Below are 72,089 nucleotides of genomic sequence, written 5' to 3' on the forward strand. Positions count from 1 at the left end.
TCATTACTCACCTTAAGGTTTCTTTGTAGTTGAATTCCTTTTCAAAAACTTTCAAACTATTGTGAAAAATCTCTTTCTCTTTCTAGAATGTCCAACTAGTGAGAGAAAGTATTAAGGAAAGGCTTTTGAGGGTTCTTGAGGTGTAGAAGTGGAAGAGCATGAAAACCCTATGAAAAGGTGTAAAAAAACATGAGAAATGGAGCTAATTTGGGAAAGTTATAAAGGTTTCAAGGGAGGCTTCCATGGAAGGTGCAAAGAAATATGAAATGGAGAGAAGAATGGAAGGAAGAAGAAGAGTTGCTAGAAAAATGAGAAAAAGTTGCTGGAGAGTTAGATATTTATGCTTGAAGTTTATCTAATTTTTCACATAAATTACCAAAATGCCCTTAACAAGATCACTTTGTCTTCCCCTTACCTTCATACAATCTTTTTACTTCTTTGACACTGAGACAAAGTCCATAATAGTCTAGAAATGCTTGGGTTCACGAAAACATAAAAATTTAAACTTGATATAAAAAATGACCATTTTGCCCCTACTATGAAAATTATCAGTATTTCTATCTTCTTCATTCATTTTACCATCATTCATATATTCCTTAGGCCTACTTAGAACTTAATAACATTAGAAAGCTACTTCTAAGAGGTCACCATGAGAAATGACAAAATTACCCCTAGTCCGTGTTATAGCTTCTACTTCTAGTTACGGGTCTATAGAGGTCGAGGTTTCACAATCATGTACACAGATCCTAAATATTCATGGTTCGAAAACCAATAGCACCAACGGAAGCTAAGATAGTTCGGACTCAAAAGGGTGACCAATGGGATGGAAACCTGCCAAATGCCAAATGTGTTTCTGTCCAACGACGACACTAGCCACACAATCCCGTAGCTTTACTTATTTGCACATGGTACAACAAAGGGTTGAGTCATCTTATACTTAGTGAGGGGGGATGCTAACATAGCATAATAACTCTCTCTCTCTTTCTCACACACACACACACACACACATATTGGCATATCTAGCCATCTGTCAAATATAAGCAAACATAAAGATGAAAGTGTGAAGATTATCCTAATATCCCATGTACACATCTTATAGAATTATACTTTGTAAGATGACAAATCAACAGTGTATCACATTCATAATTTTTTAAACTCTATGTCACCATATTAGAGCATATCAAATTAAGGCTTAACTTTAAAGTCGTCATCCAATTGGGCTCCATAAGCTCACTTAAGTAGTCGAGCATAATCACAATATTCAATATCTATAATTCGCTTACCTTGAAGCGTTCCATCAAATATCAACCATATTTCAATCATACGTCTCCCATTTTAGGGGCAAATCAATCATCCTCAAAGAGTCTCCATATTGATACATATGTTATTAGGCTTATCTTCAAAGTCGTATCCACATAAACATATATAGGGGTCACAAATTGCTAAGATATCATAACAGTTTAAATCATTTTCATCTGAGCCTATTCGAGGCTATGTCACATCATTTATAAATCAGATCACAATCTTTGAGTGGTCATCCCTGGATATAGTCAAATCATGCACAATGGCCAGTTGGAGGAGTCAAATCACACTCAAGGCAAAGTCGTTGGTGGAGAAACAAATCATTGTTCGGAGTAATCTCCATATGGATGGCATCACCAGAAGTATTCTCAAACAGGTGGCATCATACATATAATCATCATTCGAAGTAATCTCTCAATGAATGGCATCACCTAGAGTAATCTCAACAGGTGCAATCAAAGCACTATAAACGGGAATCACAAGTGGGACTAACACTACCATCCTGGCAGGCACACACATAGTTACAGGGGTAGGACTCAACTCATCCTCAAATCAAATCAATGTCCGAAACTCATCCCTCAGACGTAACATATATCCACAAATCAGGGCATCATGCTTGTGACATTCCATATGTCCACATCAAACCGCGTTCCAAATTCAACAAGCTTCAGTCATCTTTAAACTTGGTATAATTCTAAGTGCTTTCAATTCTTTAAGGCATCATCAGATGGAACATAATCAATTTATAGGCCCTTATACCTTTAACCTTACATAGGTATTCATTATATTCAATCCAACCGATCATGGCTTAACAGCTTTATACATATCCTTAAATTAACCACAAATGCATGGGCATCCATGCATATATCATGTCCATAAGGAAACATGGCTCTCCAACCTCACCTACTAAACATCACCTCAATCGCTGTGCCATTAACCCAAATACATATCATGCCCATATACCTCATTGGGCAGTCTATTCATCATAATTTGGCATAGTCCGTAATCCATAATTTATATTGTACCATGGGTAGGCCTCTTGCTCTGAGGCCTACATACCATAGGATTCCAACACCACCATGTGGCTCATCACAAATCACATAAACGTAAATTTCCTATCTTAGATAGCTAGTTAGCCTAGGTATCTTCACCTAGGCATATAATCATATTTAGTCTCTGGCCTAGGCACATACCTTTAGGAAAACATACATATACACACATAGATATATACATATATCATCATTCAACCTAGGCATACACAACACTTAGTACCATGGTAGCGCATATTATTATGCTTGATACATCACATGCATTTAATTAAATCCCACTCAGAGTGACAAATTGGAGGTGCTCCATAACCAAGCTTTGATCCTCAGCCTCCCAATCATCTTTCAGCTCAAATTTTCTTCACAAGATCGACTTTGAAGGTCTAAAGTCAATCTTGGACTAGAAGGTTTTCATTTTTTACATTTTTCCTTCTTAGGATCGACTATGGAGGGCCTATAGTCAATCTTGGACCAGAATGCATGACTTCCCCTACTTTTTACTTCATAAGATCGATCCTCTGTGCATTAGGATAGACTTTTTAGGTCTAGATTTGTAAAAATTATTCTTTTTAAAGTCAAAACCCATTCTAAATCTCTTCCACAACCTCAAACCATTCATATATGACTCAAATCTTTTACTTAAATACTCAAAAATAAGATTAAAACTCCAATCTAAGCATTAAACCTTTAGATTCCTTAAATATGTTCATAAAATTTTTGCCGAAGTTTGATAAGGCATGATTTCTACACTTAACACATTCACATCTCATAAAAAAAAGTCTCGAAATGTACATAAAATTTCAAGATCATTTTCTCTACACATAATAGTTCGTATTCATACTCCACAAGCATACATATCCGGGTTTAAATTTACTCTTCAATAACTTAACCCCTATCGTATATAGGCCATGTCAAAATTAGGGGTGTTACATTCTCTCCTCCTTATAAAAATTCATCCTCGAATTTTGTTCAATTAAAGCAACATCACACGTTTAAACATATTTGACTTCAAATTTATCTAGGAGCATCTCAATGCTAGGTGTAACGACCTCTTCTAGGTCGCTGCCGGCGTCCAAGACTACAGAAAAGACCCACCAAGTCTCGAACAAGCCTGTCTAGAATTTGCTCATTAATCCACTACATTCAATCACCATGTAATATTGATACTTTCATATACTAAATTGAACCATAAATATAAAAATCAATACAAACTTTTTCCTTTTATTCGTAAGTATATAAATTAAAATCTATAATCTCCAAATTAATGCTTATATAAAAATTTAGAATTCGTTTACAACTTAATAAATAAAATGCTACGACTTGACCTCTAACAATGAAGTGACTTGGTAGAAAATGCTAGGAGATGCCTTTACCTATTCACGGTGGACCGAACGCGTCACTGAGTACACGCTAGGCTGATCCCTATCTGCAAAAGGGAAAATAAAGGGGTGTGAGTCTCATAGACTCAATGATAATCATCGACTCAGTGAGTAAGGCGTAGATGGGAAACAAGCAAACGGCAGATCAGTTGAATATAAAAATGCAAGATTATAAAAGCAATTCGTTTCAAACGAGGGTTTGTGCCTTATATACAAATCAAGAATTTCTTATAAAGTATAAATAATCGAAGTAATAAAATTTTTTGCATCAAAATATATTAATAATCATTTTCGAATTGAATCAATAAAATTTTGCAAGCTCCCGCGAAACCAAATAATATTTAAAATCATGCACTAATCATAACTCGCCCCATATGCGAGGAATTACAGAATCATTTCACAGATAAACAAATAGGGGAGCTACGAAAAACCGTTTAATTCCATTTTCACCATGCAAAGAAATGTAATTCATAATATTAAAACTTATTTCAACTCATATAAAACCATTACATTTTTTGTCAAAAATAAACAACATGGCTTATGACTTTCTTAAAACTTTGGCTCGTGCCAAAATCATTCTCACACTCAGTTGTCAGAGATACCTTGGCCTGGGGCTATCCTAACCGAGTCCGCCAAGGCTATTTAAAAAGTCATGTACGCATAAATCATGTTTTTTTATTTTGAAAACATAGCCGTTCCTTGGTGTTGGTTGAGTTCACCCTCACGTGGTGGTTCGACGTGAAGTGAACTCTAAAGTTTTACCTCGGGAGTTACCCTACTCGCCTTTCCGACCGAGGTACATATATAACCAGATTTCGTGCCCTCTAATAAGCTGGTCCACAGAATCCGCCCATTACAGCAAGCTAAACCCACCATACAATAAAATTCAATAGCATGATGTGGCAATTATTTTATTTAACAGCCTCTCAAGGCAAATCAACAGTTCATACATTTTTAGCACATTTACCAATCTAGCCAATCATGCCCACATTATCATAAGCCATTCTATTCAAAATACAATTTATAACACAACAAGTGGCAATCTCCAATTACACTTGAATTTCTTGGTTAAAATGAAATCACCTTCTAAAAGAATTCAAATTTGATCTTCAAGGGGATATTTTAAATCTTTCTCAAAATATCAATCCCCACATCATGTTAAAACTCTCTTTTCGTAAAATGTTCATTGTAAATATTTGCATGATATTTTGTATCAAAATAGCATGGTGAATATGTAATAAATTTCATGAATGCACACCATACAAACAATAAGGCACAATTTCCTTTGATGTAAATCTTTTCAAAAAGCTTGTTTCCCGGTTTAAAACACTTTACGCCTAATATATATATATATATATTTCAAATGATTTCTAAAAATAACTAACACCCACAATTCCTTAAAATTCTATCAACGCATGCTTTCCATAAATTTTGCACTTTATGTAAAATATACGTACATGTATATTTATACGAAATTTTTAAAATTGACACCCCCTACTCACCTCATAATAGTGAGATATTACTTCACTATTGATTCGTACGCGTATATAATTATTCCTATTTGTCAGTCACATACTTCGTTCGGCACGCCTCCACGACAAACTTTCCTAGCAACAATTTGAACTCAGTATACTTAATCACACATTTGTATGGGTAGCAACTTAATTAAAAATTCCTTAAGCAACTTGCATATTTTTCATCCAAAATATGCACAATATTAAACTACCCATAAACTTTAAAATATAACATTAACTTACCATTGGGCCTTTTTCATTTCTTTATGACCTTTGGGCCCCCTCCATGGGCTTTTCCAATTTTTTTCCTATTTGGGCTAAGTCGATTTATTTTTATTTCCTATTGGGCCATGCCCATTTTTTTTCTTTTTTCTTTTTCTTTTCTTTTCTTTTTTTTTTCTTTTCTTTTCTTTCCTTTCTTTTTCTCTCTTCCACGTTCTTCCTTCTTCTTCTCGGCTTGGCAAACTTTTCTCTCTTTTTCAGCTGAGCGTTCCTTTTCTTTTTTTTTTCTCCTTGACTCGTTTTCTTCCTCCTCCAGTGGCATCACTTTCAGCTTTTTTTTCCTCAAAAATTTGACAACACCAAGCTGCCTTTTGTCCCCCTTTTTTCTACCATTTTCTGCTATAAAATCAGCAGATTTTCAGCTCAATTTCCAGCAACAAAACTCAATTTTGGTAGCACAAAGCTGTCAAATTTTCTTGCACAACTACTAGTAAATAGCTTCAATTGTTTTGCACAAATTGGCAGCAAACAGCTCCAATTTTTCTGCACAAATTGGCAACAAACAACTCAAATTTTCAGCACCAAAATCAACCATAATAACTGTGATACCCCAACTTCTATAGGCTTGTAACTAAGTATAGATGTAATAATATGGGTTAGGGGTAGTTTCGTCATTTTCTCTAATAAGCTTTCAGAAGAAAGTTTTATGATATTTTAAGGCCTAAATATGCATAAGACAGTATAAATGATGTGTGCTGATGAAAACACGAAGAAAACTAAAAGTTTCAACAATTTTCATAATAGGGGCAAAATGGTCATTTTTCACCTCGACTTAAAATTTTAAGTTTTTATGAACCCGAGCATGTTTAGACCATTATGGATATTGTCCCAGTGTTAAAAGAGCAAAAAGATTGCATAAAAAATTGGAGGAGCGTAAGTTCATTGGTGGAGGGGTATTTTCGTAATTTTAAAGGAAAGGATAAGATTGCCTATAAATACCTTGAATTTCTAGTAGCTTCTTGAATTTTCCAGCAGCTGGTCTTCTTCTTCCCTTCTCCTCTCTCACGTTTCTTCAAACTCCATGGAAGCTTGACTTTCAAACTTCCACAACTTTTTCTCTCTAGCTCCAATTTTAATGCTTTTGGTGCACCCTTCCATAAACCCTTGTGCTATTTCATCTTCTCACTTCAAAAACCTTGAAATATCTTATTTTCATACTTTCTCTCACTAGTTGGGCGTTCTAGAGAGAGAAAGAGAGAATCACTCAATTGATTTGGAAGCTATTAGAAAAGAATCCAACTACAAAGGAACCCTAGGGTGAGTGATGCACCAAGTTTGATTTTAGCTGCAGAAAATGGCTAGTAATTGTGATTTATGAGCTGTTTTATTGTTTAGTATGTTCATTACTTTTTGGTGATTAAGATAATGAACATAGATAGCCATTTAAAGTGGCAATTGAAAACTAGTTAAGAGATAGCTTTTAAAGTTCATAGTGTGTAAAGTAATCTATTGTTTATGTTAATGTGATCCTAGGTTTTTAAGGAAGCACCATCATTCCAATTGGATCATTAGGGGAATTTGAGTCATCTAAAGGTTCTACAATCAATTGGTGAGTGGACTACCTTCAAAACTGATTTTGGAAATATGATGGATTTGACAAAGTGTTTGAATGATTTTATACAATTTTTCATGAAAATGAATGCCTTGGGAACAAGCTTTTGAGAAAAGGTTTATGTTATGAAATGTGATTATTATGGATTTCTATGTGGCTGCATTATGTTGATATACATATATACTTGAGTATAATGTTGTGTAATTATATTGACTCGACTATGTGCGAGTAGGGAGTGCGCATAAGCCGAGGATGACCCGGTTATGTGCGAGTAGGGAGTGCGCATAACTCGGTGATGACCCAGCCATGTGCGAGTAGGGAGTGCGCATGAGCTGGTGATGATGATGATAGGATGGTGTGATGATGATGATGGGTATATATGTATATATATATATATGTGTGTGTGTGTGTGTGTGTGTGTGTAAATATGTGTGTTATAGAAAATTGATGGATAATGGGTTATGGTTGTAATGCATGTGAAACTTGACATATTAAACCTTGAGAAATTGTTATGTGTTTTCATGTTGGTTTGGACCTTTTGGCAGGGTGGTTTTTCCTTTGGGAGAAAGGTAAATTTTGCATTGATGCCCTGTATTTCGCTGCAGCGAGAAACTCTCGTATTTGGAGGGGTACATTGGCCGAAACTCACTGCAGCGAGGATGCATTTTCGCTGCAGCGAGAATGACATTGTAATTTCTTGCTGCAGTGAAATGCATTCTCACTGCAGCGAGAAACTTTTTATTTTCTGGGTTGCAATTTTGCTGCAGCGAGATTGAATCTCATTGCAGCGAGAACCATTTTGTTTCCAGGTAGAAATTTTGCTATAGCGAGATTCAATCTCGCTGCAGCGAAAAACTTTTTGTTTTGGTATCTTATCTTGTCCAATTACTGCCTTATCTTTCACTTCTTTGCTACCATATGGGAGCATGGACTTCCAACATTAAGGATTAAAAGAGTTAAGTTTAAAATGAGGAGGTTTAGTGAGAAACCCTCGGCCAGTTGAGAAACCCTCGTTCGGTTAATAACTAAAATTTCAAAGTCGCTGCAACGAAAATTCATTCTCGCTGCAGCTTTCCGCTGCAGTGAAGATTCGTTGTTGTATTTGACTTGCTTGTGCAATATTAAAGCTTTCATTCTCCAAATGATTCACTATGTATGGGTTCATGATTTTCAAATGATTAATCACTTAAGGGCTCGATAAGGGGTTTTATTAGGAATGAACCAAATTGCATTGTTTTGAAACTAGTGCATCATGATTTTAAATTTTCCTTTGTTGTTGCTTGTTCCCTTCCTTGTTCACTCACTAGGTTTATACTCACCATTTTCAAATTCAAGTTTTCAGATCACGAGGCAGCCGATAACTAGGACGAGGTGTCTTTGTAGACTTGTGTCCATCTTTTGGTAAGTGTCTCGGTATTCAGTAGCTGTACATTCATCCGAGTCCCTCCGTTGGAAGTCAAGTCTTCTTTTTGAGATGTATAGGCGAACCTAATGTACATTATTAGAATACATGTTGTAGACAATGTATGTATATAATAAATGAGAAATGCCAATACGAGTTGGCAATGTCTATTACTATTTTGATTTTAAGTTTTGAAAAATGACTTAGAAGTTTATGATGGAATGATGAACACGTCGGACTATTAGGCTTACTTGGGCTTAGTGGACTACGTCCATTAGGCCCATGCGCTGGTCATGGTCCGGAATTTGGAATGTGACAATAACCTCAAAAATTCCAGCAATTAACCTAAAAAAAAAATCAGCTTTCTTACCTCAAATTTTTCAGCTTTTTCATCCTCCAAAAATTGCAGCAAAAAGCTCTCTTTTTGTAAAACCCGACCCTATAAACATATGTCATGACATACATGTACTGAGTAGCATGTTATTATGCTAGGAAAGTCCTAAGAATATATGAAACCCGATATTGTACCTAACGATACACTTGAGTTGATTTAACCTCGAACTAGTTCAAATAGGAATTGTAGGATGAAATTTAATATTTTACAGTCCAGGAATGACTAAAAATGATTGTTTGGAGTTCGAGGGTTCATTTGGAAAAAAATTAAAAATTTTGATGTTTAGGGGTAAAATCGTCAATTTGCCACCTAAGATAATAATTTGATCATGGAGTGAAATTTTTGACCAAGATTAACTATTTGGAGTATAATTTAATGATAGGAAGTGAAAAATTTCAATTCGGCAATTTTCGAAACATAGGGGCAAAACGGTAATTTTGTCGTCTCGGGGTAAAATTCGTAATTTTCACCACCCAGAACTTGTCAAAATCATAGGATTTACTTATTTTTGGTATGAATAACTATGGTATGTTAAGTGGTAAAAAATTGAAGTTTAAAGGATGAAATTTTAAAAACGGGCCAATGAAAAAATGACACATGGCACTTTTTTAATGATTTAATATTATTTTAATGAAAAGTCAGCCCATATAAACTCCATATTAAGTGATGGCCGGCCATAAGGAGAGAACAAGAGAGAAAATAGAGAGGAAAGGAAGAAAAGGGAAAAACCAAAGGAAAACTAGAAAATTTTAAGGGGAAATCGCGTTTTTCATCTGTTTATGCGTCTAACGGTAAGATTTTTCGACTTTAGCTTGATTTTTACCTTTCCTATGCCTTTATTTCCATTTAGCATGCTTGAGGAGAGAGATCAAAAGTGAAACCAAGGGCTGGCCGAATTTCAAGGGGAGAGATTTTGAAATTTTTAGGTTTTGATTCTTAGTTAAATTAGTAGTTTTAGTTAGTTAAATGTGTATAGAAATCAAATTGGGCAAGAAAGCATGAAATTCTCACAATACCCACCCTTGGCCGAATATGCATTGATGTACAATGATGATGAACTGATTTTTATTCTAAGAGAAATGAAGAGAAAATGATGAAAAATGGTTAAATGTGATAGAAAAACAAAGTGAAAAATTAACCGAGTAAATGTCCCATTTTTGACTAAATTTTTCAAGGAGGAAAGTGAGCTGATTTTGGTGATTTTAGAAGGTTATTGGCTGATATTTAATGGTTAGAAATGTTGGAGAGAAAATGGGACAATTTAGAGCTAAAATGGAGCGCATTAGCAATTTAACGGGTAAAGTTCCAAATATAAGTTAATACCGCGTTTAAGCCGTTTTAGGCTATTGCATTTTATACCATGCATTAATATAAGATTTAAGTCAATTATATAGTGATTTAGCATCAATGTGGTGAATTGGGTAAATTTTGCAATGTGTTGAGGAGGAGAGCCTTCCGGTAAAGGCATGGAAGTCGTGCCCGATGAACAGTGATCGGGGCACCTAAAAAGCAATTAGTTTGTACAAACGGTGAGTAAACCTATTATTATTGTAAATTATCTAGAGTTTATTTTTAAATGCTCTTCATGGATTTTATGAAACGAAAATGAGATTAAAATGGGATTTTTGATGTTTTAGAAATAAATGTGACAAATAAAAATATATTGTGTTGATTATGAAATTGAGTAATTGGAGGTTGTCAATTATCTTGAAATATATATTTTTCTATTAATGGCTTATGATATATGAGTATATGTGGCTATATGTTATAATTGCATTGAGAATTTATGTAAGTTGTCTTTTACTATGCAGGCTGGGTAAATAAATAAAAGCGACGTTATACTGTCAAAATTTTATTAAAATTGGTGGGTTTAGTCACTGCAGTGACGGGTTTTCGTGGACTGCCTATTAGAGGGGCACGGTAAACCCGGTTATATAGTTACTCCGGTAGTAAAGGCGAGGATGCTAACTCCCAGGGTAGTGTTAGAACTCACTTCACGTCGAACCCCCACGTGAATGTGTAACTTGACCAACGCCAAGGAACGACTTGTTTTCAAAACTAACATGTGTTTAACATGTAAATATCTTAACAATCTTGGTGGACTCGATTAGATGCCTCAGCCAAGGTATCCCCGAGGATTAGTTTTGGCTTGAGCCTTGTTTTTAATAAAAGTCAGAAGCCTTAACAACTGTTTTGGTAAATTACAAATATTTTATGGTTTAAGAAGTATATTGAAAACCTTATGAAATGGTTTATAATTTGTTGTTTAAACTTGCCTCCATGTTACTCGCCTTTAGATATTTATGATAATGTCTGTTTACTCATTGGGATTGTGAAATCTCACTCACCTCCTTTCCAAATATTTCAGGCCTGTGGTAGGTTGTAGATACCGATTTTGTCGAGGATTCCAGTTGACCCCTTTATCTCACAGACAGTAGGTTACTATCACCAACACTTGGTGTATTTAGGGGCCACTTGTCATTGTAATTATTATTGTACATTATAACTTTGTAAATTATTGTATGTATGAATTTATTTTACTTACATGTGTTTCTATAAATATTGTTTGATATAAAAATGCTATATTTTTGTCTTTTGATTTACTTGAGCCAGAAACGACTGGTAATTGTTTAAAACAGAATATTTAAAAACGATTGCTCACAGAAAAGGCAAGAAACTGATATGTAAGCCTTGCGGCGTTTCAATTGGCATTCCGAAAAATGAGTGTCAATTGGAACGTCGCGACAGTTGTCATGGGCCCGAGGGAGGTTCCGGGTCGTGACACTTTTCCTCCCTCAAAGTGCAGGAAAACTGTGCCAAGAAAAGAGTAGAATTTTTCGTTCCTTTTCTCTTCCTCTCCCATGGTTTTTCTTTCCTTTTTCCTTTCCTTTCTTTTGCTTGGCTTTTGGTTCTTTCTTTCCTCTTCAGAACCGACTTCTCTTCATTTCTTTTCTTCTTTCATCTCACATGGCTGGCGCCACCATCATTTCTACACTCTTGTCTTTTGTTTTCTTTACTTTTTTGTCTTTTTTCCTTTCTTTTGTATGGTCGGCCATTCACCTCACTTGGTTCCAAATTTAGTATTATTCCAAATGACTTTGACTTTTCTTCATTTCCATCCAAACCACATCATTCCCATTCTTGACTCATGTACATATAAAAATATTGTTTGACTTTTCAACATCTTTTCTTCATTATTTTATCATCTATTTTATTTTCATTTTATTTTTATTTCTTCAAAACAATAAAATTTACATATTATGCCTTATCTTTATTTTATTTAGTACTCAATCTTCCAATTTTCGTATCTTAAAATTTGATCATTCTGACGCGTTTAAAAATTCTAATTTCCTTCTATCTTCATTTTCTTACACATGTATAATCAAAATATCGAGATTGCATTTCAACACGGTGTCACCATAATATTTAAATATTTACTTACCCTCGTTAGCTCGATTTATTAAAATCACGCTGACACAATTATCGTCGTTTTCCTTCAAAATTCTTCTTTACTTCTTCTCCCCCACTTAAATTAGTCATATTCCATTTTTCATGACTAATTCCGACAACATATAAAATATTAATATTTTAATATTATTTTATTGAATAAAATATTATTTTATTTCAAAATTGTTCACTTGCCTTCTTTGGTCCCGAAACACATCATTACATCTCCGTTTACTTCCAAATCATCCTTTAGCTTACTAATTCCTCTCCAACGAAAATATTATTATTTAATTGTTGTTTTTGCACGCACGAAGCATTTTATTCTTGAACGCTCCTTTCATCCTTTGTTGCTCTTTAGCACGCCAATTCACATCAAACGATCATTCGTTTGATCAATAAGGTCTTATTTGTGTCCAACGAGGGTGCGGGGTATTACACTAGGTACTCTAAAATGTCTCCTCATCAAATAAAAGCTTATTCAAGGGCTATGTCATCACCCTCACAACTTAAAATCATAAGTAATTGGTTAACTTTGGTTCATGCATCAGACATGTCTCACTTGCAATTATAGAGCATTAATCTCCATATTCTTAAAATATTACACATTAATGTTCCATTAACTACTAGACTCATAATCATCAGTCTAGTCAAATTTTGACAAGTCCACATAATAATCTCTTAACATGTTCTCAAGCACTCATATCATAAGCTCATATAAACCATGTACTGATGGATGTTGAGCCATACTTAAGATCCTAATCAAACATTTAAGGCACTTCTTATAGCCTTTACCAAAACCAATTAATAATTAATGTCCCCTTTGAGTCTGTACATACACATGGGATACATCTAAGCAGAGTTTTAAACAATTCATTGGGATAGTCGACCAGCCCCTCAAATAATTCATCTGCCTCGTATCTTAGCATGGGCGTTGGCCATCTCTCCATTGTTTCTATTTACTAGGGTCTACTTGTACCCCACCTTCAGACATCACATACTTTTCAAAAGCCAATATTGCTTAATTAGAATTCATACTAGGACTTGAAATATTAGTGCTCTTTAACCACCTGAAGCCCAATTCTCACACATTTCACATATCCTTCTAAACTCATTAGCACAGAATGTTAGCCATAAACATGACTACAAATTTATCTAATTATCCATTCCAACGCTCAAATCATAACATTGAATGTAGTGGATCATAATTTATATTTGCCTTATCTTTATCAAGAACTCTTTACATGTAAGGGAAACACTTTTCACATTTTTCATGTCCTTGCCTCCACAAGCATATCAAGACCGGTACATCGTCGAGTCTACATTAAGGCAAAATATCATTGCCTTGATCCAACATTTCCATGTATTTTTATCCTCTCAGTAATTCCATGCATCGCGTGTCACATCAATCATAGCTTTCTTTGTGGGTATATACTCATATACTACTTGATTGCTCATAAGCCACTTATGGCCATCCAAATTCGACCTCTTGATTAGGCTCAATATTATCCCATCAGATATATCTCTCACCCTAGTAATCGACCTCATTATATAGGCTTACATTTGATATTCAAATTAGAATCATTGATTAAAACAAGTCTAGGGAAGCTTATTCAAATAGAGTTGCTCATCGACATATAAAAGAGCGATCTGTGAGATCTCGACCTTTATAGGCCCGTAACTAGGTGTAGACGCTATAACACAAGCTAGGGGTAATTTCATCATTTTCTTAGTGAGCCCCTAGAAGTAGGCTTTCAAACAATATTAAGGCCTAAGTAATCCTAAGGCATAAATGAATGATGAAAATAAGGGTAAAATGATGAAAGAAATAAAAATAATGATGATTTTCAAGGTAGGGGTAAAATGGTCATTTTTCATCTCGAGTTGAAATTTTAAGTTTTCGTGAACCCAAGTATTTCTAGACTATTATGGACTTTGTCCCAATGTCAAAAGAGTAAAAAGATTGCACCAAGGATTGGAGGAGAACAAGCCAACTTGTTAAGAGCATTTTCGTAATTTGAGTAGAGATTGGATAAGCTTTAGCTATAAATATCATTTTTTCCAGCAGCTTCTTCATTTCTCTAGCAACTTCTTCTTCGTCTTCCTCCCATCTCACGTTTCTTTCATCCTCCATAGAAGCTTGTTTGAAACCTCCATAACTTCTCTCAAGCTAGCTCTAATTTTCATGCTTTTGTGCACCCTTTCATAAAACCTTTTGTGCTCTTTCACTCTCTCACTTTAAAACCCTTGAAAAGTCTTACTTCCATACTTCCTCTCGTTAGCTAGGTGTTTTAGAGAGAGAAAGAGAGAGCTTCTATAATAGCTTGGAAGAATTTTGAAAAGAAATTCAATTACAAACCCACCTAGGTGAGTGAACTTGCATTAAAATGTTTTGGGATTAGGGCATATGTGTTTGATTAAATCCATTGAAATATTTTATCTATTTTTCTCTAAAAATATGCATGGGAACAAGCTTTTAATGAAACATTTCACGTTGTGGAATGCGACTATGATGAATCCATGTGCCTTGTGTTATGTTGATATATATATATATATATCTAAATATATGTATGATATGTATTGATAGTAATATTGTTTGTAATTATAACCGAGCATGTGCGCGATGTGGGGGAGCACATGCCGGTGATGACGGGTGCAGGAGTGTGGATGATGATATTGCTTGTGCGTGATGTGGGGGATGCACATGGCGGTATTAGTTGTGCATGATGTGGGGGATGCACACGATGACTCCAGCTATGTGCGCGATGTGGGGTTTGCACATGAGCTGAGTGAGACGGTGGTGGCATTGGTGGTTATGTATGTATATATATATATATATATATATATATATATATATTTATGCAATAGAAAGTTCATGTATATGGTATATGGTTGTAATGTATGTGAAATCTTGCATGTTAAACCTTGGGAATTGCTAAGTATTTTCAAATTGATTTTGTCATTGTAGTAGAATGGCCTTTTCTTGATATAATGGAAACTTTTTCTTGGTGTCCTGTTTCACGCTGCAGCGAGAAACTCTCGGGTTGGGAGGCTCGTTGCAGCCCTGTAACTCGCTACAGTGAGATGTTTACAGGGAATCTCGTGCAGCGAGAAGCCTTCTGTTGTGCTTCCTACCTTGTTTGGTTGCTGCCCTTTTCCACTTTTTTAGCACCATAGTTGATCATGGACTTCCAATATCAAGGAATTAATTAGTTAAGTTTGAAATGAGGGGTTTTAGTGAGAAACCCTCGGCCAGCTGAGAAACCCTTGGCCAGTTGATAATTTGAGCCCAAATTTTGCTCCAGCGGACAGGCATTCTCGCTTGAATGCTTGAATGATACTAAAGTTTTCACTCTTCAAATTCTTTGTTATGTATGGATCCTTCATCATCAAGTGATTAACCAATTAAGGGTTTAATGAGGGGTTTTCATAAGAATTAAACTAAATTGCATTGTTTTTGAAAATAAGTGCATCATGATTTCTTAAACTTTTCTTATCATTTGCTTGTTCCCTTCCTTTGTTCACTCACTGGGTTATATTCACTGTTTTCAACTTCATGTTTTCAGCTCAGGAGGCAGTCGGTAACTAGGTCGAGGTGTCCTTGTAGATTCGTCTCCTTAGTAGGTATCTCGGCATTCAATAGCTGTACTTTCACTCGAGTCTCTCCGCTGAAAGTCGAGTATCCCGTTTGTTGTGTATAGACAAACCCGATGTAAACTATTAAGATATATGTTTTAGACAATATATGTATATTTTGATTGGTTATGCCACTATGAGTTGGCAATGGTTAGCATTATTTTGAATTGAAATTATGAAATGTGACTTTAGCAACTTTTGATGGAATGATGAATAGGTCATATAAATAGGCTTGCTTGGGCTTAGTGGGCTACGTCCATTGGGCTCATGCGCCAATCATGGCTCAAAAATTGGGTCATGACACGATCCTCCCTAGATAGTATCAAATATTTGTTTAATCACAATTGATAATTCTATTTTATAGAATTATTTTACTCTAATTTTGTTATTAAATATTAGCTAAGTCCTCAAGTTTCAATTATAATTTACTTATTTTTAGTTGTTTTTATAATTAGGTTACCTTTAAGTTAGTTATTTTAATTTTATGTTATTTCTTTTAATTTGTTTATTATTGATTAGTTTTTATATTTTTTGTAGGATTAAAGGTGATTTGGGCTTAATTTTGGAAAGTAAGATGTTGAAAGACCCAGAATTTGCTTGCATATATTTCAGTATTTTAGCCATATCTCGATCTACAGAACTCCAAATGATGCGATTCTTGAACCAGTGAAAATTTAAGAGACAGAGCTACAACTTTTGTGAAGATCACTTTGCTCAGTTCTGCTTTGAAGATAGAGAAAATAGCGTCGGAAAATAGTAGACGTACTGTGCCCGGAATGGAAATTTGTAAAGATTGACAATTTGAATTTTGGGCCACTTATTATACTTTTAAGCCCAATTAAACCCTAAGTCAGCTTAAGGAACTTTAGGTTTAGTCTATTAGTATAAATAGGATATGTTTGACAACATTAAAAAAGGAGAGGAAAACAACCTTTGGGATATTCAAGAAACTAGAAGTTGAGGCTGAAACTTGAAGATCAAGGCGGAGAATATTGTTTTGTTTTCTTCCTTAGCTTTTATCTTGATACTTTTAATGGTTGAATTTTATACAATGTTATTTTATTTTGCAATTATGAGTAGCTAAACTTCTTTCTCTAGGATTGCAATTGAACTCACATGTACTTTAAGTTTTTAATCTCTTTCTTACTTATTTTAATGGAATTTGAATTGTTTATTTCAATTTGTTCTTAATGCTTTTAATTGCCTGATCACCAATTAAATTGATCTAGGAACCTAAACAAACTTGGGAAAGGGAGTTTAGAGTAAACTAAAATTGGGATAGCATATGATCAAATTAATTGATTTGCATATAGGATAGGGATATACCTATAGGCCGTATGTAGTCAAATTAGAGCCTGAACTTAATGAGTCTATTTTAATTTCAAATCACATAGGGATATAGTGTTTTGGTTAAAATAGATATTTTTTATAGGTTGAGTCGGGAGACCCTTATAAATAATTTAAGACTCTAGCTTAGCAATTCAACCCATTGAAATAAGTTAAGTAAGAGAGGTAAGATTTAGATGAAGTGTGAGGGATATTGTGATCCTAGGCTTGTTTGATTTGATATTTTCTCAAGTTATTATTTTGATTTTTCTTATTGGTTTTAATTAATTATATAATTTTGATTATTTGGATAAGATTAAATTGTTCTAATTTTAGTACTTAGTAAAGTTTTAGATTAATTCCCTATGGGATCGATACCCTGCTTGCTAATATACTATCTATTCGATACATATACTTGCGTAGTAGGATTTTAACTGACAAGTTTTTGGCGCCGTTGCCAGGGAATTAATTATAGATTTATTACTAATACTAATACCAAACAATTTAGTCTTACTTCAAATTTTATTTTTCTTATTTTAATTTTACCTTTTATTTTCTTGCAGATATCTTTGGTCATTGTATGCAAAGAAGAGACAACTTGAATCTTGTTCCTTTTGATCCTGAGATAGAAAGAACTTTCAGAAGGCGTCGAAGGGAGAATTTACAAGTTGCAGTTTTAAATCAGACAATGGCCGAGGATAACATTAATAATGGTAATAATGCCATTAATGTGGTTCCCGAAGCAAATAGAGCATTGTGAGACTATGCAGTTCCTCTGTTGCAAGATTTGCACCAAAGCATTAGGAGACCTTCCATCAATGCGAATAATTTTGTAATTAAACCAGCCTATATTCAAATGATTCAGTCTTCAGTCCAATTTGGTGGGTTACCTAGTGATGATCCTAATGCTCATTTAGTAAATTTCTTGGAGATTTGTGATACCTTTAAATATAATGGAGTAACTGATGATGCTATTAGATTGAGACTGTTTCCATTTTCTCTGAGGGATAAAGCAAAAAGCTGGCTTAATTCACAGCCTAATGGGTCTATCACTACATGGGAAGAATTGGCTCAAAAGTTTCTTGCAAAGTTCTTTCCACCTACAAAGACTGCAAAGTTAAGGAACGATATCACCTCATTCACACAATTTGATGGTGAGTCCTTGTATGAAGCTTGGGAGAGGTTTAAAGAACTATTGTGAAGATGCCCACATCACGGGCTTCTTGATTGGTTGCAAGTTCAGACATTCTACAATGGGCTGATTGGGTCAATTAAAACAACAATTGATGCTGCTGCTGGTGGGGCATTGATGAGTAAGAATGTTGCAGATGCATATAATTTATTGGAAGAGATGGCTTCAAATAATTATCAATAGCCTTTAGAAAGGTCGGGTTCGAGAAAAGCTGTTGGAGCCTATGAAATTGATGCAATGACCAACTTAGCCGGGCAAGTGGCTGCACTGCCTAAAAAGATTGACACAATGGGAGTTCATGCAGTTCAAAATTCAATTTGTGAGATGTGTGGGGATGGCCATTCAAATGATCAATGTCCATACAATTCTGAATCAGTTCAGTTTGTGGGGAACTTTAACAGACATCAGAACAACCCATATTCTAATACTTATAATCCTGGTTGGAGAAACCATCCAAAATTTTCATGGAATAACAATACAGGGCCTTCCAATCCAAAACCCAACATGCCTCCGGGATTTCAATAGCAAGTTAGACCACCACTTCCTGAAAAGAAGCCCCAAGTGGAAGAACTACTTTTGCAGTATATATCCAAGAATGATGCGATAATTCAAAGCTTTGGAGCATCCTTGAGAAATCTTGAAACTGAAGTGGGATAACTTGCAAATTTTATCAATAGTAGACCTCAAGGTCCCTTACCTAGTGACACACAAATCAATCCTAAAGGTAAGGAACAATGCTAAGCAATCACCTTAAGGAATGGAAAAGAGATTGAAGGGGTGAATGAAAAAGTAGTTGAACTTGAGAATGAACATGTTGATAATGAAAGAATTTGTGAGAAAGAGAAGGTCAAGGCTAAAAATCAAGGAGTTTCTCAAGTCATCCATCCTCCACCACCTTTTCCCCAAAGGCTCCAAAAGCAAAAGCTTGAGAAGCAATTTCAGAAGTTCATTGATGTCTTCGAGAAATTACACATAAATATTCCTTTTGCTGAAGCTCTGGAACAAATGCCTAGTTATGTCAAGTTCTTGAAGGACATCTTCTCCAAAAAGAGAAAGTTACGTGAGTTTGAAACTGTCTCCCTTACAGAAGAGTGTAGTGCAATTCTCGAAAATAAGCTACCACCAAAACTCAAAGATCCAGGTAGTTTCACAATCCCTTGCACTATTGGTAATTTATTTTTTACAAAAGCTTTAAGTGATTTAAGTGCAAGTATCAATTTAATGCCTTGGTCAATTTTTGAGAAACTTGGTTTAGGGGAATGCAAACCCACTTCTGTAACTTTGCAATTGGCTGATCGTTCTTATGTGTACCCAAAGGGAATTATTGAAGATGTTCTTGTCAAGGTAGATAAATTTATTTTTTCAGTTGATTTTATAATTCTTGACATGGAAGAAGATAGGCAAATTCCAATCATTCTTGGGAGGCCATTCTTAGCAACTGCTAGAGCTTTAATTGATGTTGAAAAAGGTGAGCTTACTTTGAGAGTTCAAGACCAACAAGTAACATTTAATATTTTCAAAGCGTTAAAATTGCCTATGACATCTGAAGACTGTTTTTCTGTGAGTGTAGTGAACAATTTGACACATGATGTTTTCTTAGAAGAAAATCCCAATGATCCTTTTGAAGCATGTTTAATAGCTAACTCTAATAGGAATGATGATGAGTTTACTGAATATTCAAATTTGTTGAATGCTCACTCCAGATTTAGAACTAATCATCAATTTGAGTCTTTAGATATTTCAGCTTCTTTGGTGCCAACTTCTAAGCCTTCCGTTAAGGAGTCACCTACTTTGGAACTCAAACCTCTACCAGTACACTTGAGGTATGCTTTTCTTGGAAAATCTTCCACTCTTCCGATTATTATTGCTGATGCTCTTACTAGCTTGTAAGAGGATAAGTTATTGCGAATACTTAGAGAATTCAAGAAAGCAATAGGGTGGACCATAGCTGATATTAAGGGAATTAGCCCTTCTATTTGCATGCACAAAATTCTTCTTGAGGAAGATCACAAAGCCATAATTGAACAACAAAGAAGATTGAATCCCATCATGAAGGAAGTGGTCAATAAGGAAATCATCAAGTGGTTGGATCCCGGAATAATCTACCCTATCTTTGATAGCTCATGGGTAAGTCCAGTTCAATGTGTTCCTAAGAAAGGAGGAATGACTGTGGTGGCCAATGACAATAATGAGCTCATTCCAACAAGAATGGTGACTGGATGGAGGGTGTGCATGGACTACCGCAAGCTCAACAAAGCTACAAGGAAAGATCACTTCTCTCTTCCATTCATTGATCAAATGTTAGATCGATTGGCTGGTAAGGAATATTATTGTTTTCTAGATGGTTATTCTGGCTATAACCAAATTGCTATTGCTCCTGAAGATTAAGAAAAGACTACATTTACATGTCCTTATGGCACCTTTGCTTTTAGAAGAATGCCATTTGGATTATGTAATGCACCTGCCACCTTTCAACGATGCATGATGGCCATATTCACAGACATGGTGGAAAAATACTTTGAGGTATTTATGGATGATTTCTCAGTTTTTGGAAATAATTTTGATGATTGTCTTTTAAATCTTGCTAGGGTACTCAAGAGGTGTGAAGAGACAAATTTGGTGCTCAATTGGGAGAAATGTCACTTCATGGTGCGAGAAGGTATTGTTCTTGGGCACAAGATCTCTAGTAATGGCATTGAGGTAGATAAAGCAAAAATTGAAGCAATTGAGAAATTACCACCTCCAATAAATGTCAAAGGTATTATAAGTTTTCTTGGTCATGCTGGTTTTTATAGAAGATTTATTAAGGACTTTCCAAAAATTTCTAAACCACTTTGCAATTTATTGGAGAAAGATGTGCCATTTAAGTTTGATAATGAATGTCTTGTTGCTTTTGATGAATTGAAGAAAAGATTAATATATGCACCTATCATAATTAGTCTCGATTGGACTTTTCCTTTTGAGCTAATGTGTGATGCGAATGATTATGCGATGGGAGCTATTTTGGGACAAAAGAAGGATAATGTCACGACCCGGAACTCCCATCGAGCCCGTGACAACCGCCGCGACGTCTCAATTTACATTCATTACCCGGAATGTCAACCGAGACCCCGCAAGGCTTTAATATCAGCTTCTCATTTCCCCTGTGGGTAACTGTTTCCAAATACCACATTTTAAAAGATTTTAAACTGTTTCCAACTTAAACAAATGAAATAATAATTTCCGTCTCACAGGGGTATTTTTGTCATTTATCCCAAAAATCTCAAAAATCATCTAAAAATATAGTATGTAAGTGGAAAACACATATTTCTTAATCAAAAATAATTTTGGATGTCTAAAACATTCGTTTAAAATGGAATTATGACTGTTATAATAAAATAAAAATATTCAATAAAATATTTAATTTTCACATAAAACAATATTTTAAGAACACTGCATAAATAATTTTTATAGCGTAAAAGCAAAATAAATTCTTACATACCGTAATACAGATAACCAAAGTATAGAATTTAATTTACAGTGACACATGGGCCCACGAATGACCAAAAGTATAAAAAGAAATGAACCTACAGTCTTTGGATGTGGCAAGTTCAACTGTAATCCTTGCCGATATCAGTTATCTACAATCTATTCTGAACCTGAAATGGGTGGAAATGAGGGTGGTGAGATTATAAAATCCCAGTGAGTAAACAAACATCACTCAAAATATCTAAAGTCGAGTAAAAGGAGACTATTAAAACATTTCATCAAACTGTAATTTATCATCTTTCAACTTATTTCAACCAAATGAAATCAATTTATTTAAAGCAAGTAATCAATATGGCTTATGAATTTCTTAAAAAGCTTGGCTCATGCCAAAAATTATTATCATACTCAGTTATTTGGGATACCTTGGCCGAGGGCTATCCCAACTGAGTCCGCCAAGGCTATTAGAAAGTCATGTTTTTATTTTGAAAACATAGCCATTCCTTGACGTTGGCCGAGTTCCCCTTCACGAGGTGGTTTGGCGTGAAGTGAACTCTAAAAGTTATACCTCAGGAGTTACCCTACTCGCCTCTCCAACCGAGGTAAAAATATAACAGGATTCCGTGCCCCTCTAATAGGCTAGTCCACAGAATCCAGCCCACTGCAGCAGGTCAAACCCACCATACAATAAAATTTTGACAGCATGACAGGGCTAATATATTACTACCCAGCCTGCAAGGGTAAAATAAAGCAATTCATATAATTCATAAAAAACACAGCCCAGCCAGTCATGCCAATACAATAACATAAGCCATTAATTCAATTTTAAATTTACAACATATCAGTGGTCTCCAATTACTCTATTTTCAAAATCGTTATTTCGTTTCAAGACAATTTATAAAATATTTTCATTTAAACTCATTTTGTTTACAAAACATAAAAATTTACCATTTGAACTCATTTTCATAAAATTCACCAAAACCGAATAAAAACATACTTTAGATAATTAAAATGATGGTAAGGTTACTCACCGTGTCTAGAGTGAGGATTTTCGAAATACTCAGACTATTGGTCCTCGGGTGCAATTCTCTTGCCTTTATCAGAGGACTCACCACCTTGACACAGTACAAAATCGAGAAATTCACCACATTGGTACTAAATTGAAATTAAACTAATTTAGACTACTAATGCTTGATATGGAATGCAAAAATGTCTAAATTTTTGCCTAAATGCGGTGTTAGCCTATTTCGGTCTTTTACCCGATAAATTGATATACGCATCCGTTTAAACTCCAAATTAATTTTTTTCAGTTTCTATACCTCAATTGCACCCAAATTGACTTAATGTCCCTCAGTGTGGTGCAAATTATCAGTCCCGATAATAAATTACGAAAATACCCCTAGTGGGTAAAAATTTGTATTTTTGCTCCGAAAATTTCCATTATTTTTCTAGGCTCATAATTCATCATTATTCATCATAATTCCTCAAATAACCATCAAGATCAGCAGCCAATATTCCCCTAGAAAATTCAGCATAATGGGTTTCAATGGGAAAAATTTATATTTCTAGCTTATTTTTGCTATATTTCAATATAACTTAACTAAAATCACTTAATTCAATTAAAATCAACCAAAAATCAAGCTCAAAACTCATCCATGGAGGTTTGGCCAGCATGGGTGTCCATACCCACTTTCTAATTTTGCATAGAAATGAGAAAAAAATGCATGGGTAGTGAAAATCACAAGGAAAATCAATGAAATTTACCTTTTTAATGCTTGATTTCTTGATTTCTCTTGATTTTCCCCAAATTTTTCAGGTAGGATTCTTGTTTTTTTTTTTCCCTTTTCTCCCCTGGTTTGGACAGCTGAAGAAGATGAGAATTCCGGAATTTTTACCTTTTTAAAGGCTAAAATAATATAATATTATTTTATTCATTTTTTTAATGTTTTATTAATTCCTTAAATTCTAGCCATCCATTTGTTTCCAAATTTTCACCATACACTTGTCCCACATATCCATAGCTTAGGTAAAATTCTCAGACTTATCCAAAGTCTTGGTGGAGTAATTTTTGAAATTTACACTTTTACCCCCGTAAAAGTCAAAAATTACATTTTTGCCCCAAAAATTGAAAAATTGCCCATAGACATATTTTTCATCCCTTATACTCATACCATTCTCCAATTTGTCAAATTTGATCTAAATTCTCTCAAAATCTCAAATTTTGTTCGCGGGTGGCAAAATTACGATTTTGCCCTTACACTCTAGAAATCACTGGAATTACACTTTTTCACTGCCAAACCCTCAAATTATACTCCAATACTCAAATCATACTCCAATAAGTCAAATGGGGCTAAAAAATTTCTTTTCTAAAAATTCTCATTGTGTCCTTGGGTGGCAAATGACCATTTTGTCCCTAGATAGTAAAAATTTCGGTTTGACTCCAAATTGATCCTCGAACTCCAAATCACCATATTAAACCATTCTGAGACTTTAATATTCTTAATTTCATTTTAAATTCTCTATTTGATCTAGTTCGAGACTTAAATTAACTTAATTGTACCATTTGGTACATTGTCATCTTTTAACGATTTTTCTTTCAAGGCTTTCCGAGTATACAAGCATATTGTCAATCATATGAATGACATGGAAAGTATTTTATAAGGTCGGGCTTGACAGATAAAATCTTCCATTCCATCTATTATGCTAGTAAGACTTTGAACGAGGCTCAGAAAAATTATACCACAACAGAAAATGAGCTCTTAGCTGTGGTTTTTGCTTTTGACAAATTTCGCTCCTATCTAGTGGGGACAAAGGTGATAGTGTACACTGATCACTCAGCTATCAAGTATTTGATTGCCAAGAAAGATGCTAAGCCAAGATTGATAAAATGGATCCTCTTACTTCAAGAATTTGATCTTGAGATTTGTGATAGAAAAGGAACAGAAAATCAAGTTGCAAACCACCTCTCAAGATTAGAAATTGAAGCTCAAGGTAAGGATTCGACCATAATCAAAGAGACGTTTCCTGATGAACAAATCCTTCAAGTTGGTAAGAAATCACTTCCTTGGTATGCTGATTTTGTAAACTATTTGGTAAGTAATATTATTCCCCCTTATTTAAATTTTCATCAGAAAAAGAAATTTTTGCATGATGTTAAATTTTACTTTTGGGATGAGCCTTACTTGTTCAAACAGTGTAACTAGATGTTCAAAAAATGCATCCCGGAAGAAGAGATTCAAAGTGTGCTTCACCATTGCCATTCTTTAGATTATGGAGGACATTTTGGAGGAACAAGGACTGCTGCTAAAGTCCTCCAATCAGGTTTGTATTGGCCTACATTATTTAAGGATGCTCATAATTTTGTATTGCACTGTGACAGGTGCCAAAGGGTGGGAAATATCTCAAGGCGACATGAGATGCCTCTCAACAACATCATGGAGATAGAAATTTTTAATGTATGGGGTATTGACTTCATGGGTCCGTTCATATCCTCATATAACAACAAATACATTTTGCTTGCTGTGGATTATGTCTCCAAGTGGGTTGAAGTAGCAGCCTTTCCTCATAATGATTCGAAGGTGGTCATGAATTTCATCAAGAAAAATATTTTCACTTGATTCGGCACTCCAAGGGCAATCATTAGTGATGAGGGAAGTCACTTTTGCAACAAATATTTTGGTGCCCTTCTGGCAAAATATGGAGTTAAACATAAGGTTGCCATTGCGTACCATCCTCAAACTAGTGGCCAAGCAGCAGTATTGAATCTCGAAATCAAGAGGATTTTGGAGAAAACTGTGTGTCCCACAAGAAAAGATTGGTCTAAGAGATTGGATGATGCACTGTGGGCATATAGGACTGCTTACAAGACCCCGATTGGTATGTCTCCATATAAGTTGGTCTTTGGCAAAGCTTGTCACTTACCGGTGGAACTTGAACACAATGCTTATTGGGTTGTCAAGAAGTTAAATTTTGATCTACAAGCAGCAGGTGAGCAAAGGTTGTTGCAGTTAAATGAGCTTGATGAATTTCGCCTTCAAGCTTATGAGAATGACAAACTTTACAAAGAGAAAACAAAGCAATGGCATGATAAGAAGATATTGGCAAGAAGCTTTGAGTCAAGACAAGCAGTGTTGCTTTATAATTCTCGCTTAAAATTATTTTCGAGAAAGCTCAAATCAAGGTGGTCTAGTCCTTTTATTATCAATGAGGTATTCCCACATGGAGCGATCGAAGTTAGAGGGATAGATGGTCGAAAATTTAAAGTCAATGGACAAAGATTAAAGCATTATTGGGGAGGCGAAATTAATCGTCAACAGTCCTCAATTCACTTGCTTGATACGGCCTAGAGTCCAAGACAGTCCAACCGAAGACTATAAGTGAAGCGCTTCTTGGGAGGCAACCCAAGCTTCTTAACCTTACTCAGTTTTGGTTTATTTTATTTTATTTCATTTTATTTTTATTTTATTTTATTTTTATTATTATTTTTTACTTTATTATTATTATTATTATTATCTATTCTTTTCCCTTTTTGCAGGTCAAAAAATCGATTCGGAGTGAGGGGAGTATTCTTGTCCCTTGTCTTTTATTTTCTTTTATCACATTGAAGACAATGTTCATTCTAAGTTTGGGGGAGTAGTTTAGAATTTTGTTAGTTTATTTACATGTTTTATTTGTGATTTGCATTGTTAGTTTATTTACATGTTTTATTTGTGATTTGCATTGTTAGTTTATTTACATGTTTTATTTGTGATTTGCATGTTTTGTTGTGTTAAAAAAAAAATTGAGATAGTTATATATTATTCTTGATTGTCCCAATCCTAGGATGATATTTTAATTATCTTTTGATTCTTAGCTTTTGGGAAGCATATAGTTATGATTTAATTTTATGTGATATTCTTGTGTTAGCTTTATTTTAGAATGTGACTTCCAATAATTTGAAAGCACTATACTCTTTTACTTAGAATTTATGTGTGATTTAGAGAAATTTTATATTGATGAAAAAGTATAGTGAAGTCAAGAATTCTAGAATTTGTTTGATTCTCTCTCGAGGCGAAATCTTAGATAACATTTAGGATAGGAAGTGATTTAGGCCATCTTTGGATCGTTTGAGCCTACCTTGTTATATTTATCCTTAGTCACCCTTTTTGAGCCTAATTTACCTTTTCTTTGTAATCGCACAGTTATATTAGCCTTGGCCTGTTTATTTAATTCCAGCAATTTGAACCTCTCACCCCCTAAGTATGTTAATCGTTCTAAAGAGTGATTTGAGCTTAAAGATAAATTGAGGAAGAAAGGTGTGAAAAAAAAAAAAAACACAAAAAGTGAAGGTTGTTAGTAAAATTACCCCTAGTCTATAATGGTCAAAAATAAGTTTGGGGGTTGAAAAAAAAAGGAAAAGAAAAGAAATAAAGTGTGTTGTACAAAGGAAAGTTTACTTCAAGTTTGGGGGTGCTATACAAAAAAAAAAAAAAAACTTGAGCTCTTTATATGATCTAGATTGATTAAGTGCTTAGGGTGAATTTGAGCCTAAATATATCCTTTATCATACCTTAACCCTAGCCTTACATTACAAGCTTGATAAAGACCTATTGATCCTTGAATAAGTGTTAATCTACATTAGTGGAGAGAGAGATGAAAAGCAAACCTATGGGATCCTAGTACTAATCTATGCTTAGAGTTGACATAAAACTAATCCGAATTGCATGATATTCTTTGTAAGAGAGCATTCACACACACAGAGGAAGTCCATTCGAAAAATAAGTTTTCACTTGAATTGATGCATGAATTTAAGAATTAGCTGTATGTTACCTTAAGTTTGAATTTGAGTTAATTTCTGAGGAAAAATTAGGAAATCATGATTTGGTATTTCTATCTCCCATTTAAGGATTTTTTTTTTATGTTTTAGTTTTCTTTTTATAATTTTCTTTTGCTCGAGGACTAGCAAAATCTTAAGTTTGGAGGTGTAATAATTCTATTTTATAGAATTATTTTACTCTAATTTTGTTATTAAATATTAGCTAAGTCCTCAATTTTCAATTATAATTTACTTATTTTTAGTTGTTTTTATAATTAGGTTACTTTTAAGTTAATTATTTTAATTTTATGTTATTTCTTTTAATTTTTTTATTATTGATTAGTTTTTATATTTTTTGTAGGATTAAAGGTGATTTGGGCTTAATTTTGGAAAGTAAGATGTTGAAAGACCCAGAATCTGCTTGCATAGGTTTCAGTATTTTGGTCATATCTCGAGCTACAAAACTCCAAATGATGTGATTCTTGGACCTGTGGAAAGATAAGAGACAGAGCTACAACTTTTGTGCAGATCACTTTGCCCAGTTCTGCCTCGAAGATAGAGAAAATTGTGTCGGAAAATAGTAGACGTACTGTGCCGGGAATGAAAATTTATAAAGATTGACAATTTGAATTTTGGGCCTCTTATTATACTTTTAAGCCCAATTAAATCCTAAGTCAGCTTGAGGAACTTTAGGTTTAGTCTATTAGTATAAATAGGATATGTTTGACAACATTAAAAAAGGAGAGGAAAACAACCTTTGGGAGATTCAAGAAACTAGAAGTTGAGGCTGAAACTTGAAGATCAAGGCAGAGAATATTCTTTTGTTTTCTTCCATAGCTTTTATCTTGATACTTTTAATGGTTGAATTTTATACAATGTTATTTTATTTTGCAATTATGAGTAGCTAAACTTCTTTCTCTAGAATTGCAATTAACTTACATGTAGTTTAAGTTTTTAATCTCTTTCTTACTTATTTTAATGGAATTTGAATTGTTTATTTCAATTTGTTCTTAATGCTTTTAATTGCCTGATCACCAATTAAATTGATCTAGGAACCTAAACAAACTTGGGAAAGGGAGTTTAGAGTAAACTAAAATTGGGATAGCATATGATCAAATTAATTGATTTGCATATAGGATAGGGATATACCTATAGGCCGTATGTAGTCAAATTAGAGCCTGAACTTAATGAGTCTGTTTTAATTTCAAATCACATAGGGATATAGTGTTTTGGTTAAAATAGATATTTTTATAGGTTGAGTCGGGAGATCCTTATAAATAATTTAAGACTCTAGCTTAGCAATTCAACCCATTGAAATAAGTTAAGTAAGAGAGGTAAGATTTAGATGAAGTGTGAGGGATATTGTGATCCTAGGCTTGTTTGATTTGATATTTTCTCAAGTTATTATTTTGATTTTTCTTATTGGTTTTAATTAATTATATAATTTTGATTATTTGGATAAGATTAAATTGTTCTAATTTTAGTACTTAGTAAAATTTTAGATTAATTCCCTGTGGGATCGATACCCTGTTTGCTAATATACTATCTATTCGATACGTATACTTGCGTAGTAGGATTTTAATTGACAATAACAAATACGTCTAGTGATAAAATCAATGACACTACATCAAAGTCATCGTCCAGTGCCAATTGATGGAATATCAAAGTCACCGGGCAAGATTCTCTACTCTACCAAACTCGTATTATACGTGCCATTATTTTTCCCACAAAGTCGACACTTAAGTTGCTGCGATGGGGTCCAAACTGTAGGCATAAGGTTACGCTTATAGCCATAACTGCCAACATTTCATCTCAAGATGACTCATTCAAACCATAATCACCAAACCAGGGGATTTCTAAACATATTTCAAATTTCAGCCATAGCCTAAAATCATGGTCTCCTGATATTCTGAATTACTTAGAATATGTCAATCATCGACAATAACAAGTATAACTTAAATTTTCAATCAGGTCACTCAATCTGAGTGTATCTTTCCATCGAATCATCACTCCATGGCTCATATCCTTATCAAAATCCCCTATGTATTAATTCATTCAAATGACTTGTTCTTCCAATGCTCAAAACTACTCATAGTAACATCCATATCTGTCACGACCCGGAACCTCCATCAGGCCCATGACAACCGTCGCGACGTACCAATTGACCCTCATTACCCGAAATACCAATCAGAATCTCGCAAGGCTTACATATCAGTTTCTTGCCTTTTCTATGAGCAATTTTTTTTAAACATTCCATTTTAAACAATTTTCAGTAGTTTCCTGCTCAAGTAAATCAAAAGACAAAAATATTTTAAAAAGATTTATAGATAAATATCACTATTCAAAATATTGATTAAAATATAGTATTTGTTTATATAAAATAATATTTATAGAAACACGTGTAAGAAATCTTTTGTAACGTGTAAGTAAAATAAATTCACACATACAAAAATTTACAAAGTTATAATGTACAATAATGGTTAAAATGACAAGTGGCCCAAAATACACCCAGTGTTGGTGCTAGAAACCTACTGTCCGTATGGTAGAGATGTCAACTGGAATCCTCGATAAAATAGGGTATCTACAAGCTACCACAAACCTGAAATGTTTGGAAAGGAGGTGGGTGAGATTTTGCAATCCCAATGAGTAAACAGACATTATCATAAATATCTAAAGGCGAGTAACAGGGAGGCAAATTTAAACAACAAATCACAAACTATTTCATAATGTTTTCAATTTATTTCTTAAACCATAAAATATTTGTAATTTACCAAAACAGTTGTTAAGGCTTATGTCTTTTATAAAAGAAAACAAGGCTCAAGCCAAAACTAATCCTCGGGGATACCTTGGCCAAGGCATCTAACCGAGTCCGTCAAGGTTGTTATAACATTTACATGTGAAACACATTTTTATTTTTAAAACAAGCCGTTCCTTGGCGTTGGCCGAGTTACACATTCACGTGGGGGTTCGACGTGAAGTGAGCTCTAATACTACCCCGAGAGTTACCCTCCTCGCCTCTACAACCGGAGTAACTATATAGCCGGGTTTACCGTGCCCCTCTAATAGGCAGTCCACGAAAACCCGTCATTGCAGTGACTAACCCACCAATTTTAATAAAATTTCGACAGTATAACGTGGTTTTTATTTATTTATCCAGCTTGCATAGTAAAAACAGCTTACATAAATTTCCCAATGCACTTACAAAATATAGCCACATATACTTATATCTCATAAGCCATTCATAGGAAAATATATAATTTTCAAGATAGTTAACAGCCTCCAATTACTCAATTTCATAATCAACACAATATATATATTTTTTTGTCACATTTATTTCTAAAACATCAAAAATCCTGTTTTAATCTCATTTTCTTTTCATAAAATACATAAAGAGCATTTAAAAATAAACTCTAGATAATTTACAATAATAATAAGTTTACTCACCATTTGAACAAACTAAAAGCTTTCTAGGTGCCCCAATAACTACTCGTCGGGTACGATTTTCTTGTCTTTACCGGAAGGCTCTCCTCCTAGACACATTGTAAAAATTTATTCAATTCATCACATTAATGCTAAATCACTATATATTTGACTTAAATCGTATACTAATGCATGATATGAAATGCAATAGCCAAAAATGGCTTAAACGCGGTATTAACCTATTTTTGGCACTGTACCCGATAAATTGCTAACGCGCTTCATTTTAGCTCTAAATCGTCCCATTCTCTCTCAAACATTTCTAACCATTAAATATCAGCCAATAACCTTCTAAAATCACCAAAATCAGTTCACTTTCCTCCTTGGAAAATTTAGCCAAAAATGGGACATTAACTCAGTAAATTTTCTATGTTTTTCTATCACATTTAACCATTTTTCATCATTTTCTCTTCATTTCTCTTAGAATAAAAATCAGATCATCATCATTGTACCTCATTGCAGATTCAGCCAAGGGTGGGTATTGTGAAAATTTAATGCTTTCTTGCCCAATTTAATTTCTAAACACATTTAACTAACTAAAACTACCAATTTAACTAAAAATCAAAACCTAAAAATTTCAAAATCTCTCCCCTAGAATTTCGTCCAGCCCTTGATGTCACTTTTAGATCTCTCTCCTCAAGCATGCTAAATGGAAATAAAGGCATAAGAAAGGTAGAAATCAAGCTAAAGTCGAAAAATCTTACCGTTAGACGCGTAAACGGGTGAAAAACGCGAATTCCCCTTTGAATTTTCTTGTTTCTCTTTGGTTTTTCTTTTTTTCTTCCTCTCCTCTTTATTTGCTCTCTTGTTCTCCCTTATGGCTGGCCAGCACTTAAAATGGGGTTTAAATGGGCTGACTTTTCATTAAAATAATATTATATCATTAAAAAAATACCACGTGTCACTTTCCCATTGGCCTATTTTTAAAATTTCATCCATTTGTTTCCAAATTTTCACCATACACTTGTCCCACATATCCATAGCTTAGATAAAATTCTCAGACTTATCCAAAGTCTCGGTGGAGTAATTTTTAAAATTTACACTTTTACTCCCGTAAAAGTGAAAAATTACATTTTTGCCCAAAAAACTGAAAAATTGCCCATAGACATATTTTCATCCCTTATACTCATACCATTCTCCAATTTGTCAAATTTGATCTAAATTCTCTCAAAATCTCAAATTTTGTCCGCGGATGGTAAAATTACGATTTTGCCCTTACACTCTAGAAATCACCAGAATTAAACTTTTTCACTTCCTAGCATTAAATTATACTCCAAATAGTTGATCTTGGTCAAAAATTTCACTCCATGATCAAATTACTATCTTAGGTGGCAAAATGACGATTTTACCCCTAAACATCTAAATTTCTAATTTTACCCCAAATGAACCCTTGAACTCCAAACAATCATTTTTTAGTCATTCTTGGACTATAAAATATTAAATTTCATCCTACAATTCCTATTTGAACTAGTTAGAGGTTAAATCAACTCAAGTGTATCGTTAGGTATGATACCGGGTTTCGTCTTTTCTTAGGTGCTTTCCTAGCATAATAACATGCTACTCAGTGCATGTATGTCATGACATGTATTTATAGGGTCGGGTTTTACAATATCCCTTACAATTCAAGGACTCAAATCAATGCTCAATAGCAATCTGACTCGCTTATCTGAATAGTCAATATCATCAAGTCTACTAAGGTGTCCTGTCATTCATCTAGACTATACAGGATTTATTTATGTGTATGTGCCCTTAGGCTTTTCATATTACACCACACATACGCGATAGGGCATTCTCCATCTTATATCTAGGCTCCAAACATAACCACCATTTAACAAATCCCTTTATGGATTATCTCTTTCCAAACAATACTCACGAATCCAAAAATGATACAACTCTAGAGGGGTGCTTACATATTTGGTAAGCTTCAAATAGTTCATGATCATGTATACCATAATTTACAAAACTTGCCTTCCTTTGCAAGTATATACTTCACATTTTTATAATATGCCAAACTCACTTTCAAGCATATTTTACTACTAAGTGATGTTGCACCACCATCGTAATATTCAAGGCAACCCTTGTTAGGCAATGGTCTCCAAATATCTATCATCCACAAAACGTTAAATGGTACTATTTTGTACTAAGGTTCTAGGCTAACGATTCTAGGCCATACCAAATAGATTTTCAAACTAGTCTTCAAAACAATATGTATATATTTACACCAAGTTCAATTAGAAACTCTCATATGGAACTATACCAAAATCAAAATTTTCAAATCATTTGCCTTTAAGCTATCAGATTCACAATTAACCTTGTCAATTCATAGGCTACCTACCAAGCATGGCGAAACTTAAGCTCATCCTTGGAGCTAATTTATTTATTAGTCTCGTCAAGTTATGACCATATGTCATGTATGACAAAAGCTGGGGCTTGCCTTTTGGCTAATTCGCATACTTATAGCTTTAAATCACATCATGTCAAATCAAATCTTAGGAATACACAACCACTGGGCCAGAGCCAAAATCAACTTCAAGTGGGCTGTTGTACCCATATTTAACACATATGCGCATATCAAATTCCCAAGGATTCCATATCAATTACACGTATATGCACACAATCCCATATACCATCAAAGTGCGAAAGCATCCTTTAGTACTTACTCAAATAGAGCAGCGAGGTTGACTATCCGAAATCCCAAATACAGAACGACCAAGTATTAACACAGTGCACTTGCCTTAGTGCCTATCCAACTATTCAAATTATTGCCAAAAGTTTTGAACCAATGTGTTAACGTGTCATCCAATTCTAGTGGACCTAATAATCCTATCTCAACCATCATGACCAAATGTCATAGGAGCATATTCCTGTTAATATCTCCTTAGGAGCACTTTAGCCCAAAGTTCTCTTAATGGTGGCTTGTCCCTCAAGGTGGCATCCTCACGTCAACCAGAGCAACGCTAGTCAAATTTAAACCCAGAATTCAAGGGTAAGTTGGCTTACTAAGACTTGGGATTTCGCGCAGCCTCTTGCTCATAATGAGTTATGCAATCACAAACCATGAACAAGACTTTACACTAATCTCGACACTTCATTGATAGACTTAAGACAACCTAGGACACTTTAAACCTAGGTGCTTTGGTACCAACTTTGTCACAATCCAAACTCGAAAGTTTGTGATCGGCACATGAGTTTGGCAAGTTAAACCCATGAGACTTGAGCAAGCCTCAAAATTTCCAAACATATCCACATTGCCAAGGGCATCTAATCTCATACATTCATATAATACTTAAATTCAAATACATAAATATTTTCTTGGCACATAGTTCATACACAATATCTAATGCATTTCTCTCAAGGCTATACATTGGCCATCATAGTGGGTTTGTATCATACAACCTTTATTTTCACGACCCAATTTTCAAGCCATGACCGGTGCATGGGCCCAATGGACGTAGCCCACTAAGCCCAAGCAAGCCTATTTATATAATCGTACTCATTATTCTGTCAACTATTCTTACATTTACATCTCATAATCTCAACCCTTTAAGTACTTTAATAGTAAATTATAACAATCAAAACTGGATTTATATTATCCCAAAATAACATTAACTATTGCCACTCATGGTAGCTTTACCAATCAAAATGTACATATATGGTCTAAGGTATACATCTTAGTACTTTACATCACAAGTACGTATTTACAACAAAAATGACTTTGGGCTTCCAGCGGAGTGACCAAGGTGAAAGTGCGGCTACGAAATGCCAAGATACCTACCAAGGACACGAATCTACGAGATCACCTCGATCTAGTTACCGACTGCCTTTTGATCTAAAAACATGAATTTGGAAAAGGTGATTATAAACTCAGTGAGTGAACATAAGAAGGGAACAAGCAACCAATAGGAAGAATTTGGAAATCATGAGCACTTGTTTCAAAAACAATGCAATTGATTTAATTTATTACTAAAAATCCCTCCTTTCAAACTTTGATTAATAACCTCATAGTGTTGTAAAAACCCATGATCAAACCATGAAGTTAAATGGGTGAAAAATATGTCAAAATCAAGCAAGGTAGCAAGCATGGTAGCAAGTTTCTCGTTGCAGCAAGAAATAGTGTCAGTTTGCATATATTTCAGTTTTTCTAGCATATCTCCCACTACAAAAGTCCAATTGACCTGATTTTTTGACCATTAGAAAGATAAGAAGTAGGGATACAACTTTTATGTTTATTACTTTTCCCAGTTCGAACGAAAAAGTGGTCAAAATCTTCATCTAAGTGAAGTACTGCACCAGAACCCAAGAGTTTCTCGCTGCAGCGACATTTATTCTCGCTGCAACGAGAATCAGGCTAGTGTGACCCCCAAAACCCGAGAGTTTCTTGCTGCAGCGAAAATGAATCTCGCTGCAGCGAGAAACAGAGCATTTTAAGTGAAATGGGTCTTGTTACATCAAAAGCCATTTTCTTGTTGAAATGAAAAGCGATTTGGGAGCAATTAACAATACCAACACACAACATAATCATAATTATTTTCCTAAACTTTAAATAACATATATATATTTGTATATACATACATCATCATGCATACCATCCCACCACACTTAAATCAATGCAATATCATCATCATGTGTGCACTCCCTACTCGCACACTCTATCATCATCATGTGTGCTGAAATACCCCATACTTTGATATGGTGATAAATAAAGTTGATCGAATGCAAATTGAGGTCAATTAAAATGTTTAAAAGTAATAAGAGATGAAAGGAGTAGTTTAGGATAAAATATTTCGCAAGTGAAAAAAATACAATAAAATAATAATAATTTTATCGAAGGAGAATTTGTGAGATCAAAAGCGATTTGGAAGTCAAGTGAGGCATAATAAGGTATTTTGGGTACCAAGGAGACAAGATAAAATTTTTAGAATAAAATAATATTTTATAAATAAAATAATACTAAAATATTAATATTTAGTCGGATGTCAAAGTCAATCAAGAAGAAGGATCATATGGTTGATCCAAGTGGGGTAGAAGATGACAAGCCCGACTCTATAAAAATATTTATCATGACATACATGTCATGGATAGTATGTTTGCATGCTAGGAGAGTCTAGAAAAATTTACAGAAGTCGGTATTGTACCTAGAGGTACAATAAAGTTGAGTTAAGTTTCGAACTAGATCAAATAGAGAATTTATGATGAAATTAAGAATTTTAAAGTCCCAGAATGGTTTAATATGGTGATTCGGAGTTCGAGGATCAATTTGGAGTCAAACCGGAATTTTCGCTATCTAGGGGCAAAATGGTCATTTGCCACCTGGGGACAAAATGAGAATTTTAGAAAAGATTTTTTTTGGCCCCATTTGACTTATTGGAGTATAATTTGACTTATTGAAGTAAGATTTGAGGTTTAGAAGTGAAAAATTTTAATTTCGGTATAATTTGGAGTAAAAGGATAAAATGGTAATTTTGCCATCAGAAATCGAAAATTTAAATTTTGAAAGGATTTTGATCAAATTTAATTATTTGGAGTGTGAAATGAGTATGAGGAGTGAAAATTATGCATTATGGCAAATTTTCAATTTTTGGGGTAAAAATGTAATTTTTAAAAAGTTCAGGGGCAAAAGTGTAATTTTGAAAAATTTGCTCCACCAAAACTTTGAAAAAATCTGGAAATTTCACTTAAGACTTGGATAAGTCAAAGGGAATGCATGGTGAAAAAAAAAAAAGTAGGACAAGGGGATGGCTAGAAAAAAAAATGCATTAATAAAATATTCAAAATATGAATAAAATAATATTATTCATTAAACAATAAAAAGGCATAAAAAAATCAGCCCATAACCCATTCTTCTTCTTCAACATTCGGCCAAGCAAGAAACAAGAGAAAGAAAGGAGAAAATAAAACCCTAGCCAAGAAATATAAAGGGAAAATAGGTGGAAATTCAAAAATCAAGTGAAAAAAAGATAACATTTCTTAAATTTGTCTTGTGCTTTACCTTTCCCATGCATTTCCCATCATTTTTCATGGTTGAATCATGTGATTTGAGGATGATTTCAATTCTGGTCATATGGGTTTAGAGAGAGAAAGTTGTTAGATAAATTTGATTTTAAGCTATGTTAGTGTTTAGTGTTTGTTTAGCATGTTTATGAGTAAAACAACAAGAAAAATATTTATATTCTCCATGAATTTCTCTAAGCCGAATCTAGCCAATGGTATGTGAGGATGAGGTTGACTTTATTTTAAGAGAATTGGGTGGAAAAATGATGAATTATGAGGTTGGAAATTAAATGGGAATTTTCGGTGCAATAAATTGAAATTTTTACCCACTAGGGGTAAAAGCATAATTTATAGTCCGGACTGATAAATTGGACCAAATTCACAGTCATTGAGGTATTGTGGATATAATTGGATAATTGAAATTGAAATGGATGGAATTGGAGTCGAATTGGAGATTTTAGGAATTTACACCGTGTATAGGCGAGTTAGGTCGGACACCGCAATTAAGCGATTGTCTAGACATTTCAAATCCTATCTAGTGCATACGCATGGTTAAGAGCCTGAAATAATTTATGATAAATTGACACAATTTATTGAATTTTGTGTCATGGATTATGGATAGGTGGTGAGTCAATTGTTTCGGGTAAGAGACTGCACCCGAGGGCAGAAGATAGGAGTATTTCTACTCCTAATACTGTGAGTAAACTTATTATCGTCTTAATTATCTAGAGTAGTTTTATACAACTGTGTGATTTTATGGAAAATTGGTTTAAATGGTAAATTGCTATGTTTTAGGAGAAATTGTGATTTTATAAAATGATTTTATAAATTTTTTGAAAAATTGAATACTGATTTTGAAAATAGAGTAATTGGAGACTGCCTACTTGTGTTGTAAATTTATGGTTTTAAATTGAATGACTTATGACAATATATGAGCATGAATGGCTAAACTGATTTTGGTGTCAGAATTATTTGTATTGTGTATTCAACATTGAGAGGCTAGATTGCGATAAATTGTCATGCCATGCTAGAATGAATTTTATTGAATTGGTGGAGTATATATTAATTATTTACTGCAGAGGGGGTTCCGTGGACCAGCCTATTAGAGGGGCACGATAAACTCCATTATATTATTACCTCGAACGGAGAGGCGCGTAGGGTATCTCCTCGGGTAAAGCTTATGGTTCACTTCACGCCAAACCACCACGTGAAGGGGAACTCAGCCAACGCCAAGGAACGACTGTATTTTTCTCAAACTAAAAATATATTTTAAGTGCATACAAAATTTTAACAGCCTTGGCGGACTCAGTTGGATGCCTTGTGCAAGGTATCACCGAGTATGAGTTTTGGCACGAGCCAAAGTTTTAAGAAATTCATAAGCCAAGTTGATTACTCGATTTATATGGATTGATTTTATTTGGTTGAAATAAACTGAAAGGTAATGAAATTACAGTATGATGACTTATTTTAATTGTCTCTATTTACTCGGCTTTAGATACTTTAGATGGTATCTGTTTACTCACTGGGATTATAAAATCTCACCCCTTCTTCCTATACATTTTTCAGGCTCAGGATAGTTTGTAGATAATCGAGTAGGACGAGAACTAAGCTCGGAACTGCATTATAGAAAGTAAGAGTTTACAATCTTACATCCTCTTGGTCAATTGGGGCCCACGTGTCATTGCAGATCAATACTTATATTTTGGTTATCTGTATTTCCATTCATACAATTTTTACTTTACTTTCATGTGCGAAAAATTATTTACGAATATTGCTATAAAAATTTATTTTATGAGAAAATAGAATATTTTATTGATTATTTTTGAATAGTACTAGATGTTAACAATTTGCTTTCAAATGAACGTTTTAGATACTTATTTTGTTTTTAAATCATTAAATATATATTTTCTGCTTACCTACTACAATTTTAACAAGTTTTGAGATTTTTGACAAAAAATTACGAAAATGTCCCTATGAGCCAGAAAATAATATTTTATTGTTCTTATTTGAAAATGACTTATGATTTTTTTAAATGTGAGATTTAATAATTGTTGCTCACCGGGGAGATGCGAAAGTTGATGCTAAGCCTTGCGGGGTTTCGATCGGCATTCGGGGTGAAGAATGTCTATCGAGGCCTCGCGGCTGTTGTCACGGGCTCGATGGGGAGTTTCAGATCGTGACATGTGCACTCCCTACTCGCACACTTCAACATCATCACACAACATTATTCATCAATACAAAACATATATTCATATATATACCTACTGTCACGACCCGGTACTCCCCTTAAGCCTGTGACAACCGTCGCGGTGTCCCGATAGACACTCATTATCCGAAATGCCAACCGGAAACCCGCAAGGCTTTAATATCAGTTTCTCATTTCTTCTGTGAGCAACCATTGCCAAATGTCATGTTCTAAAAGATTTTAAGCGGTTTTCAACTTAAAACAAAAAAAAAAATAATTTTCGTGTCATAGGGGCATTTTATTCATTTTTCCCAAAAATTTTGAAACTAGTTAAAATATAGTATACGAGTACAAAACACATAATTCATAATCAAAAATAAGTTTAAAAGTCTAAAACCTTCATTTAAAACGAAATTATGATTATTTGGATATAATAAGAAAATAAAAAAATATTAAGTAAAATATTTTATTTTCTTATGAAACAATACTTTTAGAGTTATTCGTAAATAATTTTTGTAGCGTAAAAGCAAAATAAATTCATATATACTGTAATACAGCAAGCCAAAGTATTTAATTTAATTTATAATAACTAGTGGGCCCCCGAATAACCAAAAGTAAAGAGGACTGTGAACTTACAGTTTGGAGGATGCAAATCCAATAGTAGTCATCGATGAAATCAGCTATCTACAACCTAATCTGAGCCTGAAATGGGTAGAAAAGAAGGTGGTGAGATTATATAATCTCAGTGAGTAAACAAACATCATTCAAAATATCTAAAGTCGAGTAAAAAGAGACGATTAAAATATTTCATCTCAATATGTATTTCATAACATAAATATTCATTTCGTTTAAATAATCAACATGGCTTATGAGTATCTTAAAAGCTTGGCTCTTGCCAAAATCATTCTCGAGGATACCTTAGCCAAGGCATCTAACCGAGTCCGCCAAGGCTGTTAAAAAGTTTAGTATACACACAAACATATTTTTAGTTTGAAAATCACAGCCATTCCTTGGCGTTAGCGGAGTTCATCATCACGAGGTGGTTCGACATGACGTGAACTCTATCCATACCTCAGGAGATACCCTACGCGCTCCGATCGAGGTACATATATATATATATATCCAGATTTCGTGCCCCTCTAATAGGTTGGTCTACAGAACCCGCCCACTGCAGCAAACTAAACCCACCATACAAAAAAATTTGACGGCATGACATGACTAATATAATACTACCCAGCCTACAAGTGTAAAATAGAACAATTGATACAGTTCACAAAAACACAACCCAGCCAGTCATGCCAACACATTAACATAAGCCATCAATTCAAATCATAAATTTACAACATATCAATGGTCTCCAATTACTCTATTTTCAAAATCATCATTCAATTTCAAGACAATTTATAAAATCTCTTCATCTAAACACATTTTGTTTATAAACATTACCATTAAAACTCATTTTCATAAAATTTTCACCAAAACCGAATAAAAACATACTTTAGATAATTAAAATGATGGTAAGGTTACTCACTATTTCGAGAGACGAATTTCTAACTACACTTAAAAAATCACCGAAATTAAATATTTTCACTTCTAAATCTCAAATCATACTCCAATAAGTCAAATAGACCAAAAAAATCTTTTCTAAAAATTCTCATTTTATCCCCAAGTGGCAAATGACTATTTTACCCTTAGATAGTGAAAATTTTGATTTGACTCCAAATTGATCCTCGAACTCCAAATTACCATTTTGAGTCATTCCTGAGCTGTGAAACTCTTAATTTCACCTTAAAATTTCTATTTGAACTAGTTCGAGGCTTAATCGACTTAATGATACCATTAGGGGCAATATCATCTTTTAACGATTTTCTCAAACTTCCTAAATATGTAACCATTCTATTGAGCATGTAAATGACGTCGTAATTATTTGTAAAACAGGGTTTGACAATATGCATGTAACAAATACTATTACATGCAAAGATATGCATGCAAATATGTACTTGTAGTGGGGAACATGTAGGACCCCCACCATGTGACAAATAAAAAGGAATGAGACAAATGAATAAAATGACACATGCATGTGGATTTTTAAGTTAAAGGAATGCATGGAGGATTTATGCATGATGGACACTTGGTGGCAATGTTGGACTAAAAGAAAAGAAAATGTATATGCATGTAATGTTATTGGCTAAATGGGAGGCCAAATGAGAAATAATGTGGGAGAATGCATGAAAGACTATTGGACAAAAGTAAGGTGGATGAAATGGAAATGCATTAAGAATTCATGAAGATAGATTAAAGAATGGAAGGATACTGAAGGGTGGATATTTGACCAATGTGGAAGAAAGGAAATTGCTGCATGAAAACCCATTGGTTGGTAAAATGGCCAAATGAAAATAAAAAGTGGATGTGTGCATGTATTGTGATTGGTTAAATGAAGGGCCATATAAATATCAAAATTCAAGGGTAAAAGAAAAAGGTGAATAGGCCTTAGTGAGACTTGAGAGCCGGCCATTTAAAGCAAAAAAGAAAGAAGAGAAAGCTTTGAGAAGTTCCACCTAAGAGGAAGAAAAAGAGTAAGAAAAAGAGAAAAAAGTGGGAAAGGCTTAGGTTGTGAAGATTCAAGAGAAACCGTGAGGTTTCCTTCCTTAATCTTGTAGAATCTTGGCATTTTACCACCCAAAGAGTCTTCAATACCCAAGAGAGAAGCTATGGAGGTGTAAAGTGTTAGCTTTAAAATTATTATAGTTTTGATTATGACAAAATGATCAAATTTGCTTGAACATAATTTGAGTAATCTTTGACAAATTCCTGAAATGATTTAACTCCCATACATTTGTTCTTACATAGACACAAGCTTGACTCTTGAAGTTATTGAACTATATCTATAAGCTTGTATGACTTAGGTGTATGAGTGCTTATGATTCTCATTCAATAAAGTTTGATTTAAAGATTAAAGGAAAATCTTGATGCACTCATTAAGGGGGAGTTTTTAATTGTTAGGAATTTTGAGAATATGGTGCCTTGGAAAGCAAGTATATTCTCATGTTTAAATTCATTGAATTTATTTGTAATGAAAGTACATTTTGATAATAAGACGAAGAGTTTGTTTTAGTAAGCATTCATTATCTAGTAATTAAGGTACCAAGATTCTATTGAGATATTAAAATACATTTGTATGAAGAGTTATACATAAGAGACATGTATTTTAATTGAATCTAAAAATTGTTCACAGCCATATAATAAAGCTGGTCACTTTATTATGTTAAGGCTGTAGTGTCCAGATTACTTCCCATGAAATGAATGTGATTCATTTCAAGGGAATGATGAGTCTCAAATCATCGAAATGGTTGACTTCGAGTAATGACACTATAACATGAACTAGAATCATGTGAGAATCAAATTTAAGTTTTACCGTTACCTAAATTTTGATCTCGCACTTATGCATTTGCTTATAGTAGAACCAAAATCCTGATGGATAGTGGACTTGTGTTTAATCTCCTTATAAATTTTGATTTATCATGAGCATGATCATCATAAAGCGTTGATCTAGACTCCGTATTTTGGGATTATAATTGTTATACCGTGTACTTGATGTGGTGACTAATAAAGCTTATTGGATACCAATTGAGGTTAATTATAATGTTTAAAAGTGATGAAAGATGAAAAGAACAATTGGGATAAAATATTTCGCATGTGAGGAAATAATAATAAAATAATAATATTTTATCAGAGAAGAATTTACGAGATAAAAAGTGATTCAGAAGTGAATTGAGGCATAATAAGGTATTTTGGGTACCAAGGAGACAAGAAGAAATTTTTGAAATAAAATAATATTAAAATATTAATATTTTATTCAATGTCAGAATTTTCTATGAAGGAGGAGTATATGGTCAATCTAAGTGGGGGAGAAGAAGAATGAGAAAATTTTGGAGAAAAAATGACGTTAATGGGGCCGCGTGTCTTTATTAAGTAAAGATAACGCGGGTAAATAAATATTTGAAATATTACAGGGACACCGCATTGGAGTACAAACTTCATACTTTGTATGTACATGTGTAGAAGAAGATAATAGAAGGAAGTTGGAGTTAAATGAGTGTTGGGAGGACTAAATTAAAATGGAAAGAAACAAAAAGGGCAAAATGATAATTTTAAGTAAAATTTGGTCAAAGCTTCCAAAAGAAGCTTTGACTTTGATTCTTTTCAGCCCAAAACCGTTCTTATCTCCTCCAGCAAGATTTTTCCCTCTTCTCCTTCATGCTCCACGCCATTCTTGAAGCTTCCATGCCATTTTCTCTTTATCCACCATGAAATCAAGTTTTCTTCACTTTCCTTTCCATGTTTTATTTTCCTTTCTTCTCCAAACTTCTTGAGCACTAAATTTACAGCCTTTAACCCCAATTTTCAGCACATCTAAACCCTAAGAGGAGAAGAAAGAAAAAGAGAGAAAGGAAGAAAAAGCTTGGTTTTGGTGATTCAAGCAAGGAATGATAAGAATTCTTGTTTTTGGCTTGAGTAGTCTTTGAAAATGAGTTAGTGACTTAGAGAAATGTCTTGTGATAGCAAAGATTGGCTTGATTGGAGAAAAATTGGTAACATGTAAGCCAATAAACCCATGGGTACATGAAGGACTCAAAGTGGAAAAGGAAAAGGGTAAGCTTAACACTATGTTTTAAAGCCTACGGTTAGTTGAATATTGTGAGGAATTACGATTGTTGAAAGGATCTATTTGCCTCAGCTAGTTGAAAATTATTAAGATTTCATGGCACGTTGTTTGAAAGAAATGAAAAAGGAATATTGTGGATGGAGGATTGAGAAACAAAGTATTGAAAGTTAGATAGATAACGATGCGTGTAAACTAGGAAATAATCGAGTGAAAGTGAGAATGATTGTTGCTGCCATATATGTGGATTATGTGTGGAAATATAAGATGGATTTGAGTGGAAATTATTTAGAAAGGTTGAAGTAGACACGTGACATCATAATTAAGTTGCTGGTGATATAATTTAAGGAATTACGTAAGCAATGGATATAAGTAATTTTAGTAAAAAATGTATTAAGATGTGAGTTAATTGAAGATGGTTTCATGATAGGATGAAAAATATAAATTTGAGTAAGGATTAATTGATTAAATTGCTGCCCGTATACGTATATAATTAAATATATTAAGTTCGTATTATTGTTAGGAAATGCAAAGATAAGGTTAGAGTACTGTGGTGGCGTGACGGAGTAAACATCGAGCGATCGGCCAGTGAAAATAATTAGAGACAACTCCATTCAAATAGCGATGTAATATCCTGCTATTGAAAAGAGAGTGAACTTGCATTAAAATGTTTTGGGATATACACATTTATGTTTGATTGAATCCCTCAAAACGTTTTATTGGTTTTTCTTAAAACTCGCACGGGAACAAGCCTTTATGAAATGTTTTCATGCTATAAAATGGATGGTGTGATGAATCCATGTGTTTCTATATAATATCAATGTATATATATATATTATGTCATAAATGATACATTGTGTGACAAAATGCAATCGTGCATGTGCGGGGTGAGTGTGCACCTGCCACTGATGACGGTGGTGAGGGAGATGGATGATGATATTACTTGTGCACGATGTGGGGAGATGCACACGATGACTCTGGCTATGTGCACGATGTGGGGGGATGCACATGAGCTGGGTGAGATGGTGGTGTATGTGCTTATATATATATTTACTATATAGAGATGTTTGGATTTAATATGTGATTGCATTGTCTGTTGAAAATTTGAGTATTGTCAATGTGTTCAATTTAATGTGCAATGTGGCATGAGTGGATTTTCTCGGTGGTAGTGAAAGCCCCTTGGGTTTTATCTGGCCAAAATTTCGTTGCAGTGAGAATGCCTTTTCGTTGCGGTGAGAGTCAATCTATTATGCTTGACTTGCTTGAATTCTACTAAAGTTTTCACATCTCAACTTCTTTGTTATTCATGAGTCTTTCGTCATCAAGTGACTAAACGACTAAGGGTTTGAATGAGGGGTTTTTAAATAGAAAAAAACTAAATTGCAGTGTTTAAACTTAAGTGCATCAGGATTTCTAAACCTTCCTTAACGTTGCTTGTTCCTTTCTTATGTTCACTCACTAAGTTTATACTCACATTTTCAACTTCATGTTTTCAGATTCAGAGGTGGTTGGGACATAGATTAAGGTGCCCATGTACACCCATCTTTCAGTAGGTATCCTGGTATTCAGTAGTCATATTCCCCATCCAGAGTCACTCTGCTGACGGTCCAAGTCTTTATGTATGCTCAATGTGAATCGATAAAATACATTGGATAGACTATTTATGTATATTTCGAACTATGTTGCCAATGTGAACATCCACTTGGGTTTTATGAATTGCGTTTGAAGAAATTGACATTTGAACACTAGTAAGTATAGATCTTAAAGAAATATGATAGATTGATGGACTAATATACAAGAACATATAGAGAGGCTTGCTTGGGCCTAGTGGGCTGTGCCTATTGGGTCCTTACGTCGGTCATGGCCCGAAAATTGGGTTGTGACAATAATTTTGATGAACATAGGGGAACATATATCCAGAAAATGGAGTTCATAGCATTAACATCACTTCTAGTTATTTCAAGAAGATTGGTGATTAATCTAGGCCCAGTGGATTGATGAATTAGCTACTCATCACATCTAGATACTCAAAAGATTAGATCTAGAGTATTGAATCACTAATTGGATGAAATTTGAGACTAGGGGACAAAATTGACATAAATGGTAAAGTGGTAATTTCACCTTTTGTCATTGGATGGTTATGAGGGTTCACAATATAAGGCTTGCAATTGGACAACTAATAATTAATATCAAATACTGATTTTTTTCTTGTAATAATAGTTAATCCAAGAGTGCAACCATGAATCTATGGTGGAGTTTTTTCATGGTTAATAAGCTTGAATTATTTTTAATGAGATTAAAAATAATTCTAAGTTTATTAGAGCTTGGAATATCTATGTCCAAATAGATTCCCCACTTAGCTTCGTAGAATTCAACTTGTTTAAGTTGGAATGCATGTTTTAATTTGTTTCATTAAATTATGTACAAAATTGGCAACTTTGACATGTTTATCTTAATTTAGACAAGAAAACATGTTTGGTCTTAATTTAGATAAGAAAATATGTTTTTCTTAATTTGAGACAAGAAAATTATTTTGTCTTAATTTAGTCAAAAAAACATATTTGTCTCAATTTAGACAAGATAAAATATTTTTTGTCTTAATTACAGACAAGAGTTGTCTTAAATTAAGATAATTTTAGGAAGATTTTTGCAAAATGAATCTAGACATCCATGTTGATAAAAAGAGACTCCATGTTTGACTATTACTCTTTTATTTATTATTAATTCTTTTTAAATAAAGATAGATAATAATAAAATAAGAGTTATTATTCAATAAGGAGTTTTATTTTTTCAAGAACTCTAAATGATAATTAAAGAATTAAATTATTTATTCTTTAATTTTTATTTTGATAATTATGGAGCATGTTTGATGCGTCCATAACTCTGAATGGATGGTGAAGATTGATTCAAAGGTGTTTCATTTTGATTAAACTTTTGAAACAAGAGTTTTAATAAAAAGAGAAGAGATTGGAAGAAAATAAGAGAATGTACTTTTTCTTAAAAAAAGTTTCAGCCATTTTTTCTCTTCTCCTCTTCCAAGCTTTTCCAAAGAAAAGAGAATAAACTTAGTTGCCATCTTGTAGTCGTGCATTCCACACCTTGTCCACTCAAGGTTTAAGTTGAAAGTATTCTTGAAGAATAAGTGGTAAACTTATTTGGTTGATAAATCATTCATTGGTGTGGTGTTGTTAGAAAATAAGAATTTCAAAATAAAGGTATGGTTTTCTTACTTAATAGATTCTTATTTTAATTTTTTTTAGATGTGATTATATTACTTGCAATAATAATAATGTGTGTTTTCGTTTGTGTAATTGGATTGCTTGTTTCCATTGTTAAAGAAATGTTTGAAATCCATGCTTTACACAATCACATTAATCTACTAAGATCCTACTCCAACAATTGGTATCAGAGCAGGGTTTATTGCAAGTTGGTTTCCTATATTTATTTTGCATGGTTGGCACCTTTGCATATGTTTAACTGTTTTGATGTGATCAATGTATTGTTGTATGTTACGATGCATGATTTAAGATTTTTGCCACATTAATTGTCCTAAAAAATTTTACATGTAACATTTTTCTTTTGGTTATGTAACAAGAAGGGTGGTCTATCATCGTCATGTTTTCTTCTTGATTTCTTTTATTTTTCCTTAGATTTATGTAACTAGGAAAATCCATGTAATTTTTATATTTCTTAATGTATCTGGTGCATCCATGGAGAAAGAAGTTCAAAACCAAAAGGAAAAAGGTAATTAGGTAACATTTGGTTCTTTAATTTTTTTATGACTATTTTTTTGGAAAAATGAGTTTTTCTTGTATTTAGTTTTTTTAAAGGAAAAGAGTTTTTCTTATATTAAAATTTTGTTATTATAAATATATATATATTTATTAATTTTTTTATTAAAAAAAAAGAAAAGGGAAAAAAGGCGTGAGGTGTGCTGCCGGGCAGCACACAACCCTTGTTATGTGCCGTTCGACAGCACACAGCACACAACACATTGCTGTGTGCCATTTGACAGCACACAGCAGCAGTGTGCCGTTTGACAGCACATAGCAGTAGTGTGCTGCTGTCAGATATCAGCACATGTTGCTGGGCAGCAGCACAATCTATTGCCAAGTGTAGCAGAAAGTGCTGCTGCAAGGCAACAGCCCACCTTTGAGCTCTTGGGCAACAGGCCGTTAGGGTGGGCCCTTTTCAATTTTTTTAATAATAAAATTATTTTAAAAAAAATAATATATATATATGTTTTAAATATATATTCTTAAAATTTTTCCTAAATTCTTTTTTTTTTGAAAAATTAATTTTAGCCTTGAATTAAAAAAATCTATTTTTTATTTTGGTATTAATTAATGAGATTAATTAATTAGATAAAATAAAATTATTTTCTTAAATTGGGTTAAAATTAAAATTAAAATTGAGGATTGTTTTTAGTCATAAAATTCGAAAGAGTGCCAAATGGATGTGATCCTAACAAGTAGCGGAAGCAAGCAAGATTGAAGAGAATTACAAGTTGTAATTTTATTTTATTTTTCCTAGGATGGACATTAATGTGGCTTATTATATATATATAAATATTTATATGTATGAGTGATATTAGATATTATTTGTATGCTTGAAAACATGTCATCTAGAATTAAGGTGCCAACATCTCTTAAGGAATGCCATGCATACATTATGTATTTTAGTTTAAAAGGAATTTTATACTATGAGACACATAATGAATATAGGAAAATAAAATAAATCACATTTAGACAAGATGGTAATATAAACTTAGTTATATACTAAAAGTGTTTAGTTGGAAACATAACCAAGCCTATAATTTGACTTAGGATATTCTAAATATGCATTTAGAAAATCCGGTAAAAAGTCAATCAAAACCCTAAGTATAAAAATATTGAGTGGGAGAGGATGCTAGTAATCCTAGAGTCCACGGTCTCCATTGTTGGCCCATTGGCATGTGAAACATGTCACTCCCTACAAGCGAACATGAATCTAGATCATGACGGATTGGGTCTCCGAAAGGATAAATCCTTTTAGTTGGATTATGAAGTGAGACGTCCCATAAAGGCTCACTAAGTAAGGAGCTTAAAAGAATGAAACAATGGTTATTGCACTCAACATGAATTTACTATTAACCTGCCTACAGTAGCTTTGTTAGTAAACTTCGTGGACCAAATAAAAGCGCTCCTTAACCATGTTAAGTATGAAGATATTGGGCAACATAGTTAAGTGGGAGGGTCCTAGTTTACCTAGTAGTAAATTCTCACGGCCCATAGTTGGTTAATTTATTATAAAAAGGTAGATGATCGTTGAACTAATAATATAATTTATAGGGTTTTATATATTGTCATCATGCATACATGCATCATGAAATGTTCAAAGTCTATGAATAACTAGTATGCTTACGTAATTTCAAATGTACTTTCAGAAACATATCTGCATCACAAATATGAATCCACTTTTAATTTTGCTGAACAAATGCACTCTGAATGGTGATAACTACTCTGAATGGAAAAGAAACCTTAATATTGTCCTTAATTATGACAAGATCACATGGGTTCTTTCTGACCATGAGCTTGAAGCACTGACTTTCCAATCAACTCCACAAGATATTGAATATCATAAGAAGTGGCATGATGTAAACAAGCTGGCTAAATGCTATATGCTGGCCTCTATGAATAGTATATTGCAAAAGCAGCACGAAGGCATGGGTAATGCTGCTGACATAATGTTGCACCTACATGAGATGTTTGGTACGATAACTAGATCTACTAAGGTGAAAGCAATCAATGCTTTTAAGGACCTTAAGCAGAAACTTGGGGAGCCAGTTAAAGATTACATGCTGAAAGTGATCTCTTGTCTCAATAAGGCAGAACTAAATGGTGCTGAGATAGATGCGAAAATACAAATCTCAATGATAGTTCATAGCTTGAATTCGTCATTTTCACAATTCAAATTGGATTATGAACTGAACACTAGGGATTACACCCTAAGTGGGCTAATGAATGATCTTCAAAATGTGGAGGAGGTTCTTGATTTGAAAAAGAAACTTGAAGCACATGCAATTTCCACTTCTAAGCCCAAAACTTAGGGTAAAAAGAAGATAGTTGGAAATAAAAAAATTTCTAAGGGCTTAGTGGGAGCAAAGAAAAAGCCCATGAAGAAAAAGATTGCTTCAAAAGACAACACCAAAGGGAAATGTTTCCATTGTGGTGTGAAAGAACATTGGAAGCGAAATTACAAAGTCTACCTTGAAGAAATCCAGAAGAATAAACAAGGTATGGGTTTTTTAAATATGTTAGAAGCCTGTTTAGTGGTTGATTCTGCAGATACTTGGATAGTAGATTCTGGAGCCACTAACCATGTTCGCAATTCTTTACAGGGGTTTCAACAAAGGAGAAAACTGAGTAAAGGGTAGTTTCGGATGAGGATGGGAAATGGCACCTTCATTTCAGCATTAGCAGTGGGAGCCATTATTGTTCAATTTCCTTATGGTCGTAGCTTAGTTTTGGAAAATGTTTATTACATTCCAGAGACTTATAGAAATTTGATTTCTGTCTTTTGTCTAATAAAGTCTGAATATTCAGTTTATTTTAATGAGACACTCATTATTTATTTGAATAAAGATTTTATTTGTTATGGAATTGTAAGATAGAATCTTTATTTCCTTAAGCCTATGACTTATTCTACAAATGCTATAGAAGCAATACGATTTGAAACTGAAAGAGTCAAAGAATCTAGTATAAATCAAAATTATCTTTGGCATCTGCATTTAGGTCATATCAATCAAAATAGACTCAATAGGCTTATAAAGGATGGTACTCTACCAAACATGGTTGAGTGTCCTTTGCCAGTATGTGAGTCTTGTATTGAAGCTAAAATGACTAAAGGGCCTTTCAAGGCAAAAGGTAACAGAATGCTAAACGTTCTATACTTGGTGCACACAGATGTGTGTGGACCAATGAACGTAGAAGCTAGAGGAGGTTATGAATATTTCATAACTTTTATTGATGATTACTCGAGACATGGCTTTGTGTATTTAATGCATAGAAAAAGTGAATCCTTTAAAAAGTTCAAAGAATTCAAAGCCGAAGTTGAAAAGCAACTAGGCAAGCCATTGAAACAACTTCGATCAGATCGGGGAGGTGAGTATTTATCAGATAAATTTCAGCAATATCTCATTGACAATGGGATAATTTTCAATTTGTCAGCACCAAGAACACCTTAACATAATGGTGTAGCTGAAAAAAGAAATAGGACTTTTTTAGAAATGGTTAGATCAATGATGTCTTATGCTAACCTTCTAATCTCATTCTAGGGATATTGTATGCAAACTGCTTAGTACTTGCTCAATTTTGCTCCATCTAAGGCTGTGCCTAAGACACCAAGGGAGTTATGGATAGGGTGTAAATCATCTATACATCATTTACGAACTTAGGGATGTCCGACACATGTTTTAAAGCCAGAGTCCACAAAGATGGAACCAAAGACTGAGGTGTGCTTGTTTGTAGGATATCCAAAGGGAACAAGAGGTTATTACTGTCACGACCCAAATTCTAGGCCATGACCGGCGCATGGGCTCAATGGACGTAGTCCACTAAGCTCAAGCAAGCCTATTAATATGACTTGTTCATTCTTTCCATCAAAGTTGCTAAGTCACATTTTATAACTTTGGATCAAAATAATACCCAACATTGCCAACTCATAGTGGCATACCAATCAAAGTGTACATATATGGCCTAAACATATAATTTAATAATTTACATTGGTTTATCTATACACAATAAAAGAGTACTCGGCTTCTAGCAGAGAGACTCAGGGCAAATGTATAGCTATTGAATGCCGAGACACCTACCAATAGTCAAATCTACGAGGTCACCTTGACCTAATTATCGACTACCTCCTGATCTGAAAACATGAAGTTGAAAACGGTGAGTATAAACCCAGTGAGTGAACATAGGAAGGGAACAAGCAATTGATAAGGAAAATTTAAACATCATGATGCACTTGTTTTGAAAACAATGCAGTTTAGTTTAATTTCTTCCTTAAACCCCGTGTTTCGAACATTGGTAAATAAACTCTTCGTGTTGCAAAGACCCATGCTCAATCATGAAGATAAAAGAATGAAGAAAAATTATATCAAAAATCGAGCAAGGTAGCAACGTGACAGCACGTTTCTCTCTACAGCAAAAGGCATTCTCAGTTTGCATAAGTTTTAGTTTTTCAAGCATATCTCTCACTACAGAAGTCTAATTGACATACTTGTTGAGTCATTAAAAAGATAAGAGGCAGGGCTACGACTTTAATGTTTGCCACTTTGCCTAGTTCTAAACAGAATGTGGTCAGAATCACTGTCAAAATGATAGTACTGCACCACCACCTGAGAGTTTCTGGCTGCAGCGAGAATCAATTTTCGCTATAGCCAAATTCCTTGCTGCAATAAACATCAATTTGAAAATACTTAACAACTTTCACTATTCAACATGCAAGAGTCCACATATATTACAATCTCATACTATATTCATAAACTTTCTACTACGCATGTATATGTATATATATAAACATGAATACCACCACCTCCTTCAGCCAACATGCACTCCCCACACACACATCATTACCGGCATGTGCAGTGGCCACTCCGCACATGCACAATTGTAAGTGTCACAACATCGTCATTCGACCAGCATATGCACTGCCCACTCCGCATAAGCACGGTTGTAGTTGTCACAACATTGTCATTCAACCGGCATATGCACTGCCCACTCCGCACATGCACAGTTACATCAATTACACAAAATTACTTAGCAATACATATAAGATATTTTTATATACACATTAGCATCATATAAAGGTACAGAGATTCATCACAATCATGTTCCACATCACCAAAAACATTTCACTAAAGGCTTGTTCCCATGCATTTTATAGAAAAACAATTATAATGTCTCAATCAACCACATGTGCCTTAATCCCAAAACATTTTGTGCAAGTTCACTCACCAGTATTTGTTGAATCTTTACTCGACTCCAACCTCCACTAATAGGTCTAATGGAACTGTGGGGCCTCGTTGGGACCTATCATCACAACAACATCACAACCAACCCGATTTGCATAATTATATTTCTAAAAGCTATCCACTAAATCATGTTCTGCTAGTTGTTTTTAACTAGCTTCCATCTACCATCAAGTGACTATATATTTTCACTATTCTAGTCACACTACAATGAATAACCCACCTCATCTACAAAACACTCACCGATCTAGCCACTAACCATTCTCAACAACTTAAAAAAAATCAACTCAATTTCACTACTCACATTGGTAGCTTTGTAATTGAATTTCTTTCCCAAAAGCTTTCACACTATCATGAAAATCTCACTTTCTTTCTCTAGAACGTCCAACTAGCGAGAAAGTGTAATAAGGAAAGGTTTTTGAGGGTTTTTATGGTGAGAAAGTAGAAGAGCACAAAGAACTTTGGGAAAGGGTACACAAAAACATGAAAAATCGAGGTTAACTCAAGGAAATATATGGAAATTCAAGGAAAGCTTCCATGGGGGGGGGGGGGGGGGGGGGGGGGGGGGCGGTGAGAGAACATGGGAGAGGAAGGAGAAAAAGAAGAAGTGTTGGAAATTTCAAGAACATCCTAGAAACTTAGATTTTTATGGCTTAAGTTTATCCATTTCTAGAAAAATTATCAAAATGCCCTTAACTATGTCATTTTATTTTTTCCATTGCTTTTATGCAATCTTTTTACTTCTTTAACACTGAGACAAGGTCCATAAGGGTTTAGAAATACTCGGATTCATGAAAACTTAAGAATTTCATCTCGAGATATAAAATGACCGTTTTACCCCTACCGTGAAAATTATCTATATTTCTATCTTCTTCATCATCTTATCCTCATCCATTCATTCCTTAGGCCTACTTGGGCCTTCATAATCTTAGAGAAAAAATTTCAGGGGTTGACCAGGAGAAATGACAAAATTATCCCTAGTTCGTGTTATCGCGTCTACTACTAGTTACGGGTTAATAAGGGTCAAGGTCTCACAATTACTTCTATAGTCCTTAAGATAAGAAAGTTTTTGTTAATATGAATGTCACTTTCTTACAGGAAGAGTTTGTGAGAAATCACAAACCTAGAAGTGAAATTGTGTTAGAAGAATTGTCTGATCCTTCATATTTAAGAATTAATTCTGGAGGTGTCATAACACAGTCTGATTCAAGGGTTGAAACAGAAACACAACCTGAACATCAAATAGTGGTGCCTCGACGTAGTGGGAGGGTTGTGAGATAACCAAAAAGATACATGGGTTTGGGAGAAAACATGATTGCACTCTCAAACGAACATGAATATGATCCTATTACATATAAGGAAGCTATTAACGATGTTGATGCTGAAGAATGGCATAAGGCAATGAAATCTGAGTTAGACTCCATGGATTCTAATAAGTCTGGACTTTAGTAGATCCACTTGAAGGGATAAAAGCTATAGGATGCAAATAGATTTACAAGAGAAAAAGAGGAAGTGATGGGAAGGTAGAGACCTTCAAGGCTAGACTAGTGGCCAAGGGTTTTACCCAAAGAGAAGGGATTGACTATGAGGAAACATTCTCGCCAGTTGCTATGCTTAAATCCATCAGGATCTTCTTATCCATAGTCGTACATCTTGATTATGAGATATGGCAAATGGATGTCAAGATCGCATTTTTAAATGGAGATCTTGAAGAACGCATTTATATGGCTCAACCAGAAGGTTTCATTAAAAAGGGCCACAAGCATAAGGTTTGTGAATTGTACAGGTCCATTTATGGACTTAAGCAAGCATCTAGGTCTTGAAACATAAGATTTGATACTGCTATCAAATCATACGGTTTCCAACAAAATGTTAACGAACCTTGTGTCTATAAAAGGATACAAGATAAAAAGGTTGTTTTCCTAGTCCTTTATGTTGATGACATTCTACTCATTGGGAATGATATAGGAATGTTATCAACAGTTAAAGGTTGGCTGAACCATCAATTCAATAGAAGGATTTGGGAAAAGCTAGCTATGTTCTAGGGATCAAACTTATAAGGGATCGTAAGAACAAGCAAATAACATTACCTCAAGCATCCTACATAGACAAGATTTTGGCCAAGTTTGCTATGCTAGATTCCAAGAATGGTTTTATGCCCTCTAGACATGGAATCAAACTTTCTAAGGAAATGTCACCTAAAACTCCAGAAGAATTTGAATACATGAGACGGATTCCATATGCATCTTTCGTTGGAAGTCTCATGTATGCTATGCTATGCACTAGGCCAAATATTTGCTATGCAATTGGATTGGTTAGCAGATTTCAATCAAACCCAGGAGTGGAGCACTGGATTGCAGTCAAGTGCATTTTTAAATATCTTCGTAGAACGAAGAATTACATGCTTGTATATTCTGGAAGTGACTTTGTAGCGATAGGGTACACTGATTCAGATTTTCAGTCTAACGTTGATTCTAGAAAATCAACATCAGGATCTGTTTTCACCATTGGAGGAAGAGCCATAGTTTGGAGGAGTGTAAAGCAATCTTATATTGTAGACTCTACTATGGAAGCAGAGTATGTTATAGCTTGTGAAGCAGCAAAGGAAGCTGTATGGCTCCGTAAGTTCCTTATGGACTTTAAAGTAATTCTAGATACGGACAAGCCTAGTACACTCTATTGTGATAACAGTGGAACAATGGCTAACTCAAAAGAATCACGAAATCATAAAGCAGCAAAACATATTGAAAGAAAGTATCATCTCTTTCGAGAGATCATACAACGTGGAAAAGTACTTGTGAAGAAAATTTCAATAGAGCAAAACCTCGCCGATCCATTCACAAAGACTCTAACACAAAAGAGTTTCGATCGTCATTTAGAAGGTCTTGGAATAAGGGATATGTCATACTTACTTTAGGGCAAGTGGGAGATTGTTAGGAATTTTGAGAATATGGTGCCTTGGAAAGAAAGTATATTCTCATGTTTAAATTCATTGAATTTATTTGTAATGAAAGTACATTTTGATAATAAGACGAAGAGTTTGTTTTAGTAAGCATTCATTATCTAGTAATTAAGGTACCAAGATTCTATTGAGATATTAAAATACATTTGCATGAAGAGTCATACATAGGAGACATGTATTTTAATTGAATCTAAAAATTATTCATAGCCATATAATAAAACTGGTCACTTTATTATGTTAAGGCTGTAGTGTCCAGATTACTTTCAATGAAACGAATGTGATTCATTTCAAGGGAATGATGAGTCTCAAATCATCGAAATGGTTGACTTCGAGTAATGACACTATAACATGAATTGGAATCATGTGAGAATCAAATTTAAGTTTTACTGTTACCTAAATCTTGATCTCGCATTTATGCATTTGCTTATAGTAGAACCGAAATCCTGATGGATAGTGGACTCGTGTTTAATCTCCTTATAATCTTTGATTTACCATGAGCATGATCATCATAAAGCATTGATCTAGACTCCGTATTTTGGGATTATAATTGAGATGAACATCTGGGAACATATATACAAATAATGGAGTTCATAGCATTAACATCACTTCTAATAATTTCAAGAAGATTGGTGATTAATCTAGGTCAATTGGATTGATGAATTAGCTACTTATCACATCTGGATACTCAAAAGATTAGATCTAGAGTATTGAATCACTAATGGGATAAAATTTGAGACTAGGGGACAAAATTGACATAAAGGGTAAAACGGTAGTTTCACTTTTTGTCATTGGATGGTTATAAGGGTTCAAAATATAAGGCTTGCAATTGGACAACTAATAATTAATATCAAATATTGAATTATTTCTTGTAATAATAGTTAATCCAAGAGTGCAACCATGAATCTATGGTGGAGTGATTTCATGGTTAATAAGCTTGAATTATTTTTAATGAGATTAAGAATAATTCTAAGTTTATTGGAGCTTGGAATATCTATGTCCAAATAGATTCCCAACTTAGCTTCATAGAATTCAACTTGTTTAAGTTGGAATGCATGTTTTAATTTGTTTAATTAAATTATGTACAAAATTGGCAGCTTTGACATGTTTGTCTTAATTTAGACAAGAAAACATGTTTGGTCTTAATTTAGACAAGAAACTATGTTTGCCTTAATTTAAGACAAGAAAAATATTTTGTCTTAATTTAGTCAAGAAAACATATTTGTCTCAATTTAGACAAGATAAAATATTTTTTTGTCTTAATTACAAACAAGAGTTGTCTTAAATTAAGATAATTTTAGGAGGATTTTTGCAAAATGAATTTAGACATCCATGTTGATAAAAAGAGACTCCATGTTTGACTATTGCTCTTTTATTTATTATTAATTCTTTTTAAATAAAGATGGATAATAATAAAATAAGAGTTATTATTCAATAAGGAGTTTTATTTTATCAAGAACTCTAAATGATAATTAAAGAATTAAATTATTTATTCTTTAATTTTTATTTTGATAATTATGGAGCATGTTTGATGCTTCCATAACTCTGAATGGATGGTCAAGATTGATTCAAAGGTGCTTCATTTTGATTAAACTTTTGAAGCTAGAGTTTTAATAAAAATAGAAGAGATTGGAAGAAAATAAGAGTACGTACTTTTTCTTTAAAAAAGTTTCAGTCATCTCTTCTCTTCTCCTACTCCAAGCTTTTCCAAAGAAAAGAGAATAAACTTAGTTGCCATCTTGTAGCCTTGCATTCCACACCTTGTCCACTCAAGGTTCAAGTTGAAAGTATTCTTGAAGAATAAGTAGTAAACTTATTTGGTCGAGAAATCATTCATTGGTGTGGTGTTATCAGAAAATAAGAATCTCAAAATAAAGGTATGGTTTTCTTACTTAATAGATTCTTATTTTAAGTTTTTTTTGATGTGATTATATTACTTGTAATAATAATAATGTGTGTTTTCGCTTGTGTAATTAGATTGCTTGCTTTCATTATTAAAGAAATTTTTGAAATCCATGCTTTACACAATCACATTAATCCACTAAGATCCTACTCCAACATGAATATCTTGTTTAATGATGAAAAAGAAAAAGGAGAGAAGGAAGACTAAGTTAAATAGAGTTAAATAGGTCTTCATGTTTAAGTTATGTGTGATGCTCAGTTTTGGTTTTGTTAAATATTATGTAAAGAAAACTAGATGCATTGACTAAGGGTGGGAGCAATTCATTACACACACAGATTTGAAGCATTCATATTGAACATAGACATTGCACTCTTAATCTATGATTGTTTTGTCATTATCAAAAATAAGAGATAGAGAATGTTGACTCTATATGTTTTTTATGATAGCAAAATATTCTCATTCATTGATGTCTAACTATATCATTTAAGTGTGCAGGGCAAAAATTGTATGCCAAGAATAAATCAATCATTCAAAGACACATATCAAAAATTATATGAATAAGGAGCCACAATTGATTAACAAAACAGAAGCCTCTTAGTTTGATAATGAAGGGTATTAGTCAGCTATAATTCAAATTAAAAGTTGACGGGCTCAAGAGGATTGAGAGACTGAGAAGACTCAGTCGACCAAGAAGTAAGTTAGTCAACTAAGAGCCTATTGCTAGAAATTTGGACTTCAAGACAGAAGCAACTTAATCGACTAAGAAGGAAATTAGTCAACTAAGAGCTCACTGCCAAAAACTGGGATCAGAAGACAAAGACAACTTAGTTGACTAAAAGCGCAGTTAGTCGACTAAGATCATTTTGTCAGAAAATTTGAATTGAGCACTAAAAGACAAAATAACAGCTAGAAATGGCTAGTTTCTGTCTCCAACGGCCAGAATTGATTTTGCAAGTATTTAAAGCCTCTCCAACAGTCAAAAATAAGAGAGAGAAGTTATCCAAAGCGATTTTGACCTTATAAGACCAAAAACCTTCTCTTTACACTTGTATTTCACTCCCATCCTTTGAAAAAGTGTTTGAGCTTAGCTTTGTACATCTTAGATCAGCTAGGTGATCAATTGTACTTCATATTTTCTTCATTTCTTGATTACTTAGAGTGTGCAAGGCACTCTAAGGGATTTATTCAAGCTTGGATTGCTTGATTGAGTGTATAGGTTCTAACTTAGCCTTGAAAAGTTAGTTGTTAGGTTTTGGTTGATCCCGTGAAAAACCATTATTGTAGGTTGTGGTTGAGCCTTTGAAAAACCACTTTGGATTTTGGTTGATCCCGTGAAAAACCATTGTTGTAGGTTGTGGTTGAGCCTTTGAAATATCACTTTGAGTTTTTGTTGCGCCCGTGAAAAACCATTGTGAAAGATTGTGGTTGAGCTCGTGAAAAACTATTGTGAAAGATTATGGTTAAGCCTTTGAAAAATCACTTTGGGTTTTGGTTGATCTCGGTAAAAACTATTGTGAAAGGTTTTGGCTAAGCCTAGTAAAAGCCATTGTAAAGCTTGGTGAAAGCTTGTGAATTTCACTGGTTCTTAGTGGATTGTTTGGAAAATCCTTGGTTGAACAATCAAGGTAGGGGATGTAGGTCTTGAACCGAACCACTATAAATAGCTGTGTGTTTGTCTGTTTTGTTTTCAGTTTTTATTCATCTTTAAGTTCTTTCTTTTATTGTGTATTTATCTCCAATTAGAGGTCAATCTTTGAAAGAGACAAAAAGTGTTATTCACCCCCCTCTAGCACATTTACTTGGGACCAACAAGTGGTATCACAACCTATCCCTCATTTTTTAGGCTTAACATCCTTAGGGTAGACCTAAATGGCTTTAGAAAAATCTGTAGATTCTGAAGGTCAATGTATAAATATGCCTCCTTAATTTGATGGATCAAACTATCTTTATTGGAGTACTATAATGTCCATTTATATTAGGGCTTATGACTATGAGATATGGGATGTCATTACCAATGGTCCTTTCATTCCTATGATAGAAATGGTGAGAAAACTCCCAAAGATAGAAATAAGTGGACTGAAGCTGAAATGAGGAGAGTACAAATTAACTCTAAGGCCATGCACACTCTCATTTGTGCACTTGATTATAGAGAATATGATAAAGTGTTCATGTGCAAAAGTGCTGAGAAAATTTGGTAAAAATTAGAAGAGTTATATTGAGAAAAAAAAATGCAAAAGGAATTGGAAGACAACTCTTGTGAGAATTGTGAGACCCTGTCAAGCTCGATCAAAATACGGTATTGTACCGGGTAGTACAACTAAGTTAAATCGAGCCTTGAACTAGTTAAAATAAAATTCTAAGAGGAATTTGAAAATTTTAAAACCAATAGAATGGCTTAGAATAGTGATTTGGAGTTCAAGGTCCAGTTTGGAGTCCATAAGAAAATTGACCAATTAGGGACAAAACGGTCATTTTACCATTTGATGATAAAATGGAGATTTTTAGTCAAGATTTGATCACATTTGACCAAGAATAATTATATGAAATATATTTATGATTATTGGAGTACAAAATGATGTTTAGCAGTGAAAAATTATGATTCTCGATATTTATGGAGCACAAGGGCAAAATGGTAATTTTGCCACTAGAGGACTAAACGAAAAATTTTTTTAAACAATTTTTGCCCCATTTGGTTAATATTGATCAATATTAGTGTTATTTTAAGTTGAAAAGTAGAAATAATGAGATTCCGGTACATTTCGGAGTATAAGGGTAAAATCGTAATTTTTTTGTCTCGAGGGCAAATCAGTAAAATTTTTGCCTCAGCACTTGTCAAGACCAAGGGATTTTAATTGTGGTAGGATTGGATAAATACCAGAATATTTGTGGTGGAAAATTAAGAAGAAAAAGTCAAAAAGTTAAAAATTGGGCCAATAAGCATGTGACACATTGCATGCTTGATTTTTTTATTATTTTCTATAGAAATCAGCCCATTAAATCCCCAATTCCCTCACCATATTTGACCTAGGCATCCAGCAACAAGAAAAAAAGAAGAACAAAAGGAAAAACAAGAAAACCTAGGTGGAAATTCAAAGAAAAAGTGAAGAAATCAAGGAAACAAGCTAGGTAAGTTAAAATTTCTTTAATTCTCCTTGATACCTAGCTTACCCATGATTTTGTTCTTGATTTCCATGGTTGAATATTGAGTTATCATGATGAATTCAATTCTGAAAAATGGGTATGGAAGAGGAATTGTTGTTGGAATAATTTGATTTTAGACTATGTTAGTGTTTAGGGATAGTTAAGCATGGTTATGAACAAAAACACAAAAAAAATATTCAATTTCTCTAGGGTTCGTTGTTGGCCGAACCATGAGGGCTGAATATCAATGGGGGATTGTTTTTATTTCAAGGAAAATGGCATGGAAAATGATGAATTAAGGTGAAACGGTTATGTAGAAAAAAATTCGATGCTAGTGCACCAAATGACCAAATTTTTCTATAAGGAACTGTGAGGGTTCTAATGCTGAATTTGGCTTTATTTAAATGTATGTGGTAAATTAAGGTATTAGAGGAGAAATGAATTAATTTGGAGGTGATTTGGACACAATCGTCGATTAATCGGGTGATCGGTCGAATTTAATCGATACCGTGATTAAGCGGTAATCGGACATATTTTTGCATTTACATATCAAGTATTAGTAATTTAAATTAATTTATATCAATTTAGGGACAATATAGTAAATTCCTCGACTTTGTTATTTGTCAAGGTGGTGAGACATCCGAAAAAGGCAAAGGAATTGCGCTTGAGGACTATTAGTCTGAGTTCACCCAGAATCCGGATTTTCAACACCTGTGAGTGGATTGCCTATCAAAATTGTTTTGGGAATATAACTGTTTTGAACAAAGTGTTTGAATGATTTTATGCAAATTTTTCATGAAAATGAATGCCTTGGGAACAAGCTTTTAAGAAAAGGTTTATGTTATGAAATGTGGTTATTATGGATTTCTATGTGGCTGCTTTATGTTGATATACATATATGCTTGAATATAATGTTGTATAATTATGTTGACTCGGCTATGTGCGAGTAGGGAGTGCGCATAAGCAGAGGATGACCCGGTTATGTGCAAGTAGGGAGTGCGCATAACCTGGTGATGACCCAGCCATGTGCGAGTAGGGAGTGCGCATGAGCTGGTGATGATGATGATGAGCTGGTGATGATGATGATGGGTTGGTGAGATGATGATGATGGGTATATACGTGTATATATATATATATATATATATATATATATATATATATATATATATACATATGTAAATATGTGTGATATAACAAATTGATGGACAATGATTTATGGTTGTAATGTACATGAAAGTTGACACATTGTACTTTGAGAATTTTCATGAATTTTAGGTTGATTTTATTAGTTTAGCAGGATGACTTTTTGTTGAGTGAGGAAAAATGTTTCTTTTGTTGCTCTGTTTTCACTGCAGCGAAATTCATGCTCGCTATAGCGAAAAACTCTCGAGTTTGGAGGGATTTTAAATAGGAATGAACTAAATTGCATTGTTTTGAAACAAGTGCTTCATGATTTTAAATTCTCCCTAATTGTTGCTTGTTCCCTTCCTTGTTCACTCACTGAGTATTGTACTCACGTTTTTATAAAAATTCATGTTTTCAGATCAGGTGACTGTTGGACCCTAGATCGAGGAGTCCCCGTAGTGCATCTCCTGGGTATGTGTCTGGCATTCGATAGTAATCCCTTTTATTGTAAATGTCTCCGCTGAAAGTCATGGGTCCTTTTGTATTGTGAATACAATCTAACAATGTGAATATATGTATGCAATGTAAATTGCTAAATACATGACTGGTATAGTGCATGTATATTATTATCGATAATGCCATTGTGTTTTGGCTATGTTCACACCCGGGAAAAGGTGTGTGTGTGTGTATGCATGATATGATAAATTTGTTAAGCAAAGGTAAATGGATAGGCTTGCTTGGGCTTAGTGAGCTATGCTCATTGAGCTCATGGGCCGGTCATGGCCCGAGAAATTAGGTCGTGACAAGAATCAATGCTCAACAAGCAACATGGCAAATGTAGACAAGGAATCAAGTGAAGATGAATCCTCAAATCAAATTGAATTATGCCTCATGGCTCTTGAAGAGATAAAGATAAGTTCTTTATCTTGTGAACTTAATTCATATGTTTTTGATGAATTGCATGATTCTTTTAAAGATTTAGCACTTGAGTTTGAGAAAATGAATATGAAGCACAAGAAAATTATTTCCATACTCGATGCTGAGAATGAATTTTTTATGAAAGAAAAAATTGACTTAGAAAAAGAAAATGAAAATTTGGAAAAGGATTTTGAAGCTTACAAAAAGAAAATTGATATTTTGGAAAAAGGAAATTTTGATGTGAAAAGGAAATTTGAAGATTTATTAAATGAGAAACAAAAGGCTTGCATGAATTCCTCATCTTCCAAAAGGACCAAATGCAATCATTGCATATTTTTTAGTTATTATTCATACACTTGTCCAATTAAAAAGTGTTTACCTTATAAATTTAGACAAGTGTAGGTTTTAAAAGGAACTTTGTGCAAGGAGACTAACTTTCAAGGATCCAAAGCAATTTGGATACCAAAAATCAAATGAAAATGTCTCTTGTAGGTGTGCTAGAGCAAGGAGGAACAACTTTTGAAGAATGAATGCTCTCTAGTCACATATAAAGGAAAATGGGTGATTTCTATGCTAAAACTTTTTTTTAGTGAGAATCTTGATTGCTTATTTATTGAATGTTTCATTCATTTGGCTTGGTTTCTAAAATTGTTTGCTTTCTTACATTGAAAATTTTGGTTGCCTATTCTTGCTTGAATATTAAGTGCATAATTCCTTGAGCTTTATTGATAAATCTTAGCTATCATTTGATATGATACATGCTATAAGTTGCAAGGAAGTATGAATCTAAAGATGGAGTATGTACTTATATTTGATCTTGAATATATAATCATCCTTATTTTGAGAAAATTATATTATTAAGATTGCTTGATTATGGAAAATTTGTTTATATAAAATTTCCTCATGTTTTGTGAAATTATTTTCATACTACTTATTTGAGGAAAAATTATTTTTGAGCATAGTTTTGAAACAGAAAGGTTGGAAAATGTGATAGAAATATGAGCATACTTGATGACTTACACTCACACCTATTAAAGTAGCTTAAAACGAGGAAAATTGAGTTAAAAAAAAATTATCCTTGATTTGCTTGTGGCTAACATAAGTCAACCATTTGAACAATCTTAATTTACATTCTAGAACTTGCTTGAATAGTTCAAGATGGTTGATAATGAGCTTGAAAATTTTGACTACTTTAATTAGTACTTTTAAAGCAAAATGAGCTTATATGAGAAAAATGTTGCCATCCTTTAAGTTTAGAATGATATATGAATTGAACAAGTTTGTTTCATAATGAAAAATACTTATGACTTGTTCTTATTGGATGTGCATGTTTGCTTGTAAGCTTGAATGGTCATAAGGGCATTTTTGGAACATAATTGTGAGATATTTGCAAATGACCCTTGACATGCATAAACATGATTCATTATGCTCATTACACATTTCATAAATCATTTAAAGCATAATTGAACAAAATTGAGTGATATTGAGCTCATGATTTTTCACAAAGCATGTCTAATCTCGAATGTTTCAAGTTAAAAAGCTTACAAAGAAAGATTAAATCTTTATCAATTGATTTTCTTGCAAAATCTTTTTATTCCCTTTGATTGAAATTGATTCATTGTTTTTGATGATATAGCATGGTTGAGCAAAATTGATTTGATACATGAATTGCATAAATCCCATTTTGCTTAGTATTTCTCTCATGATTGGTGAAATTGATTGAAAGGGATTTCTTAAGCGTTATTTTGAGTGTGATAATTTGGCATTGATGGCATTTTTCAAGCAAAGGAACAAATCTTCTTGTAATGCTTGAGGCTATAATGATTTCAATGATATATATAACTTGAACAAGTATACCTTATGTTGAAAATGCCATTATATCTTGTTCTTGTTGCAAATGAATGCTTGAATAACCTCAAGGGCATTTTTGTCCATATGCTAAAAAATTATTGAAAATGTTAAAGTTGAAGCTTATTATGCTTAAACATTGTTTAAATGCTTGTTGAACATGTTATAAGTCATAGTCACGCTTCATGATGTAAATTGAATATGTTTGAGCATATTAGAGACGTGATTCTTCAAATGAGCATTTCAACTTTTTAGCACTTGTGAACAATGAGCAATAAAAGCCAAAATTTGAGTTCATATGTTTTTCTTGAAAAATCTTTGATCATACATGTCCAAAAAGATGTTCCAAACATGGTTGAAATGAAATTCTAAATTGTTCTCACACAAATCCATGTTTTGAGATCATTATACCTTGGAACATTGCATGTTTTGCACCTTTTTCTAGCTTTTCAATATGTAGGAATCAAGCATAATTAACTCCTTAGCATAGCTAGTTGACTATTGGAGAACAAAATGCAAACAATGCTGCTGGAATGATAAAAAGTGGACACCAAGGATATGTAGTCGACTCTTGAATGCTCTAAAGTCAAAATGGACAGGTTTTGAGTTCAAAAATGTCTTCTTACATTACTTCTTGTCCTTGCAATATTTTCTGCCCTCAATTTCCTTGTCAAAGATGATTCTTGACTCTTAGAAACTTGCATTGTGAATACTCTCATGATCATTTGGTGCAAGTACATGTTCTTGAAATTGTAAAACTTGGTGAAAAATGGGAAATCCTTTTTGATGACATAAATCTATCTATTCCCAAGCATGGCACTCATATTGATTTCATAAATTCTCATGTATTTACAATGACAAAATAGAAATATGAGAAATTGTTCATCAATGCTTGAATTTGTTAATCCGATTGGATTTTCATGTGCATATATTGAAAATATCTTCTCATGAAAATTGAAATGTTCAAATGCTAATCTAGGAACAATTCTTGAAATATATTTTACGTTTGTGCTCAAATGATTGTTTCAAAATTGATTTCTTGATTATGCATACTTTTTCGATTAGGATGAACTCATTGAACTTAATGAAAATATTCTTGGTTCATCTACTATATTGGTCAAGACACATGCTTACATGATTTTTCATTTTGCTCGACCTTAAGGTTTGAAGTTTAAAACTTGACTTGAGCTATACATTTGAATATGAATTTAATTGTCAAGTTTGATCATGGCATATATAGTGAGTTGACATAGTTGAAATTTATTTTGAATATGCATTTAAATGTTAACTATGTCTTCATTGAGCCTTAATGGTTACATGATCTAAAGATTTTGTGTGAATCCAACTTTGGCTTATAGGTCACCATAAACAACTTGACATGTCAAATAAAATATGGCCTATAGCTTTAGTTAACAATGAATGCCTAATGTGCTTTGATTAAATATCTCTTTCTTGAATCTTGATAATTGGTATTCATTAATGATTGAATGTTCACTTTGAATATATTCATGAGTTGAGTGCTTTACTTTCAATATTCTATAACAATTGATATCACTCATGAATCATGAATTATTGAGAAATTGCATGTACTTTGAACTTCAATGGTTGCATATTTTTTCAATGGGTATATGTCTATATTGAACTCATGCTTGCATTTTGATGAACAAAATTGGAATAATGATTAAGGAAGATAGCCATGTTATTTCTTGTAATCATGTTTGTGCTTATTTGATCATAACTTTCATACATGATTGCAATAAATGCAAAATGCTTTAGTCATGCTTCATTAATAATGATATGCCTTTTGTGAAAGTTCTCCTTGAATTGACAATTTCATATATAATATAGAGAATACATCTTGCAATGTTTGCTTCAAAATGATTTGGATGAATGACAGTTTGGAATTGATTGGGAAGAATACTCACTAAAAATGCTTAATGATGATATTTTTTAATTTCTCCTTGAGTTGCTATTTTCATGTATGAATTAGGGAATTTCTTGGAAATGCTTGATTGATATTGCTTAGCTGATTGATATTGAGAATAAATAATGAATGATAATACTTGATGATAATTGAGAATGATGCTTGAAGACTAATGATACCTTAGACATGCCTAGGAACTACTTTGCAAATATTTCTTGAAATGTGAGTATTCGATGCATATGTTGAATATCTATTCAAATGCTCATACTTTTTTTTTCGTTCCATGAATACTTGATTATTAGGAAAATAAATTGAATATCCATTTGAAAGCTCATTTATTCTAGGCTCATGATTTCCCTCCTAATGTTTGATCTATTAAGGGCCTTTAACAATTTGTGTTGAGCTTATGATTTCTTAAGGGGAAGTCAATCATTGTCCTTAATATCATAAGGAATTAAGATCTTCAACAACAAGGTTTGGTGAGAATTCAACATTTGGTGTTCTTCGTTACTGGTAACATCTTTCTAAACACCAAAATAGATATTGTGCCTTATATTGCTTCTCACTTAAACTTGAATGTTGAAATGCATAATTGGTATCAAGCCTTAAGTTTTCTCAATTAGTGTCTAGCTTTAAAATTAACATCAAGCTTTATAATTATCTCTTCTCACTTGAGCTTTAAATCAATCATATATTTCTTAAATGTTTTAAGCCTTGAAGTTGATATGCTTGGAATGTTTAATAATAAAGGAAGTCTTTCCTAGTGCTTTACCAATTGATATAATGAGCTTTAAAATGTTTCTATCTCTCATAATTGATATTGTGCTTTTACAAAAGGGGAGATTTTACTTAAATCTATCAATTGGTATATTGAGCTTTAACACTTGGTATCGAAGTTTAAACATGGCTTATGTGCTTATTGAACATCTTTATGATCAACTTTGTTGGACTTCATAATCGTTATGTGCACATTTTGCTTATAGAATATATTCATGTGGTTAAGTGCATATATATGATGACTTGGTGACTTTATGGTTACATATTCATGGTCTTCATGCTTATATTCTTGATAGATTTTGCTAACCATTATTTCTTGAGCTTAAGTGTTTAATGCTCACTCTTCTTAACCTTTTTGATATAACAAAAAGGGGGAGAAGGTTTATGAGCAAATTTAATTTTATGCATATGTTGAGGGGGAGATTTTAAAATCATTTCAAATGCAAATTATACTCATAGTTTTGTCATATCAAAAAAGGGGAGATTGTTAGCTTTAAAATTATTATAGTTTTAATTATGGCAAAATGATCAAATTTGATTGAACATTATTTGAGTAATCTTTGACAAATTCTTGAAATGATTTAACTCCCAAACATTTGTTCTTACATAGACACAAGCTTGACTCTTGAAGTTATTGAACTATATCTATAAGCTTGTATGACTTAGGTGTATGAGTGCTTATGATTCTCATTCATTAAAGTTTGATTTAAAGATTAAAGGAAAATCTGGATGCACTCATTAAGGGAGAGTTTTGAATATCTTGTTTAATGATGAAAAAGAAAAAAGAGAAAAGGAAGACTAGGTTAAATAGAGTTAAATAGGTCTTCATGTTTAAGTTATGTGCGTGATGCTCAGTTTTGGTTTTGTTGAATATTATGTAAAGAAAACTAGATGCATTGACTAAGGGGGAGCAACTCATTGCACACACAGATTTGAAGCATTCATATTGAACATAGACATTGCACTCTTAATCTAAGAGTGTTTTGTCATCATCAAAAATAAGAGATAGAGAATGTTGACTCTATATGTTTTTTATGATAGCAAAATATTCCCATTCATTGATGTCTAATTATATCATTTAAGTGTGCAGGACAAAAATTGTATGCCAAGAATAAATCAATCATTCAAAGACACATATCAAAAATCATATGAATAAGGAGCCACAATTGATTAACAAAACAAAAGCCTCTTAGTTGGATAATGAAGGGTATTAGTCAGCTATAATTCAAATTAGAAGTTGGCGGGCTCAAGAGGATTGAGAGACAGAGATGACTTAGTCGACTAAGAGGTAAGTTAATCGACTAAAAGCCTACTACTAGAAATCTAGACTTCAAGACAGAAATAACTTAATCGACTAAAAAGGAAGTTAGTCAACTAAGAGCTCATCGCCAAAAACTGGGATCAGAAGACAGAGACAACTTAGTCGACTAAGAGCGCAGTTAGTCGACTAAGATTATTTTGCCAGAAAATTTGAATTGAGCACTAGATGACGAAATAAAGGCTAGAAACGGCTAGTTTCTGTCTCTAACGGCCAGAATTGATTTTGCAAGTATTTAAAGCCTCTCCAACAGTCAAAAACAAGAGAGAGAAGTTATCCAAAGTGATTTTGAGCTTAGAAGACCAAAAACCTTCTCTTTACGCTTGTATTTCACTCCCATCCTTTGAAAAATTGTTTGAGCTTAACTTTGTATATCTTAGATCAGCTAGGTGATTAATTGTACTTCATATTTTCTTCATTTCTTGATTACTTAGAGTGTGCAAGGCACTCTAAGGGATTTATTCAAGCTTGGATTGCTTGATTGAGTGTATAGGTTCTAACTTAGCCTTGAAAAGTTAGTTGTTGGGTTTTGGTTGATCCCGTGAAAAACCATTGTTGTAGGTTGTGGTTGAGCCTTTGAAAAACCATTTTGGATTTTGGTTGATCCCATGAAAAGCCATTGTTGTAGGTTATGGCTGAGCCTTTGAAAAACCACTTTGGGTTTTGGTTGAGCTCGTGAAAAACCATTGTGAAAGATTGTGGTTGAGCTTTTGAAAAACCACTTTGGATTTTGGTTGATCTCGGTAAAAACCATTGTGAAAGGTTTTGGCTAAGCCTAGTAAAAACCATTGCAAAGCTTGGTGAAAGCTTGTGAATATCACCGGTTCTTAGTTGATTGTTTGGAAAATCCTTGGTTGAACAATCAAGGTAGTGGATGTAGGTCTTGGATTGAACCACTATAAATATTCGTGTGTTTATCTGTTCTGTTTTCAGTTTTTATTCATCTTTAAGTTCTTTCTTTTATTGTGCATTTATCTCCAATTAGAGGTCAATCTTTGAAATAGCCAAAAAGTGCTATTCACCGCTCTCTAGTACATTTACTTGGGACCAACATAAAGCTTGTTTTCAAGATACAAGAGTAATAAGGTAAGGATTGTGGTTTTAGCTTAAATGATCTTTGAAAATGGGTTGGTAACTATAAGAAATGTTTTGTGGCAGCAAAGATTGGCTTGATTGGAAAGGATCTAGTGACATGCAAGCTATCAAACCTATCACGACCCAAATTTCGGGCCATGACCGGCGCATGAGCCTAATGGACGTAGTCCTCTAAGCCCAAGCAAGCCTATTAATATAACCTTTTCACCATTCCATTAAAAGTTGCTAAGTCACATTTTATAACTTTGAATCAAAATAATACTAAACATTGCGATCTCATAGTGGCATACCAATCAAAGAGTACATATATTGTCTAAACATAATTTAATAATTTACATCGATTTGTCTATACACAACAAAAGAGTACTCGACTTCCAGCGGAGAAACTTGGACGAATGTACAGCTACTGAATGCCGAGACACCTACCAAGGGTCAAATATACGAAGACACTTCGACCTACTTACTAGCTGCCTCGTGATCTGAAAACATGAAGTTGAAAACGGTGAGTATAAACCCAGTGAGTGAACAAGAAGGGAACAAGCATACCATAAGGAAGATTTAACGAAATCATGATGCATTTATCTTTAAAATAATGCAATTTAGTTTGGTTCTTATTAAAACCCCTCATGTAAACCCCACATGAGTAAATCACTTTATGAAAAGGGTCCTTGCTCAACAAAGGATTTGGAGAGTGAAAACTTTAATAGCATTCATGCAAATCAAGTCAAATAAACGACGGGTCCTCACTGTAGTGAAAATTCATTCTCACTGCAGCGTAGACTCAAGTTATTAGCCGAACGAGGGTTTCTCAATCGATCGAGGGTTTCTCTCAAAATTTCCTCATTCCAAACTTAGTTAGATAATCCCCAAACAAGTTGGAAGTCCATGCTCAACTAGGGTATAAATGAAATGGAAAAATATGGCAAAAACCCACAAGATAGTAAAATGGACAAAAGGTTTCTCGTTGCAGCGAGTTTTACTTGGACAAAACAGAAAGTTTCTTACTGCAACGAGAACCAGTTTTGGTGAAGGGCCTCAAACCTAAGAGTTTCTCGCTGCAGCGAGGAACAAAGCACCAATAAAAAGGTTTCCATTCCCTTCAATAAAAGACAATCCTACTAAAATGACAAAATCAACATAAAACACATAAAGATTTCCAAAGTTCAACATGCCAAATTCATATGTATTTCAACCATAAACCATATACATGAGTTTTCATTCTCTAAACATATATACATATACATACATGGATAAATACCAATACCACTATCATCACATCCAGCTCATGTGCATCCCCCCACATCATGCACATAGTCGGAGTCATTGTGTGCATCCCCCCACATCGTGCACAATCAGTGCCATCGTGTACATCCCCCCACATTGTGCACACGGGCACTATCATCATCCATTTCTCTCACCACCACAATTACCGGCATGTGCATCCCCCCACATTGTGCTCACACATGGTTATAATCATCACACAATATCAACCATCATGCACAACATATATATATATATATATACCAACATAATGTAGTAGTGCATGAATCCATAACAACCACATGTCATAACATAAAATCAATTTATCAAAGGCTTGTTCCCAAATCACTCGTTTTTAAGGAAAGTTGGATAAAATCATTCAAGTATATTGTGCAAATAAGTTTACATTCCCAAAAATAATTTTGAAATGCAAGTCCACTCACCGGTATTTGTTCAGCCTTTAACCGACTCTAACTTCCCTAATGGTCCAATTGGGGCTGTGGGACTTCATTAGAACCTATCATCACATTAGCATCACCAATATGTCAATTCACATACTTATGAAGTCCAAAAGTTTTCTCTTAGCTAACTTCCAATGGCCATTTAAATGGCTATCTATATTCACTACCTTAACCACTCTAAAATGAATAAACATCCTACTATAAAACATTCACAAGCCTAATCATTAGCCACCCTCAACATTTAAAATCAACTTTAATTTATTGCTCACCTTGATAGCCTTGAAATTTTGGAATTCTTTCCAATAA

At 33.7% G+C, this 72,089-nt stretch overlaps 1 protein-coding gene, 1 long non-coding RNA gene, 1 other non-coding gene and 1 pseudogene across 3 annotated transcripts; 2 read left to right on the plus strand and 2 right to left on the minus strand.

Annotated features, from left to right (window-relative positions):
- The first annotated feature begins 18,133 nt into the window (after positions 1 to 18,133).
- LOC148764247 (uncharacterized) lies at positions 18,134 to 18,994 on the plus strand (annotated as a pseudogene).
- Positions 18,392 to 18,498, minus strand: LOC148764248 (small nucleolar RNA R71). The gene has a single exon (XR_016025010.1). It is a non-coding gene; the product is annotated as a small nucleolar RNA R71 (small nucleolar RNA).
- Positions 18,995 to 22,034: 3,040 nt separating the features above from the next.
- On the minus strand, positions 22,035 to 23,805 carry LOC148764249 (uncharacterized). Its single transcript, XR_016024774.1, has 3 exons — positions 23,699 to 23,805; positions 22,966 to 23,049; positions 22,035 to 22,107 (listed from the first exon to the last, which is right to left on the minus strand). It is a non-coding gene; the product is annotated as an uncharacterized LOC148764249 (long non-coding RNA).
- A 25,685-nt stretch (positions 23,806 to 49,490) lies between these two features.
- LOC108660697 (uncharacterized) lies at positions 49,491 to 50,132 on the plus strand. Its single transcript, XM_018114958.2, has one exon. The coding sequence runs from the start codon at positions 49,491 to 49,493 to the stop codon at positions 50,130 to 50,132; it is 642 nt and encodes a 213-aa protein (XP_017970447.2).
- The last annotated feature ends 21,957 nt before the right edge of the window (positions 50,133 to 72,089 follow it).

This window comes from Theobroma cacao, chromosome 2, assembly GCF_053813885.1.
Source record: "Theobroma cacao isolate CCN51 chromosome 2, ASM5381388v1, whole genome shotgun sequence".
Classification (NCBI taxonomy): Eukaryota; Viridiplantae; Streptophyta; class Magnoliopsida; order Malvales; family Malvaceae; genus Theobroma; species Theobroma cacao.

What these genes read in the sequence shown, in the direction of transcription:
- LOC108660697 (XM_018114958.2), top strand. Translation starts at nt 49,491, where the DNA reads ATGAATCCACTTTTAATTTTGCTGAACAAATGCACTCTGAATGGTGAT.